We start from the raw sequence: 72089 nt of genomic DNA, 5'->3' as shown, positions 1-72089 counted from the left end.
AGTGGGGCTGAGGTTAATGTACTGTCAGCAGGAACCACTTCCGTAAGACCACATACCTCTGCCACACCACCAACTTCTTCTCTTTTGCTGCAAATGTAGCTAACTTCTTTTTGCAGGGAGAGTGCAGGATGCTCAGTTCTTACTCCAGGGAGAGGAGCTAAAAGCCACTGTACAAAGGACAGAGCAATAGAGTCAAAAGTGTCAATGGAGTCCGAATCACCCACGTCATGAACACCTACTGCCAACAGGACCCAGGCTGGGTAACTTTCTTGATCATTCTCTGCTGAGCACACCTTCCCTTTCAGTGGATTTGTGAAAGGATCACTAAACCACCAGAAATCCTCCCCTGGTGGCCAAAAATGGTGGCCATAGGCCAGCAAACGGCTTTCTTTGCTCCCTCAAGTTGGCACAAGCCCATTTTGTGTGTCCCAGGAATGCCTGCCACACCTGGCAGGTTCTGCTCTGCAGGAAAAATACCACAAACCATTTTTGTACGTATTTATACTGGGAGCACTGAAGTTCTTCTTTGTGCAATGTGCAGGTAGTGGACTTCCCTTTTTAAAATAATCTTATTCTAAGAATTGCAGTACAGATCCCCAAAAGGAGTATTTATTTATGTATTATTAAAATGGAAGGTTTGCACTTAAAATAGAAAATTCTCTCCAGCTCTCTGCTGTCCTGATAATAGTATTTTAGGTGCTAACATATTGTCTATGTCTGGCTGTGACATTTCAAAGGAGGTAATGCAGTAATGCACCTCAACAACCTCCTTTGCACCCATTTGTCTATGTGTGTGAAGGGGATATGACTCACAAAAGGATCAGTTGGTCTCTGCTGTGAAAGGTGGAAGAGGTACCAAATGACTGGAATCATAGAATGGTCCAGGCCAGAAGGGACCTCCAAAGGTCATCTAGTCCAACCTCCCCACGGGCAGCAGGGACATTCTCAACTAGACCAGGCTGCCCAGGGCCTTGTTGAGCTTCATCTTGAATATTTCCAGGGAAGGTGCCTCAACCACATCCCTGGGCAACCTGTTCCACTGTTCCATTACCCTCATAGTAAAGAACCTGTTACTAACATCCAATCTAAATCTACTCTTCTCCATCTTGAAGCCATTGCCCCTCATCCTGTCACTGCAGCCCTTCATAAACAGACTCTCCCTATCTTTCTTGTAGGCCCTCTTCAGTTACTGGAAGGCAGATATTTGGTGTTCCCAGAGCTCCAGGATGAACAACCCCAGTTCCCTCAGCCCGTCCTTGCAGCAGAGGTGCTCCAACACCCTGATCATTTTCATGGCCCCCCTCTGGACCTGCTCCATCAGGTCCATGTCCTCCCTGCATTGAGGGCTCCAGATCTGGCAGTACTCCAGGTGAGGTCTCACCAAAGCAAAGCAGCAGAATCACTTCTCTGGATCTGCTGGCACTGCATCTCAGGATGTAATTTGCCTTCTGGACTGCAAGCACACACTACTCATGTCCAGCTTCTCATCCTTCAGCACCCCCAAATTCTTTTCTACAGGGCTGTTTTTTTCACCTCATCCCTCAGCCTGTATTGATCACAGTATCACAGTATCACTAAGGTTGCAAGAGACCTCAAGGATCCTCGAGTCCAACCTGTCTCCACAGACCTCATGACTAGACCATGGCACCAAGTGCCACGTCCAATCTCCTCTTGAACACCTCCAGGGATGGCGACTCCACCACCTCCCTGGGCAGTCCACTCCAATGACGAATGACTCGCTCAGTGAAGAACTTTCTCCTCACCTTGAGTCTAAACCTCTCCTGTCACAGCTTGAGACTGTGTCCCCTTGTTCTGGTGCTGGTTGCCTGGGAGAAGAGACCAACCCCTTCCTGGCCACAACCAACTTTCAGGTAGTTGTAGAGGGCAATGAGGTCACCCCTGATCCTTCTCTTCTCCAGGCTAAACAATCCCAACTCCCTCAGCCTCTCCTCAAAGGTCTTGTGCTCAAGGCCTCTCCCCAGCCTTGTTGCCCTTCTCTGGACACGTTCAAGAGTCTCGATGTCCTTCTTAAACTGAGGGGCCCAGAACTGGACACAGGACTCAAGGTGTGGCCTAACCAATGCAGAGTACAGGGGCACAATGACTTCCCTGCTCCTGCTGGCCACACTATTCTTGATACAGGCCAGGATGCCATTGGCCCTCTTGGCCACCTGGGCACACTGCTGGCTCAGGTTTAGGCGGCTGTCAATCAGCACCCCCAGGTCCCTCTCTGTTTGGCAGCTCTCCAGCCACTCTGACCCCAGCCTGTAGCTCTGCATGGGGTTGCCGTGGCCAAAGTGCAGCACCCGGCACTTAGACTTATTAAATGCCATTCCATTGGACTCTGCCCATCTGTCCAGTCGGTCGAGGTCCCTCTGCAGAGCCTTTCTACCCTCTAACTGACCAACATCTGTTCCCAGCTTGGTGTCATCTGCAAACTTGCTGATGACTGACTCAATCCCCTCATCCAGATCATCAATGAAGATGTTAAAGAGGATGGGGCCCAGCACTGATCCCTGGGGGACACCACTGGTGCCTGGCCGCCAGCTGGATGTGGCACCATTCACCACCACTCTCTGGGCTTGGCCCTCCAGCCAGTTCCTAACCCAGCACAGAGTGTTGTGGTCCAAGCCACGATCTGACAGCTTAGCCAGCAGTTTACTGTGGGGGACAGTGTCAAAGGCCTTGCTGAAGTCCAGGTAGACCACATCCACAGGCCTCCCCACATCCACCAGACGGGTCACCTGATCATAGAAGGAGATCAGGTTCAAGAGGCAGGACCTGCCCTTCCTAAATCCATGTTGGCTGGACCTGAGCCCTTGGCCATCCTTCAGGTGCACAGTTGTAATGAGGATTGTTCTAGCCCAGGTGCAGGACTCTGACCTTGCTTTTGTTGAACCTCATGAGGTACACCTGGGCCCACCTCTCCAGCTTGTCCAGGTCCCTCTGGATGACATCCTGTCTCTCTGGTGTATTGACACCACCACACAGATTGGTGTCATCTGCAAACTTATTGATGGTTCACTCAATCCCAATATCTGTGTCATTGATAAAAATATTAAACAGCACAGGTTCCAGTACAAACCCCTGAGGGACACCACTTGTCACTGCTCTCTGTCTGGACTTCAAGCCATTGAGCACCAATGAATCAAGTAATTCCATAACCTTTTAACAGTGTCCTGAGGCATCCAGTTATAAGCAAGTTGGGATCTTCATCATCTAAGCAAGAAACAGATTTCAGTTACATGTGAGGAGCCAGCTGGACTGTGGTTTACTTATGTCTCAAGCATCGAGAAACTGGAAGGGTTTCATGAAAACACCACTCAGACCAAAGGCATTTTTGTCCTGTTCACATAAAAGGTTGTAGCACTGGTCAATCTCTCTATCTCATAGCTTGGGGAACTCAGTTTTTTGCCCAAATCAATGTCTTTTGAGCTTTCTTCTTTCCCTCACACCTTCACTGTATGTTCTTGAGCTTATACTTGAAACAAGCCAGCTTGTTTCAAACTACCCACCGCCACAGGCGAACGAGAATTATCACTGAAATAACAACACAAGAATCAGAGAAGAGATGCCAAAAAAACTACAGATGAACATGGCAGTCTTGTTTGTATCCTGAAAAGTCCCCTTCCTAAGTACTGAAAGCATATCTTGAGAAGGATGCCTGATAGTGACAAGCCCATTACGTTAGGCAATGTTCAACAACAGACAGATTTGCCAAAAGCCAGAGGAGAAGTATCGCCAGACTACATCCCAGGTGCTAAGTGCATTCCCCTAGGCACTCTGCTCATATGCTCTTGCTATGTGGAAGACCCTTATGCAGCGCCTTCTTCAAAGAGAAGAAATAAAACCTTTCAGAGAGTCTGGTGAGACAGAACCACTGCTTTAACACAAAATGCACTTTGCAATGTCTCCAACCCACCAAGCAATATTCCTCATCTTTTCCTTCTAATGGCTACTTGTTCCATGAAACTAACATCTTATCTGTATACAAGCTTTGCTCTATAACTCACTCTCCGGTCTCTGCTTATAACGCACCAGATTTCAGCTATAAACTGCTTCAAATATCCTGAGAACTTCTGCAAAGCACAATGCAAATTTGAAAAGTTCAAGGCTGGTGCTAATGCAATAAAAGAAAGCGAATCTGATTCCAGATATACAGTTGGTGTAATGCCTTTAGTAACCGCTCCATCAGTTTGATTTAGAAAATGATTGTATTATGTTAAAGCAACTAAATTGGATAAGAGGGAGAGGGATTTGTTGACGTAAGTCTTGTCTCTGGGTTCCAAACCCCTCCAAGTAAATGCAAATAAGAAAATATATACAGAGAGAACTGCCAATTTTCCCTGAGGAGATCTTTTCTCAAGGAAGTAAAAGGCCATATTGGAAATCAATCAAGTAGTTTATAAAGCAAGAAAACTCTGTTGAAAGTCAGTCGGAAGGAACACTGGAAGTAAACCATCAAATCGCAGAGAACAAAGGGGGAAAATACCCAAACCATACATCTCAGATTTATTGTTTTCAAATCATTCTGATTCTGACCTCCTCTGCAATAAATCAGGAATAACTTGCCAGGTGTCAGCCTAACATCACCATATGAAAGCAAACAATGCATGATGGAAGAGCAATTAGGAATACACCAGTAACATTAGTAAAGGTTGTGAGAATAACCAGCACAGGGAAGGTAAAAGTCAGGAGTGACCATATGCAGCAGAAATGCTTTGAATACTTTGCACAGACCTGACATGGTGTGCTGGTGCAAATCTTCAGTTTACCAACTGACAATGACAGCTATTCACTTTAACATTTCTTCTGCCAAAAGAGTTCTGCCAAATTCTACCAGCCTAGTGAAAACAGGCAGCCTAGGCAGAGGCCAATGGTCTGCCTGCCTTCTGCTTTCCTCAGTTCCTACAGCTCTTCAGAACCAGAAACAGTCAGGGAGCAGACGAGCATTCTGGAATCATCTTCCCACAGACAGTTGTGATTTTAACAATTGATTCTTCTTCCATTCCAGTCTTGTTTGCTCCCAGCCTCCTGCTTAAATAGGTAATTGAATATTGCTTGGCTGAATTAAATAGGAGATCTGGGAAATAAGCGCTGTTTATTATCGTAGAAATGATGGAGGAAATTATCAATATATATGTCAGTGTAATGCTAAATGGCTGTCAAGAACCAAAAAGAAACAAATCTGAAATGACAGTTATGCATCTTCATACAAAATTCTTTCCCATTAGTGCTCCTTCGTCTGTTACATCAGCAACTAGGTGCTAGGTGGTGAATTAACTCATTACTTGATTACTGAGCTATGACCAAAGGCTAGTTGGTTACTGTCCCACCACTTGCAGATTGGTGTGGCCACCTGTAACCCTATGTCTGGGCAAATAGTGGTGGCAATGATAGTGACAGCTGTCCATGCTCAGCACAGGTGCTGGTGCAGGTGAGAGAGACCTCAAACCATGCACTGGGTACTGGCTTCAGGGAGAGACATCCATTTCATGGGTAGCCAGGCTGCAGGTGCCTGGATTCTAGCCTCAACTCACCCTTGTTCTGAACCAAGTTATGCAAGCAAATATAAGTTAGTTGTAAATCACAGAATCAATGAGTTTGGAAAAGACCTCAGAGATCATCGAGTCCAACCTGTCACCCAACATTTCATGACTAACTAAGCCATGGCTTCAAGTGCCACATCCAATCCCCTCTTGAACACCTCCAGGGACGGTGACTCCACCACCCCCCTGGGCAGAATATTCCAATGGCAAACAATTTTATCCTCACCTCAAGCCGAAACCTCCCCTGATGCAGCTTAAGACTGTGTCCTCTTGTTCTGGTGCTGGTTGCCTGGGAGAAGAGACCAGCCCCCACCTGGCTACAACCACCCTTCAGGCAGTTGTAGACAGAAATAAGGTCTCCTCTGAGCCTCCTCTTCTCCAGGCTAAACAACCCCAGCTCCCTTAGCCTTCCCTCATAGTGCTTGTGCTCAAGGCCTCTCACCAGCTGTGCTGCCTTTCTCTGGTCTCAATATCCTTCTTAAATTGAGGGGCCCAGAACTGGACATAGGACTCAAGGTGTGGCCTAACAAGTGCTGAGTACAGGGGCACAATGACCTCCCTGCTCCTGCTGGCCACACTATTCCTAATACAGGCCAGGATGCCATTGGCCTTCTTGGCCACCTGGGCATGCTGCTGGCTCATGTTCAGTCTACTATCAACATGTACCCCCAGGTCCCTTTCTGCTTGGCTGCTCTCCAGCCACTCTGACCCCAGCCTGTAGCACTGCATGGGGCTGTTGTGTCCAAAGTGCAGCACCTGGCACTTGGACTTGTTGAATGCCATTATGTTGCACTCCACCCATCTGTCCAGCCTGTCAAGGTCCCTCTGCAGAGCCCTTCTACTCTCTAACGGACCATGATCTTCTCCCAACTTGGTGTCACCTGCAAATATACTGATGATGGACTCAATCCACTCTCCCAGATCATCAATAAAGATACTGAACAGGATGGAGCCCAGCACTGATCCCTGGGGCACACCACTAGTGACTGGCTGCCAGCTGGATGTGGCACCATTCACCACCACTCTCTGGGCTTGGCCCTCCAGCCAGTTCCTAACCCAGCACAGAGTGCTGCTGTCCAAGCCACAGGATGACAGCTTGACCAGGAGTTTGCTGTGGGGGATGGTGTCAAAGGCCTTGCTGATGTCCAGGCAGACTACATCCACAGCTTTGCCCACATCCACCAGGCGGGTCACCTGATCATAGAAGGAGATCAGGTTGGAGAGGCAGGACCTGCCCTTCCTAAATCCATGCTGGCTGGGCCTGATCCCTTGGCCATCCTTCAGGTGCTGTGTGATTGCCCCCCAAGATGACCTGTTCCATAACTTTCCCTGGCACTAAGGTCAGGCTGACAGGCCTATAGTTTCTGGGTTCCTCCATCCACCGTTCTTGTGGATGGGCATCACACTGCCCAGTTTCCAGTCATCTGGGACCTCTCCAGTGAGCCAGAACTGGTGGTAAATGATGGAAAGTGGCTTGTCCAGCTCATCTGCCAGCTCTCTCAGCACCCTGGGATGGATCCCACCCAGTCCCATGGACTTGTGAGTATCCAAGTGGCTCAGCAAGTCCCTACCTACTTCCTCATGGATTTCAGGGGTACTACACTGCTCCATGACCCCATCAACCAGTTCAGGAGGCCAGTTATCCTGAAGCCCTCCTGCCTTACTTTTGAAAATGGAGGCAAAGAAGGTATTTAGAACCTCAGCCTTTTCCTCATCTTTAGTTAGAATGTTCCCCTCCAGATCCAATAAAGGTGGAGGTTCTTCTTGCCCTCTTTTTGCCATTAATATATTTATAAAAATGCTTTTTATTGTCTTTCACAGCAGTGGCCACCTTGAGTTCTAACTGGGCCTTTGTCTCTAACTTTTCTCCCTCATGATCTAACAAAATCCTTAAACGTACCACATGTTGCCTCCCCCTTTCCAAAGGCAATACACCTTCTTTCTTTCCCTTAATTCCTTCAAGAGCTGCTTGCTCATCCAGACCAGTCGCCTTCCCCGACAGCTCATCTTTCGGCACCAGGGCACAGCCTGTTCCTGTTACTGCTCCTCCTTATTTCCCTGCATATTGAAAACTTCACTATCTCATGATCTCATGATCACCAAACCCTAAACAGTCTCTTATCATCACATCTCCCACCACCTGTTCTCTATTTGAGAACAGCAGGTCAAGCAGAGCCTGACACCTGGTAGGCTCACTTATCAGCTGCATCAAGAAGCTGTCCTCCATACATTCTAAGAACCATTCTAAGTCCAGAGGACTCCCTCCACTCTGCTAAGTTCCCAGCAGATGTCTGGCAGGTTAAAATAGAACAGAACAGAACAGAACAGAACAGAACAGAATAGACCAAGTTGAAAGAGACTTTCAAGATCATCACATCCAACCCATCAAAGTCGTCCACAAGGATGTCATTCATCATTGGAATGGGCTGCCCAGGGAGGTGGTGGAGTCACCATCCCTGGAGGTGTTCAAGAGGGGATTGGATGTGGCACTTGGTGCCATGATCTAGTCATGAGGTCTGTGGTGACAGGTTGGACTCGATGATCTTTGAGGTCTCTTCCAACCTTGGTGATACTGTGATACTGTGATCTGATGATATTGAGACAGCCTCCAGTTGCTTACAGAATATTTCATCTGCCTCTTCATCCTGGTTGGGTGGTCCATAACAGACTCCAATCAGGATGTCAGTTTTGTTAGGCTTCCCTCCGATTTTAACCCACAGGCTCTCAATCCTTTCATCCTCAACCTCAAGTTCTGAGGCATCAAGAGATTCCCTAATATATAGGGCCACCCCTCCTCCTCTTCTCCCTCGCCTGTCTCTCCTAAAGAGCTTGTAACCCCCCAGTGCAGTACTCCAGTCATGTCAATCATCCCACCATGTTTCTGTAATAGCAATTATATCATAGTCTTCCTGGTGAACCAAGACTTCCAGTTCCTCTCGTTTGTTCCCCATGCTGCGTGCATTGGTGTGCATGCACTTCAGCTGGGCTCCTGATTTCTCATTTAACTCCAGTTTATGTCCCTCTCTCTTCTCTCCAGAGAGACTGGTTTCATCACCTACCCCCTTCACACCTAGTGTAAAGCCCTCCCAATGAGCCCTGCCAACTCTAGTGCTAGAGCCCTCTTGCCCTTTCTCAATCCCAAAGGGCAGCACAGCTTCAAAGCTCAGTACAGGTAGAGGCTGATAGAAATAAAAGAAATACATGCTTTATCTCCCCCTGCACAGACTGAAACCACACGGGCATCTTGCTCTTGATACAAAGCCACAGGACCTTGGTGGTTGTTAGGGACGAGGACTTGCCCCTGGGCAAGCAGCAGGAGTAAGCCAGCTCCAGCACCTCTGCCCACCCAGGCACCACTGATCCTTGGTCAGCTCCAGCCCTCTACCCTAGAAAGTAACTGCTCTCACTTCTCCAGAAATGCTACCATCTTCTTGGCACACTAGGCATACTCATTTCTTATCCCAGTGGTATGTATTAGCACCTGCTACAGAGCTTCTTGAGCATCTTAGAGACCTGTTAAAAAGTGCTGCTTGGCACCATAATGGACTGCCTGAGAGTCTTGCCATACACTGAATTAGACGTGGTCTGACAGTTTTGGTGAGTTGAAATTTCCCCCCCAACGTTAACTTTGCCAGACCAGCTCAGGTGTAAACAAATGAAAGTTGTATTTACAAGCAAAAACTACACTCTACAATGGAATGCAGTGAATATGCACAAAATATACAGTATTTACAATATTTACAGGTATTTACAATTAATAAACAGCACAAGCTACTAGCTTCTCCTTTTCCCTCCCCTCTAACCTTCCTGTACAAAAAGAAGGGAGAAAGGAGCAGAGAAAGTTGATGTTAGACTTAACCAAAACAGTGCAGCCAAGGTCAAGCAGAAGCAGGTTAGTATCTCTCCAGAGCAAAGAAGAGAAAGATTGTTTCAGTACAACCACTCTTATGGTAGATATCTCTCCAATGGAATTGTTTAAAATTATCTTTACTTTCCTTTTCACACCCAATAGTGAGTTATTTATATTTTACTACTTTTCTGCTCAAGATCTGTGAAAAATTTTAAAGGCATAGCCTAAAACTACCACAATAGTGTAGATGAGTACCCACATAATGTTCATGCATTTAAGTTAGATCAATCATGACAACCAGCATCTCCTCTTTCATCAACACAAAACAAAAGTGGGTATGGCAGTCCATTTCCAAGAGGCTGATCCCACCCTGGTTTTTGAGGAAGGCATTGGGAATTACTCTGAGAAAGCACAAAACAGCAACAGCTCCTCACCAGCTCATCCCCTTGCCATGGACAAAACAAAGAACTGACATTCAGCTCACTCTTTGAAAGGAAAGATGTCCTATTATCAGGGCTTTGACCATATGAGGATAGGTATGAAACTAAGAGCCAGCTTTCCTGGCTAGCAAACCACCGGAAGAATGGATTTATGCATGGAACAGAAAGCAAGCTACATGTCTTTCCTTGGATTTCACCAGTTAAAAAACCAGGAGATCCCAAACTTTTGTATGACTACAGCACCTCAGCCCAGGAGAGGACCCAGGTTTCCTCACCGACAGGGCTGCAGAAAGTGAAGAAACAAGAGATCCAAAAAATCTCACCTGCCTTTTGTCCCAGATTTTATCAAATAAGAAATACTCTTTTCTCCTTGAAAAGAGACCGTTCTTGAGAGACAGTTCTTACTGATGCTCACAGATATATTTGCATTGTCAGCTCATATTTTGTGATGCTTCCCAGAGGACTGAAAGAATCTTATTTAGCATTAAATAATTGAGTCTTCTATTGCCCTGTTTAAATTGTGGCTGTAACATAAAGTGAGGGGCACAGGTACAAACTATAAATGCAAAGGAACATCTAAGCTCACTGGAGGTTTCATTTGGTGTCTTGCAGAAATCCCCATGGAGAGACACAAGCTACTGTAACCTGGTTTATGCTATTCTAGTCTAGTCTAGTCTAGTCTATTTTATTCTATTCTATTCTATTCTCACTGAAAAGGCCAGTCACTCAAGCCATGGCAATTAATTTTTTGTCATGGGAGATGTAGTTGGCTGAGATGGCATCATCACTACTCCATTTTAACCCTGAAATGAGCTTAGCCTCTACAAGTGCTTGTCTTCAAAGCTTATTTTGTTCCTGCCCAATACCACCCTGATATGATAGTCTGCTTCAACTCCTGCAATATCTACAGCCAAAAATGTGATAGACATTCCTGTGAAATGTAAAAACTGTTTGCCCTTCCCCTCAGAAATCCAGAGATCAGCTGTACATTGCCATGATACTCCTATAAGAAAGGGGGAAATACGTTCATAAAAAACTTCAGGTGCTGGAAAGAAGTGTTTACATCCCAAAATGTCCCACTGCTGCCTCCATTATGAGCTGTGCATTACCAGCTTTCAACTCTGACAATTTCCTTCCCCTTCTAGGAAACTCAAAAATAGGAATAAGTCACCTCAGCTCCAAACCTTACACTTGAATCATATGGCTGTTGCCTTCCGCCAGTTTCATATTGTCCTACTAGCGATGACATTCACACTCTATACCATCTCTCTCCTCCAAATGAAAATCAGCAGAAGTCACAGCTGGTTAAAAAAAAACAAAGGAAACAAACTTTTCAGTAACTCTAACAATTGCTCAAAAAGGATGAAAGCACTCCAGACATCTGCACTGCAATGGGTTTCTAGAGCAGTTCACTGTTGTATCCAGACTGCTACTCTTCCCCTTGCTGTTTCCACCATGAAAAATCAAACTCATGTATTGCACTTTACTTGAGAGTATATCAAGATCTACCATTTTGTATTAACATAGGGAAAACAGAGAGGGGGAGTATAATAGCTGCAACAACTAGTTCTGTACACTTACCAGCCAGAGTTAGACTGCTGGATAAATACACCATGTGAAAATCCCTGGGAGAAAAGTGATTATGGTAACAGTGGCTTATCTGCATGACATTTGATTAACTGAAAAGGAACTAAACAAACAGTGATTGCTCTTTGGCAACCTGTCCTACTTCTTCCTTTCACAGCAGAGTACTGGAAAAAGAAAGCTAACACCTATTTTTTAATGCAGTGAGTTCTTTCCATTGCCCCATTCAGCCATCCCAGGCAGCTAGCTCCCAGCAGAGGTTTGGGGAAGAAGAATGTGACTGTTGCTGGAAGGGCTGGCAGCTTCTGTTGCTACTGCACCACACCACACACAGCATGGCAGTCACCACACCAGGACCTCACCTCAGACACAGGATGTGCAAGGCAACAGTCAAGTCCCTTTGAAAATAATAGCAAAGCTTGTGCTGCATTTAGCTAGGTTAGGGTATCATCTAGACACTCTGTGGCAGACACTTTCATTTCAGACTTCATTTACTGCAACAGCCAATTAAATACATTTCAACTAACATTCACACCAGCATCACATCACACTGTCCTGCCTGACTCCCCAGGTGAACCTGGGTGCTGCAATTCAGCCCAGGGACAAGGAAGTTTCTGCTAGCAGGCTGTAGTGACAACATGCACACTGAAAGAGCATCCACATGCCTGTATGAGACAGGACTGGAACTCCACAATGGCAGAAAGATACTGAAATTCCCCTTTGGAAAAAAAAAATAAATAATAATAATAATCACAGTGTATATCCCTGTGGAAACCACTCAGGTACATACAATTCTCACAGGTTGTTTTGCTAGAAGTCTGGCCCCAGGGCATGTGTAATGATGCAAATGAGAAAAACTCTTACATGGAGAAATTAACTGCACACCCTCAAAAAAAGCCCCTTCAGATTAAAGATGTGTTTCTCCTATAAAAGTGAAAAAGAATTGCTTGGATGTTAACTATTTTGTAAGCATCTCAGACATCATATAATTTGCATCAAGATAAGGATCACCGAACTTCTCAGGGGAACCTCACACAGATATTTCACGCAAGGTGGGGGTTGTTCAGTTGGTGGTTTTTTTCCATTTTCTGTGTGCAAAACCTAATGGCTTGTTTTTTTCTTCCCTTGGAGAGAAAAAATTACCCTGATTGAAAGCAGCACTGAAATACAAGGCTCTGCCAGATGTTACATAAACGATGATGTAATGCTGAAGTATTTCATTGCACATGCAGCACTGTTCTTCAGCCCAGCAATGATTTACTACATTTTGTCAATTCCATTTTATGTACCTGCATCATTTTTACATCATTTTTCTTCATGACATTGTTACATTCTCACAGAAGCACATAGAGATAACATCACAATAGTGCAGGCAATGAAGTTAGCATTTTACAAATAATGTAACTAATAAATAAGTATACCAGTGAGGGGAAAGTGGTCTGTGTGAGAGAGAGAAAAGCAAATTTACCTTTGAATAATCTGATGGGGGGAAGAAGCCATAGGTCCAATATGAAAAATGAGTTTGTGTCCTCTCGGAGCATCTTCTGCCTTCAAGCAGAACTGCAAGGAAATGCTGTTCTTGCCTCTTTTCAGTACACCCACAGATTCTCTTTGTTTTCCTAATGTGTTCCAGGTGCTGCCAGCTAGATCTCATATACCAGCTGCTTGGTCAAACAGATTCATCAGCAAATGCAAGAAGATCAATGCTTACAAACTGAAATTACCAAGCCATCAGATATATTAGCGTTTTTTATCCTGATCTTCCATTGCTAGAAAAAGTACACTCAGCAACATCACTTCCTATCAGGAGAGAGTGAATTCCAAAACTATAAGCTGAAAAATATGAATGTCAGGTCAAAATAATGTAGTAGTATACTTCAAAGATGCATTCCTACAGCAATATGGTTAAATAACCCTTCTAATAAGTAGGATGCCAAAAATCTTACTAGACCATTGAAACAGAGTTCTCCTTTCTAGCAGACCTCCCTTAACCTGCAGCTTGCAAAACATTGCAGTGAGAAGCTATAATTGATACTAATCTAAAATTTCCTTACTCCACTATTCACAGGACCAAATTCTGCTTTTGCCAGGTCACTATAAAATCAAAGATATCTGCTATTTTGAATGCTGTCTACCTCTTGAGCACATAAAAGGCATATGCCTGCTTTATGCAGCGTCTCTGCAGGTCAGCAGAAGACTCAAGTATATGCCTAATTCTCACTGATTTTAACAATTAAGTACATGCTTAGAGATTTGACTAAACCAAGCTTCTCCTGTTCTTTGGGATATGCTTGGGCCCTATTATAAAGCCTATTAAAATTTATCTGAGGCCACCCACTGACTGCTCAGCATCTGAGAATTTATTGCAGAACACTCAGAATACCTACAATGCCAGTAGTTCATGAAGACAAGCTTCTGCACTTACGAAGAGCCGAGTCCTCCAGAAAAGAAACTGCTTTCAGCTCCAGGACATTTCTGAGTAGCTGTCTAGTCCACAGACTACTTTCACTGTCTAAAGTGACTGAAGAAATAAGCTGGGTTTATTTTTACTCCCTGGTGAGCTTTCAGACCATTCATAATTAATCTTCTAGTTGCATTGGTAGGTTGGGAATTGCCACCTACTATTGGTTTTTGTGTTTTCCAGCTGGTGAAATTTCCCTTTGCACTGAAGGTAAGCAGAGAGCAGAAGTGAAGAAACCTCAAGATAACACAACTTTTGTCCATCTCTAGATACCATTAGATCTTGCTAAACAGAATCTTACTTTAAAAATCACACCATTCTGCCTGTTGGCTACTTACCAACACAGATTCAACAAGCCATGGCACTGCAGTAAGACATCTCTACTGCCATTACTAATTCACAAAGAAGGGGCAAGGAGAAGAAAACGGACTTGCCCAAGCCCACACAGAAGATGAATAGGGCAGGGCTAGAAACAGAGGCTGAGTCCTCTCATTTGCCCTCACTATTACACTGAAATGCCAACTAAGAGGTTTCAAGAGGTTTGTCTCCTTTGGGTAAGTTCAAGGAAAACATTCATGGGTAATTTTGGAGGCTTAGCCTCTTCATTGCTCATTCACAGCTCATATCTTTGGGGTACCTCAGCAGCAGGTGAGATGCTGTGCAGCCAGTGGGACATCATTATTTCTGGCAGGACAGCACAGGCTGCCTGGTTCACAGAGCCCATCAGGCTCTGAGGACATTTCAATGGGTTGGCTTTAAAGCACACATTCCTTTTTTTTTCAGAGAGGAAAGAGGAAGAACTGCATGTTGATCCATCTCACAAAGACCACAATGACTGCCAGCACTCAGCAACACAAAGCAGTTGTCCTCTGAGCCTAGAAATGGAGACAGAGCTTTTAAGGTACCATGGCACACATGAAGATACAATGCCTCAATGGGTACAGGCTGCTGTGTTACCTCATCAGAGTGAAAAAGAAAAAAGAAGAAAAAAAAGCAGTCCACTATCTAACTAGGCATGAGATTTAAACTCAGGCAAATAGGAGTTTGACTTCTTTCCAGATAAAAGAGATATTACAAATGAGAATTTTATCTTGCATGGAGGCGTGACAAAGTATGAGATAGAATCCTTCTTGATTACAATCTTCCATCATTTTGATTTTATAATTACTGAATGGAATCAATCAGCTTTCAATTGTTACCTTGGCAAAAGATTAAAACATCATTACTTGTCATATATATTTCACACTTTAGCAAATTTTAATAAACTGAATGCATGAGAAATGGTCATATTATCTTTCACAGCACTGGGATGCTAATGACATTTCTATTGATTTTAATTCACATTTGTTGGTCAAAATAACTCAGATAGAGTCAAGGCATGGACTCGCATAATCAACACTAACAAATGAAGACTGCTGAGCAGTGAAATGGCTAAAATGGAATCATTAATCAGAAATATCATAAAATAATCGCCAATGAGCTAGGGAGGTCTTATCTCCCTAATGATCATCATTTATGGTCTATCGATCCATTTATAAAGGGTACGTGTTGGTGATATTTCCATGACAGCATCAGGGACAAGGTAAAGGAGAGCACCACAAAGTCAGTGACATTACGATGAGCAGGGGAAGCCATCTTGGACACAGCTGCCTATCAGCCATGATAGCCATTTTCACTGCTGGGGTAATTCAATGGGAAGCTGCGATGTCTCCTCAGGGATCTGGCCTTGGTTTGCTTTGGTGCAGTCTTTTTCCCTGTGGTATTCATTGCCCAGGCCTACCAGGGCAAGCCCTTTGGACTTGCCAGCAGTGTCCCTGCCAAACCACAAATGGTGTCAGGATTATCCTTTACAGTTGTGACAGTCAATCCCATTAGACTACAAGTGTGACAATGGGATGCAGGTCTGGGAGAATTTTGGTGGGTTTTGAACAACTTTAAATACAAATTACAGGACAGTCTGCTCCTTTTAGCACATATCCTGTGTTATCCAACTAACCTAAATAACCCCACCTATTAGGACAGAGATACTGCTCGATATTCTTGTAACTTTTAGAAATCTAGTGCAAGCAGTCCTTTTTTTGCTGAATACATGGTTGTGTTTGACCTCACATTGGCACTTTCTCATCTGTTTCTAAGCATGTGTGGTCGGCTGAAGTTTCCTGTCAACATTAGCTCAGCACAACTAACTCAGTTAGAAGCAAATGAAAGCTGTATTTACAAGCAAAAACTACACTCTACAATGGAATGCAAGTAATATGTACAAAATATACAGTATTTACAATATTATACAGATATTTGCAATTGGCATATAAGATGGAAACCTCCCTGGCTCCCCTCTGGTTCCCCCAGAGACCAGGGAAGCTGCTCCACTGCACCCCCGCCAAACCTCCTCCCCTTCCCCTTTGTACCAAAGAGAAAAGAGGAGTTGAGAGGAAGGATATTAGTTCTTGTCATCAAGGCCAGACAGAAGCGTTATTATCTCCCAAGCTGTGATGGGTTGGGGCAGACTTCCCCCCCACCAAGGGCATGAACAACAACTCAGACAAATGGACTGGAAAAGTGATGGAAAGTTTAAATGGAAAGCGGTGAATGTTTACAGAGAGCCAGAAGCACAGTGACAAAAGAGATCCCAAAAGCAGACCCAGAAAACATCCCATCCCCACCTGAGGGTACACCCAAGACCCCCAGGGCTCCTTCTTCCCCCCTCCTCCCACTCCACTGCTAGGCTAGTCTCAGCTGGCCAGATCTGAGACTGCCCATCCCCCCGGCCTTGGGCCTAGGCAGGCCCAAGGCTGGGAGATATCTCCCCCAGTTACTGGGTGGCAGAGAGAGAAGAAAGAGGAAGTGCCAGACCCCGCACTGGATCTTATAGTGGTGCAAAGAATTATGGTAGGAAATACCTAGTTTCCTGTGTCCACCCACTGGGCTGGACCTCTGGACACAAGAAGCACCTCACTTTGCAGAGGGCACCCAGCCCAAACTGCAGAACAAGCAAAGCAGAACAGCCAAGCCAGAGAAAAGAAAAGGAATGGGGATGGAAGTGAAATGTGAAAGATTGCTATGGTGCAGCTTTCTTATCCCAGACATTCTGTCCAATGAATTTGTTTAGAATAATCTTTTGTTTTCCTTTTTAGACCCAATAGTGATTTATTTCTATTTTTCCACTTTTCTGCTCCAAAGCTGCAGATAAATTTTAAAGACATAGCCTAAAACTGCCACAGCATGACTTAGAGTAAAATGACATAATTTTATCTTTAATTACTCAGACTTCATAACTATTATCAATACCTTACAGGAGACTTGCTAACCATCTGTGAACAAAGCATATTTCTTTTCATCATCAGAAAGGTCATTGTAAGGAGGAGCTTCCTCAGCACGAGTTACTCTCTCCCCTGGAGGTTTAGTACAGTTAGTGCCTTCAGGACAACTTGTGATCACCTCCACCAGATCAGGTCATTCAAGGTTTCCCATTCGAGCTCTCTGTGTTATCAGAGACATCCACTTGGACCATGCGGCATCTGTGGCATGATGTGGTGTAGAAACTTTACCTTTGAACATCCAATTGAAAACTGGCAATCCAGGAGCTAAAAGAAGTTGTGACTCATTTCCAGGAGCAGCTTTTACTCCATCATAGGCAGCTAGAATCCCTCTCTCTGTTGGAGTATAATTTGCCTATGAACCTCTGTAGCCTCGACTCCAAAAACCAAGAGGACATCCACATGTCTCACCTGGAGCTCTTTGCCCCAGGCACCAGGTTGGACCATTGTCACTTGCAGCTGTGTGCAGAATGTTCTTAATGCCTGGACCAGTTTGGACAGGTGCCAGGCAGGTGCCATTGCTTGAACTACTTCTTGCTCTATCTGGTCAAAGGCTGCTTGTTGTTCAGGTCCCCAGTGGAAACTCATTCTCTTTCAAGTCACATCATCCAGAGGTTTCACAATCTGACTGTATCCAGGAATGCGCAGACTCCAAAATCCCACTATAGCCAAGAAACTTAGAGTTTCCTTCTTGTTCATGGGATTTGTCGTGGCAGAGACTCTATTTACCACACCCACTGGAATGTGGCAATGTCCATCCTGCCACCGCACTCCCAGAAACTGGATCTCTCTGGCAGGTCCTTTCACTTTGTCTCACTTAATCCTGAAACCTGCTTTCAGGAAAATGTCAATGATTTTGTTACCTTTCTCGAAGACTTCTTCAGCAGTTTTACCCCAGATGACGATATCATCGATGAACTGGATGTGTTCTGGAGCACCACCTTTCTCCAGAGCATCATAGACCAATGCATGACAGATGCTTGAGCTGTGAACCCAGCCCATTGGCAACCTGTTAGAAGTATACTGAACTCCTTTCCAGGTGAAGGCAAACTGAGGCCTGCATTCCCCTGCAATGGGAATAGAGAAGAAAGCATTAGCAATGTCTACGGTAGCATACCATTTGGCCTCTTTGGATTCCAGCTCATACTGGAGTTCCATCATGTCTGGTACTGCTGCACTCATAGGTGGAGTTACTTCATTCAGAGCACAGGAATCAACTGTCAGATTCTAACACTGGACTGTTGAAAGGTGAATGAGGTTTGTTGACAACTTTCTGACTTTCCAACTGACGAATCAGATTCTGAATGGGCAACAAAGAGTCACGGTTGGTTCTGTATTGTCTGCGATGCACAGTCTCAGAAGCAACCAGCAACTTTATGTCCTCTATCTCATGTTGTCCCACAACTGCAGATTCATCAGAAAGCTCAGGTCTAACAGACAGCTTCAATTTTTGTCCATCAGTTTCTACAGATGCTACTCCAAAAGCCCATTTGTAACCCTTAGGGTCTTTGAAACACCATTCTCTCAGAAAATCAATTCCCAAAATACAAGGTGCATCAGGTCCAGTCACAACAGTATGCTTCTTCCACTGTTTACCAGTTAAACTCCCCCTTAGTTAACTCTTGAGATCCACCAGTGACTCCCAGAATAGTTATAGTCTCTGATCCCTGATAATTTGATGGCATTATGGTGCACTGAGCTCTCACATCTATCTATTCCACTATCTTTTGAGAGGTTTCCAAGCTGAGATGCTGACTTTTCTCCCACTATTAAAGCTGGTGCACCTGTATCAAAACACCTGCTAAGCTGGGCTAAAATTGGCTTATTTTCTCCTCTGATGTAATCCTTTCTCACATGCCTAATCTCCTCTCTAGGTGCATTTGCTGTTTGGATGTCATCTTGATCTTGTTCATCACCTGTCTCATCTTCTTGAAGTTGCTGTCCCCATGCTCCTGCTGCCACTCTCTTAAGGACCTCTTTAAGTTCAGAAGCACCTCCATTAGCTGCTGCCGTACCAGAACCTGTATCTTGTTCTGCATCTCCACTATCCAGTAACAGTCTCAATAATTCAGCTATGTCTTTAAGACAAGCCTTCTCTTCATCCTCAGAAGGATCTTTTTAACAGATGGTCCCTCCCCAGCAGGAGGATCTTGCTGCTCCCCTCTCTTGGCTCCTGTATCTGCCTTTCACCTACCTCTCCCATCTCACACTGCAATTTGTTTAATTGGGGCTGTGCTGGAATTTACAGCAGGCTAATCAGAAGTAATGGGAGTTTGCAAGGAAGCAGTGCTGGCAGACAAGTTTTGAGATCTAGCAGCTGTTGCAGAGGCCACTTCTGGTCCTGCTGCTGCAGAAGGAAATGATTTTACCTCTCTAATGGCTGCTAATGAAACTGCGGTCTCCATCTTAGGTGCTGCCGCTGATGCTGGCTGAATGCCAGAACTGCCACTGATCCCAGTGAGTGCTGCCTTACTGCTAACTTCTTCCTGCCTGTCTCTAACTGCTTCTCCTATCTCTTCATCACTAGGAATCTCTGGATTCGAGTTAGAATTACTTGTTCTATGTCTATGTCTGCATTTAAAAGAGAAACATGTCTTAGATGGTCATCTCTCCCGGTACAGTGCAATTAACAAGAACACAACTATTATCACCAATAGCAGATTCACACACAGCAAATAAATCACTTTGGAATCCCATTTGTATGTTAATGTGGTGGGAAATTTCTGAACCACTACACCAGGCTAAGCAACCCCAGCTCCCTCACCCACTCCTTACAGGGCTTGTGCTCCAGACCCCTCACCAGCTTTATTGCCCTTCTCTGGACAAGTTCCAGCAACTCAACGTTATTTCCTAAACTGAGGGGCCCAGAACTGGACACAGGACTCAAGGTGTGGCCTAACCAGTGCTGAGTACAGGGGCACAATGACTTCCCTGCTCCTGCTGGCCACACTATTCCTAATACAAGCCAGGATGCCATTGGCCTTCTTGGCCACCTGGGCATGCTGCTGGCTCATGTTCAGTCTACTATCAACATGTACCCCTAGGCCCCTTTCTGCCTGGCTGCTCTCCAGCCACTCTGACCCCAGTCTGTAGCACTGCATGGGGTTGTTGTGACCATTGTGTAGAACCCAAACTTAGATGTCTTAAATCTCATGACACTGGAATCTGCCCATCTGTCCAGCCTGTCAAGGTCCCTCTGCAGAGCTCTCCTACCCACTAACAGATCAACTCCTGCTCCCAGATTGGTGTCATCTGCAAACTTACTGATGATGGACTCAATCCCCTCATCCAGATCATCAATGAAGATGTTAAAGAGGAAGGGCCCCAGCACTGATCCCTGGGGGACACCACTGGTGCCTGGCCGCCAGCTGGATGTGGCACCATTCACCACCACTCTCTGGGCTCGGCCCTCCAGCCAGTTCCTAACCCAGCACAGAGTGTTGCGGTCCAAGCCACGATCTGACAGCTTAGCCAGCAGTTTACTGTGGGGGACAGTGTCAAAGGCCTTGATGAAGTCCAGGTAGACCACATCCACAGGCCTCCCCACATCCACCAGACGGGTCACCTGATCATAGAAGGAGATCAGGTTCGAGAGGCAGGACCTGCCCTTCCTAAATCCATGTTGGCTGGACCTGAGCCCTTGGCCATCCTTCAGGTGCACAGTTATAATGAGGATTGTTCTAGCCCAGGTGCAGGACTCTGACCTTGCTTTTGTTGAACCTCATGAGGTACACCTGGGCCCACCTCTCCAGCTTGTCCAGGTCCCTCTGGATGACATCCTGTCTCTCTGGTGTATTGACACCACCACACAGATTGGTGTCATCTGCAAACTTATTGATGGTTCACTCAATCCCAATGCCCTCGTCCAGATCATCAATAAAGATATTGAACAGGATGGGGCCCAGCACTGATCCCTGGGGGACACCACTAGTGACTGGCCACCAGCTGGATGTGGCACCATTCACCACCACTCTCTGGGCTCAGCCCTCCAGACAGTTCTTAACCCAGTGCAGAGAGCACCTGTCCAAGCCTTGGCCACAGACAAGGAGTACTATATGTCTGGTTTTAATGTGTGTAATTCAAAACAGTACATTTATTAGTGCTCTCAAGTAGGGTGTGTTTGTTCCAGTGGTGCTGTGTATTTTGTTTCAGAATTCTCCAGGACAGAAGTATGGCTGTAGTTTTGTATTCCTTCAGCAAATAGTAGTATTTAAGCTTTACTGGACATAGAGAATGTATACCTATTGTGGTAAACCTTGCAAACCATGCCTCATGGTTTGCACCATGTTACACAGTGTATGCATACACATAACCATTCAACAATCCCTGCTCTCAAAATTGTTAGCTCATTTGCAGTACTTCACACAGTTGCAGAAAAAGTGGATTACACATATCATTCATTGCAAATCATTTAACTACATAAAGAAAGCGAGATATAGTTACTTAGAAAACAAAATGTGGAATGTTCCTTGGTACTTTCCAGCCTGAAACAAAGGACAATTTCCCCACATTTCCTCTGCTGTAGATTACCAGATCCCCAGTGAATCTGGCCCATACAGGAATTGTGCTGTGAGTACTGGCAAGCCAGGGTTTGAGGCTCACTTATACCCTGTACAGTACTGAATGAAATCCAAACACTTCAGCAGAGATGGAGGTGACTCTTAGAGTATATGGATGAGTAAATATTTACAATGTGAGTTGGAAATATAAGAGCTGCACAAAGCAGTATCAGCTGTTAGTTTGATTCTCAAATGTTGGGCTAAATGAGCCATGCTTGTAAGCAGCAAAAACATTTCAAAAAGCCAATACTTTCTCTAAGATCCCACTCTGCTAAATGTAAAATACAAACAGATATGCCAGGAAAACCAAACTGAACTTGAAGCTATAACGAAGGGGATCACAGAACTAGTCAGTCATCAGGAGCAGCAACACCAATACTCAACAGACTGTAAATATTAATTTTCTCCCACTGCAAGATGATGAAACATGCTTCCCTTGTCCCTCTGCACCTCTGTGATAACCCTTAAATGCCTTAGCAGAAGCACATACTACATTGTTTTTTTATGTTTCCTTGTGCTTAATAATCACTGTTCTAAGCAATGCAGCTCACGTTCTTGCCTTCAGTTTGAGGCTCCAGGCAAACTCTGCCAAACAACTTGTTCACATTGAAGAAGAGGAGATCAGGGGGTTTCTGGAGGTGGGGAAGCCTGAAGAGAGAGGGGAGACCCAACACTAACCGGCATCTCCTCCATGTGTGATTGAGAGGGTCACGTGGCTAGGCATGTTGCTGGGGAAACTGTGGGAGATTTAAACACAGACCACAAACACAGCTGTCTTGATGTAACACAGCAAGCAATGTGCACAGGGTCAGGATGCAGAGGGCATCAGTCTCAGTGGTAGCCTGACAAAAACATCAGCAGTAGTCAGGCAGGATGGATGCTGAGAAAAAGTAATTAAAAAAAAAAATTAAACAAAAAAAAATCACCATCTCAGTCAAAATAAAATGGTCTCCACCCAGCAGAAGACTGTGCTCCTGACACCATCCAAAACAGAGGTGGGAACACAGACAGAGCTCCCACAGAAGGATGTGATGGTGCAGCTCACAGGCTGCAGGGAATGCTACAGACTTTCCCTGGTAGCAGGGGGCTATATGCAGTGTGAGCAGGCAGATGATCTGTTCAGACAAGCAGCACAGCTGCAAGGAGAAACTAAAACGCTACATGACAAAGTATAAAGGCTTAGGAGCATTAGGGAAGCTCAAATATAGATGGACTGGTGAAGCCAAGCTCTGCCCTGCATGTAACGGAAATGGGAGCAGTAGCCACATAGCGCCCAGGAACAAGGGGCCCCTGTGCCATCCCTGAGGCAGATACATCTGGAGACACATGAAGAAAAAGAGTCCCCTGCCCTCCTGCCACCAGCTAACAATAACAAAAGAGAAGATGAGGGAAAGTGCAAGCAGGTTCCTGCTCATAGTTGTAGGCATCCCCCTTCCCTTCCTGCACTACCCCCTCAGATACATTTACATCATAGGTATGAGGCTCTGGAGATAGAGAGGAATGAAGATGGAGACAAGGATCTATCCAGTGAGTCACCCAGGGTGAATAGAATAGGAATAGGAATAGGAATAGGAATAGGAATAGGAATAGGAATAGGAATAGGAATAGGAATAGGAATAGGAATAGGAATAGACCCGGTTGGAAGACACCTTCAAGATCATCGTGTCCCTCTGCGGAGCCCATCTATCCTCTAGCAGAGCAACACCTGCCCCCAGCTTGGTGTCATCTGCAAATTTACTGATTATGGACTCAATCCTCTCATCCAGATCATCAATAAAGATATTTGTGGTGGATTGAGAGAAGGCCCAGCTCTTCCTCCCCACCAGAGAAAGAAATTCCACAGCTAGCTCAGTCAGAGAAGCAAAGGAATGCTATATTTACAAGCACATATGGAATGCAGGTTATATATACACCATATATACAGTATTTTACAATATATATATAGAAATATACAGCAAAGGAAAATAACACAACAAAATTCCCTCCTCCGGACAGAGGAGGGTTCCCCGCCCTGTACCCCCTCTCTCCCCCTACCTCCCTTTTTTCCCAAAAAGGGGTTAGAGAGAGAAAAAAAGGCAGTTATTAAGGAAGAGAGTTCTTATTAGGCTTCAAAGTACATGCAGGGATTAGTTTTGCTTATCTCAAGGTCATTTGGGCTAGTTTGCTCAGAAGCAGACAGGCTGGAAAGGCAGAACAGGCTGGAACTGAGAAAAATTCCCACTGCACTAAAACTTAAAGTTGCATTCTACCAATCTATCAATGAAATTCATTTAGAATATCAATGTTTTCATTGTCTTCACCAAAACATTCAGCCAGAGTGCTCCAACACTGTCCCTTTCTTAAAGGCACAGCCTCAAATGGTCACAATATTAAAGAGCATGGGACCCAGCACTGATCCCTGGGGCACACCACTAGTGACTGGCTGCCAGCTGGATGTGGCACCATTCACCACCACTCTCTGGGCTCAGCCCTCCAGCCAGTTCCTAACCCAACGTACTGTGCTCCGGTCCAAGCCTCAGGCATACAGCTTGTCCAGCAGCTTCCTGTGGGGGATAGTGTCAAAGGCCTTGCTGAAGTCCAGGCAGACTACATCCGCAGCCTTCCCCACATCCACCAGGCGAGTCACCTGATCATAGAAGGAGATCAGGTTGGTCAGGCAGGACCTGCCCTTCCTAAATCCATGCTGGCTGGGCCTGATCCCTTGGCCATCCTGTATGTGCTGTGTGATTACACTCAAGATGAACTGTTCCATAATCTTGCCTGGCACTGAGGTCAGGCTGACAGGTCTGTAATTCCCTGGTTCATCCAACTGGCCCTTCTTGTGGATGGGCATCACTTTGGCCAGCTGCCAGTCTTCTGGGACCTCTCCAGTGAGCCAGGACTGTTGAAAAATGATGGAGAGTGGCTTGGCCAGCTCATCTGCCAGCTCTCTCAGCATCCTAGGGTGGATCCCATCCAGTCCCATGGACTTGTGGGGATCCAGGTGGCTGAGGAGATCTCTAACTCCTTCCTCCTGGACCACAGGGAAACTATACTGCTCCCTGACTCCATCTGCCAGCTCAGAATGCCAGTTGTCTGGAAGACATTCTGTCCTGCTATTAAAATTTGAGGCAAAGAAGGTGTTAAGTACCTCTGCCTTCTCCTCATCCTTTGTTACGTTCCCCTCCGTGTCCACCAAGGAGTGGAGGTTGTCCTTATGCCTCCTCTTGCTATTAATATATTTATAGAAGGATTTTTTTGTTGTCCTTCACAGCAGAGGCCAGTCTGAGCTCTAAATGGGTTTTTGCCCGTTTTTTTCCTACATGACCTAGCAACATCCTTACACATTCCATGGGTTGCCTCACCTTTCTTCCAAAGATGATACACCCTCTTTTTTTCCCTTAGTTCTTTTAGAAGTTCATTGCCCATCCAGGCTGGCCGTCTGCCCCAGCAGCTCATCTTCCCACACATTGGCATGGCCTGTTCCTGAGCCTTCAAGAGTGCAGCCTCGAAGCAGGTCCAGCCCTCCTGGCCCCCCTTGTTTTTAAGAGCTATTGCCCAAGGAACCTTCTGAGTTAGTTCCTTGAGTAACCTGAAGTCTGCCCTCTGGAAGTCCAGAGTGGAGGTCTTCTTGCTGCCCCTCTTAGATTGACTGAATACTGAAAATTCAATTATTTCATGGTCGCTGGACCCCAGACAGCCTCCAACCACCATATCTCCCACCAGACTTTGCCTATTTGTGAAGAGGAGGTCAAGCATAGCCTTACCCCTGGTGGGCTCACACAGCTCCTGGGATAAAAGCTGTCCTCCATACACTCTAAGAACCCTCTAGACTAACTCCTCTCTGCTGTGTTGAGTTCCCAGCAGATATCAGGCAGGTTGAAGTCGCCCATGAGAACAAGGTCTGGCAATCTTGAGGCAGCCTCTAGCTGCCTATAGAATGATTCATCAACTTCTTCATCCTGGTTGGGTGGTCTATAACAGACTCCAACCAGGATGTCAGCCTTGTTAGTCTTCCCTCTAATTTTCACCCACAAGCACTCAACCCGATCATCCTGGATCTCTAGCTCAATGGCATCTAGAGCCTCCCTGATGTACAGGGCAACCCCTCCACCCCTTCTCCCTTGCCTGTCTCTCCTGATGAGCCTGCAGCCATCGATTGCAGTGCTCCAGTCATGTGAGTCATCCCACGACGTTTCTGTGATGGCAACTACATCATAACTTTCCTGCTGTAACAAGGCTTCCAGCTCCTCGTTTGTTGCCCATACTGCGTGCATCAGTGTACATAATGCGGCATAAGGAAAACAAAACCAGACTAACTCACCATGAAACCAACAGCACTTTTCTTCTGATTATAGCAGCTGAGGAACAATTGGGCACCGTCCTTCACATCTAGAGGCACAAGAAGAGACACTAAATTTTACACTGTTGATGATTTGTTGATTACAGACTTCCTAAGAGCCAAGGTGACTTACTGCATATCTAACATGACTGATGCAACAAGCTGTGGTAATGATCTCAGATCAGAGGGACATCAAAAATGAGCCTTGAGAACAGAATTCTCCCCTTTGTATTACCACATAATGGCCATTTATAAAGCTATAACAAGCTTCAAAGTGCACCTTGAAAGAACACATTTAAATACAGGAGCCCAACTTGCAAAGTAAAATGAATGCAGAAGAGTTTACCTACTATGTATTTTGGCTTTAGAGGCCTCTTATGTTATCACTGTAAAAAAAAAAAAAAGGCAGATAAATTTGGATCAAGGACTCACTCTTACTCTGCAACAGTCCCCAAGAGAATAAAATGTGTGGTTAAACTAAACCTGATTAAGATGTCATATACTCTTTCTGATTTCCTTTCCATGGTCAGTGGTTACCAGGATTACTGCCATCTAACAAGCTCCTTTTTTGTATCATGCTCATAGTGGGTGAAATATTTGCTCTAGAACTAGTGTAAACTTTTCCATTTACTTCAGTGAGGCTAGAACCTCACACTCAAGATTTTACTGTGCCTGTGGCTTGACATAGCCCTGCAATACCTTATCTGCCCTGCACCTCTGTCCACTACTTGTTCTTCCCAAGCCTATGCCCAAGAGATAACCCCCCAGTTCCACCGCTAGCCATAAATGCCTACTTCTTACCAAGCACAAGACTCATACACATATACGCTACGTCTGGTTCTAAGGAGAGAACAAGAAAGTATATACACCTAACCTAAAGATTTCAAATACATATAGGTGCCACTAGGATTAGTGCACAGTTATCCTGCCCAGGGTTACACCTATACAGCCCAGCCCACCTCAGATACTGGATAGCAGGTCTAGTCCCCAGATACTGCCTCCCATCTGCTCTAAAATAGGTAGGACTTGGGCTGCAGTTCCCATGGGTCTGACACCCACAGTCACACACAGTCTCAGGCTGCGCCAGGGGAGGTTCAGGCTGGATGTTAGGAAGAAGTTCTATACAGAGAGAGTGATTGCCCATTGGAATGGGCTGCCTGGGGAGGTGGTGGAGTCGCCATCACTGGAGGTTTTCAGGAGATGACTTGATGGGGTGCTTGGTGCCGTGGGTTAGTTGTTTAGGTGGTGTTGGATTGGTTGATGGTTGGACGCGGTGATCTTGAAGGTCTCTTCCAACCTGGTTTATTCTATGTATTCTATGTATGTATGCTATATGTGCTCAAGATTATGGGTTTTTTCCTGTTCTCCCTTCCCTGAGACAGTCATGGCTCTCCTGGGGCTTTCCTTCCTTGTACTACTTATATGGTCATAGGCTGATACAAGTGAGTCACCACCAGGAGGAAGAGAAAGACATGGGTCTCAGGGCTGGGAGGAGCTGCAGGTCAATGGTACTCTCTCTCATAACTTGTTAATTTTCCCCTTCTCTGTATTACCAACTTTATAGATGTATAAGGAAGTGACAGTTCTGTTGTGGTTATGTATTGTTAAAGAAGCTATAAATGCCTTATGTCTGAGGGAGCTCTAGCCAGAAGAGCATAAAAATGGAACAAAATTGCCATCCATAATTTAAATGGGCAGCTCTTCCACTGAAAAATGCTTTTCAATTTAAAGTCTATTAACAGGAAATTAGGAGATCTCCCATCACACTGCTATTGTTTATTTTTAAATGAAAACTAAGAACATTAAAATTCTGTCAGTGCCAAAGCCTGATGGACCCAGAAATAAACTAAAGCATTTTATTACATTTATTTACCCTCTTATAGTAACCAGTAATTTAATAGACAAAACTATTAGGCAGGTAGTGTAAATTGAAAGTTTAGGCCAACTGTCATTGATTTCCATGATCAGGATTTAGACTAGTATTTGTACTAACAGTAGAAACACCCCAATAAGGGGTTGACCCATGACTCTCCGCACGCCCAATCTTCCTAACAATGTAAAAAAGGGACTTAGAATCATAGAATCAATAAGGTTGGAAAAGACTTCAAAGATCATCAAGTCCAACCCTTCACCAACCTGTCACCCAAGACCTCATGACTACTAGACCATGGCACCAAGTGCCACCTCCAATCCTCTCTTGAACACCTCCAGGGATGGTGACTCCACCACCTCCCTGGGCAGCCCATTCCAATGGCTAACAACTCTCTGTGAAGAACTTTCTCCTCACCTTGAGTCTAAACTTCCCCTGGCGCAGCTTGAGACTGTGTCCTCTTGTTCCGCTGATGTCAAGAGGAGACCACCACAACCATTACATGTCTAGTTTCAGATGAAATACACATCTAGATATAGATGTAATGTGCATGCATTTTAAGGATAAATGCATGCATACTTGCATGTTTAGCTGTGTGAGCAGCTGTGTACACATACGTATGTCAGCATAAGCATCTGACTGAACTGCCATGGTGGCAGAGACTAAAGTAAATGGGAAGCTGGCTCTGAGAATTTGTTCCCTGTTAAATAGTTCCCTGTACACTGTAAAGCTCAGCAAAACAGGTAACTCAGTATTTCAGCATACAGAGCCCTGTGTTTTTAATTGCAGGGCAACCAGTATCTTGAGCCATAGTTTTCAAGTATCCAAAACCATGTGATTTAGAAAAATGACAACATCACATGCTTTTCCTTCCAGGAGAGGTTCTGAAAACTCCTCATGTCAGTCTGGACAGAAATATAACACCACCAATATCTCTCACAACTCATGAGTTTTTCTGAGATAATGTCTAAACAAATGCAAGAAGATGCAAATAGTCACCTCGAATTGTGCAAACCCCAAGGAAAACAGAACTGTAACTTCCTTATCAATTAAAATATTGCTGAGCATTGCAAGACATCCAAGAAAGCTCCTGGCTCTCTTTAGTTTGAGCATTATTTTTTTATTTTCCATATGAACTATATTATTTCTTGTTCTCATCGAAGTTTGGTTGTCTTCTGTTGTGTTTTTAGCAAAGAATTACAACATGTTTACAGTAAAGAAATGTGACTTCTTACAGCATGCGACTGCTTGTTTTTATAGCTCATATCCCTTGTCATATGCCCTGAGGGCTTGGTCTCCATGAACCAATGAAACTCCAAAGAGCACCAATAAAGCCTGGTAACAGCTAACATTGTCAAAATATTTAGGCAAATGGGTCAATGTCCTTCAGTGAGCTACACTAAAGAAGGAAATTAGCCTGCAAGATGGGATTGGCTCTTCTGTGACTTCAGTAGCACAACTCCCTCAGTCTGGGCCCTAAGGCACTTGGCCCCAAGGGTTCATTCCCAGTTCTGCTCTCCCTTGGGGCCAAGTGCCTTAAAGCCCAGATCACAGCCAGCCCCCAACGTGATAGCATGCTGCATATGAGCTGAATTTCTCCATACAGGTTAATTCCTTTGGCACCAGGATGTCTGCATGTCACCAGCCAAACCTGCTCTCAGGTCTGCATGTCCATTAAAGAGAGTGAGGGTCTTAGAGGTAGCACTGGGAGCCACCGAGATACTGAAGTTTGTTTTTCCCTGCTACTTTGCCTCTTAAGATTGGGGTTCCTAATTAAGCACTGACTGCAGGTGAAGCTTTCTGGGTTTTATTTGTGTTTTGTTTTGTTTTCTTTTGAATTTGTTTGGTTATTGTTTGTTCTGTTTTGTATTGTGATGAACATCCAAAATATAGGATAGGATAGGATAGGATAGGATAGGATAGGATAGGATAGGATAGGATAGGATAGGATAGGATAGGATAAACCAAGTTGGAAAAGACCTTTGAGATCATCACATCCAACCTATCATCCAACACCATCTAATCAACTAAACCATGGCACCAGTCTCTTCCTAAACACCTCCAGTGATGGTGACTCCACCACCTCCCTGGGCAGCACATTCCAATGGCCAGTAACTCTTTCTACGAAGAACTTCTTCCTAACATCCAGTCTAAACCTCCCCTGGTGCAGCTTGAGACTGTGTCCTCTTGTTCTGGTGCTGGTTGCCTGGAAGAAGAGACTAACCCCCACCTGGCTACAACCTCCCTTCAGGTAGCTGTAGAGAGCAATAAGGTCTCCTGTGAGCCTCCTCCATTTTGGCTTCAGAGCTGACCGGGACCGGCATTCAGGACCTCTCCGCTTCAACTGTGAGCTTCCTGCCTGGCTTTTTGCTTTCTTTTCGGGGCTTTGCGCGTCAGGAGGACCCCCTGGTTGGCAGGGAGGTCCAGCAGGATCATCCTCTCGGGAGCGCGACGTCGGGAAGTTTAAATCCGTCCGGGGCTGTGTGCGGCACCATGCTGGCTTCGGAGCCTTCCTGCTGCTCACATTGAAAAAAAAAAATAAATAAAATTCCCAATGAAATTATCCTGATACTAAGCTGTGTAATAATCCTTCTACATGCATGCAGCACAGACTCGCTCTGGCTAAGCCTCTCACCACCACATGCTCAGGCTGAGCTGCTTAGGGTCTGACCAGCTCTGAGCGCAGGCACAGCTAGCATAACACCTCTAGCATGCCCCACAGCTGTGTTTTAATGGCTGCAGGATTCAAGCTCTGCGTGTCAATTGTTTCCAGCTGCTCCAGACATGAGAAAAATGAGCCTTCGTAACAGGCTGCACTAGAAGGACTAATACATGACACCTCCCTCAGCTCATAACCCCCATGATATTTTTCCAGGAGAGAGAATGGCAGCTTGATCATCTCCAGTCCGGTCTCACCACTCAGCACAGTACTTTTTCCTGAATTCTGGTAGTCGTCTTCTTCTTCCACATCCCATCTGTCTTTACGCTCACTACCAAATCCAGACCTGGCACAATAGGCCTCTCCTTTGGTTTCAGTGGACCTGCACTTGTGGATGCCAGTGTCAGATCTTGCCCTTCATCCATCCTTGATGCTACAGGGCTACCCATCTGCTGCTCCTCTCGAAAGGTACACAAAGCAACCGCTCATAGTGGAAAATCTGCTCTGAGTGAGCTCAGTGATCTCAGGCTGTTTCAATAACCTTGACTAAATCCTTTCTCTTTGTTAAATCCACCTACTGAAAGAAAGACCACTTCAAAGGGAGACTCTCACCCTGCCTGACATCATGGCATGTTAATTCAGAGCAGTTACAACAAATGTTATGACTACTGGCACCAAGAAACAAACAACAGGATCACTGCAACATAAGATTAAACATGTTTTCACAATTATCAAGGGAATTGTCATGCTGACCAAGTCCTTTCTTTTTGTTTTTTTACTGCTTGAAAGAAAACAGAGACCCTTACAGCATTGTGTGAAATAACAGCTGCAGTGCTTTAGATCCACTCAAAAGTCAAAGATACCTTGTCAGAAGAGGGTTTTCCCTTCCCAGGTAAGAAAGGACACATTTGTAGCCTCTGCACCACAGCCTCCTCTTGGTCCATTTGAGAGGAAACAGTGCTGCTTAGAAGGGAGGGCAATGCTGCATCATTGCATTGGTGGAGGAAGGCTACACTCAGTCAGGAAAGAACAAGCCTGGGTGGCAAAAGCCAAAAGCATTTGCAGTGAGAGGAACCGTGGCCTGCCAAGCCAGAATGCAATGCATGCCTTGATCCCAGCCACCAGCTGTACCAAAGACGTTGGTAGTCCATAGCCCAATTATGAAAACACTCAGTCTTGCCAGAGAGCAAGTGGGAGCAGATGGAGCAAGCTGGGGAGTGCAAAAACAGGAGCTCAGAGCTGTAGGCAGGACCAGACTATGAAAGCAAAAGAAGCAAGCAGTAGTTCATCAGCATACCTCCATTGTAATTCAACTACTACTTCCTTGCAATCCCCACCTACTGCATTTCCTCCTTTGGTTTCCATTTCCACTGCTTCTCCAACAAGGACTTTGTCACTTAGGTTCCTCTCCTTCCACAACACCAGGACATACTACCTCATTCACCACCAGCAATAACAGATACCTCTCCCCTTTAACCAGCCAGCCAACCTCCATTGCACCCTGCCTCTGAACTATGAGATTTCACAGCGGAAATGTGAGCAATCATGCTGAGTTTCACTGAGGCAAGAATCAAACCCATACCCCATGACAGCCTGAGGGATCTCAGTATCCAGAATCCACATGTGCCAGAAGCCAACCAAACTATTTCACAACTTCCCTCCCATGCCCAGGCATGCTCACCACTTAATTTCCTAGTTAGATACACTGCTGCTAGATGAGTGCTTTTCTACCAGTCTGCTAGCCTAAGCGTTGCCTACAGGTAATTTCATTGACTTTGCATTTGTCCCTTCCTAAGACATTTCAACTGTTGACCAGCCTTAGCTACTGATAAAGCAGTAGAGATCCTAGAGACATTCAGTTCCCAGAGTTCTGTGAAAACATACAGGTTGCACTCCACTAAGGAAATGCCTGCAGTGTGATTCTGACCCATCTACTAGGCACTAGAAAATCCACATAGATAACATCATCCTATATGCCTCAATAGTAGGAAAAGTTTAATTCAGGCTTAATTTATGATTCAGATATTCTAGACAGCCTACATATGATTAATTCCTATGGCTCTGGCAATAAAAATGTTCCTTCATTCACAGTGCTGATTTCACTTCTCTTCCTTCCTCTCCTCACCTTACCTGCTTTTGTAATGGTGTTTTTTAAATCCAAACAAGTATTTTATTCAACCTCATATTCCAATGTGGGCAAAAATGTATTCTCAGCATAAATCCTGGTTCTTCAGGAATTAGGCCCTATCACACAACTTGCTGAAACAAGACCTTAGGAATATCAGTATGGATGTTAGCAAGTAACACTTTGAGAAAAAAGCATTATTTATCCCAAGGCAACACAAAGGAAGACACCTGCCTTCTCAATCAGTACATATGTATACACATAAGAGCTCAACAATGGTCAGAAACCTTCTGCTCTGCATCTGATAAAGTAGACCAGCTGTCCCCTAGGGACTTGCAGAAGAAGAGATAAATGTGTAATGTGAATCCTGCCTTCAATTTATGGCTTAATTTTAAAATAACTGGAAATAAAACATGAAGAGGAATATACCCACAAGAACTCTGCTATCACTTTTCTACAGCTTCCATTTATCTCTGTCAGCACAGAGAGCTTCCTGAATATGCCTGTACTATGAATTACTCAGACCAGGCTTGTTCCCAAGGATGGGCTTGCTCCCCTTCCAAGTCATTTCAAGCTCACATGTCTGCACTCCTCCACAGCCAGGAGCCTGAGCTCCAAGCACTTAAATTTAAGGGCTGTACAGAGTTTATATCAGCACAAAGCCAGATACAGTGAGGTAGAGTCTACCAGAACACAACCCAAATGCAGGCATTTTCAAGCATATTTTATTTTTAAAAAAATATGCCTGGGGCTTGTTTTTTAAGACCCTAGACAGTATCTGTAGGGAGGCAGGAGGCCACTGAACCAGAGCAGGGGGCTAAGACCATCTATTGCCTTGAATTCACTGTCCCCATCATCTCCCCTGCCTGCATTGCCAGCTTTCTTCAATTTTCTGCTAATGTTACAAAATGTATGCCATGAAAGGGCCAGACCCTGAAGGGGGTACATGGAAGGCAGGATTGATCTCTGGGCTTTCTTCTTTTCTCAGAGAAAACCCAGGTCAGGATGCAAACTAGATCTCAACAAGGCCATGCACCTGAGCTCAGAGCCAGGCAGAGCAGACCAGAAGTGCCAGAGCTGGCCTGAAATTGGCCCCATATGTGCTGAGCACAGCAGAGCCAGGACTGTGCCAGAAAGATGGCATCAGGGCTGCAGCAAGAACCACTGCTCTGTGTTGACAGCCCACAGCGGGGAGAGGAGGGAAAACCATTGCCATAGACCTAGGTTAACAAGTCTGAGAAAGAAAAACTTCTCATATTCAAACTAAAGCTTTCTGATAATGCATAATTAAACTGATGAGAAGCAACACACGTGTTAGAATACAGAAGACAGATGCTTTAGCATTTGTCTCATGTCAATTTGAATGGGCACCATCTTCAGTGACCGTCTCGATAAGGAACATGTCTCTCATTCCACCACAGCAATCCTGTGTATGTTTTATCAACATTGATTTTCTGCTGCACTGACTTCAGATACAGATTTCCCAGGGGAAAAAAGAAAACAACCAACCACCAAAACCAAACCACACCAAAAACATCCAACAGCACAATAGATGGTTTATGTCATATTACAAAAGCCTCTAAAATTACCTTTATCTTCAGACACTTTTTGATTTTCTATCAGCCCCATTTTATCCCATCTCAAACCTGCCACATATTGGAGCTTTATAACAGGAAAACATGATTTTAAAGACATAACAAGTCTTTCTTGCTATGTCATTTATTTTCTCTGAATTACCACAACGAGGATTTTTTTTTCTGTCATTGTAATTACTCTAGTTCACATAGTGATACACACAGGTATACAACAGCAATGCAAGATGAGAGGGCAATCTAAGTCAGAAAGTTATTTCATTGACAGCTGCCTCCCTTTCCACTACCTCATCTACCAATCCTGAAATTCTCTGAAAATTGCTGTGCTTCAGTTTAGTGTCATGTCTGAACCAAAATACATGGTCCATTGATGTCTGCACAGTTCCCCATAATGCCAAACTGTGCTCAGTTGTTCTTCGCTATCTGAAAAACGAAAAGAGCATGGATTGCACTAGCATCAGAAGAAAGAAACGTAGAAGCCAAGTCCTAGCAAAGTCACTGTCCTCTCATGCTGAATCAGAACAGTAAGTAATTTTCTGACATTCCAATTATTTAATTTCAGTGAGATTTTCCTGGAACAGGTATCTGTGCCACCATTACTCAATAAATACAAAGCTATTAAGATATTTTATAAACAAAACACTTAATGAAAGCAGAACTTGGAATGAATGCCCATCAGCAGGACACTTAGAATACATAGAATACATAGAATAAACCAGGTTGGAAGAGGCCTTCAAGATCATCGCGTCCAACCCATCAACCAATCCAACACCACCTAAACATCTAACCCACGGCACCAAGCATCCCATCAAGTCTTCTCCTGAAAACCCCCAGTGATGGCGACTCCACCACCTCCCCAGGCAGCCCATTCCAACGGGCAATCACTCTCTCTGTATAGAACTTTTTCCTAACATCTAGCCTGAACCTTCCCTGGCACAGCCTGAGACTGTGTCCTCTTGTTCTGGTACTGGCCACCTGGGAGAAGAGACCAACATCCGCCTGTCTACAACCTCCCTTCAGGTAGTTGTAGACAGCAATAAGGTCACCCCTGAGTCTCCTCTTCTCCAGGCTAAGCAACCCCAGCTCCCTCAGCCTCTCCTCGTAGGGCTTATGTTCCAAACCCCTCACCAACTTTGTTGCTCTTCTCTGGACTCGTTCCAGCAACTCAACATCCTTCCTAAACTGAGGGGCCCAGAACTGGACACAGTACTCGAGGTGCAGCCTAACCAGTGCAGTGTACAGGGGCAGAATGACCTCCCTGCTCCTGCTGGCCACACTGTTCCTGATGCAGGCCAGGATGCCATTGGCCCTCTTGGCTGCCTGGGCATACTGCAGGCTCATGTTCAGTCTACCGTCAACCAGCACCCCCAGGTCCCTCTCTGCCTGACTGCTCTCCAGCCACTCTGACCCCAGCCTGTAGCTCTGCCAGAGCTCCCCCACCAAGATACTTGGTACCATCCTGAGTGGGCTTCTCTGCAGACCTGAGTCCAGTGCTGACTCTAGATAACTACTCTTGCATTCAGTGGCACCCACACACGTAATTTCCTTCCACCAAGAAGGAAAATGCTTGATCTTCCTCAACAGAACAAAATTATCCGAAATTACTCTGCAGCTCTTCATTGAGCACAAATCAAAGCACTTTTGCTTGCAGGGGGAGAGGATTTTTGTGGGATTTTTTGAATCTACCAATCTTGAAATGGCAAAATTAAGTACATCATCCAGAAAGTGGTACATGTCCCTTTTTGCTTCACTTGCCCCACGATTACATTTAATGGAAAAATTAAAAAAAAAAAAAAATCATCACCAAATTTCTCTCAGCCTTTCTCTTCTGGCTTTCCCTTGGTCTCACTAGGCTGTGGCAACCAGCTTTATTGTTTCACAAGGACATTTCTTAGGCAAGGGTTCTTTTTAGCACATCACATATCCATTGAGGAGTAACATGGATACCATAGGACCTGCCAACTGCTAAAACTCCAGTTGTTCCTGCAAACTCCAACTTTCCTCTACTTAGTAGTCATTTATTTTCACCATTCTTTTGAACAATCCTAACCAGCTTCACCATTTGTCCCAAAAAATGTTTTTAGTTACCTCTGCCCTCTGTTTCTATGGCGAGCCAGTAGCTATATCTGTGTACTCTACTTGAATATATGATCACTAACTTTTAACAGTCCTAACACTGACCCTGATACAGTCCAGCAATGTGTATTTTCACAATTAGTGGAAGCATGATATGCTTTTACATATGAGTTCATGTGCAGACACCAACACACCTCTTGGCCAAACCAAATACTACTGCACAAGGCTGACGAGCCAAGGGTGGATTTCCAGTATGCCAAGATCACAGGCAGATCCACACACACATAAACTCATGTCCTAGGTATGCTTCTGCATGCATAGGTGAGGCAAGACCACCAATAGGACAGGATACATTTCCTCCTGAAGAGATGCCTCGAGCCAGAGGTCCTGCCAGGGTGCACAGCTTAGGCAAGGGTGCCCTGCCACCACTCCAGTCCCAACGTGCAGCACCACCAGCACCCAAGAGGATGCCACCAGGCATGGGTGCTTGAGACATGTTGAGGGGAAACACCATAGCGGCCAGTTTACTGAATCAGAGGCCAGTTTACTGGCACAACACAAGAGCTGTCCATGCTGCCACCACCTAGGAGTCACTGATGGGCAGCAGCCTGCCCCAGCATGCCACATATTCCCACCCTTACAAAGTGTTGAGGATCCATACATGCATCCTCCAGTCTTTGCAATCTTGTCATTTACCTTGTACCTCTGTTTTTTGAGTGTGAACTAACTCTGGTCTCAGAAAGTTCTTCCCTGTACATTTGCAGCCTTTCTCTCTTTTGCCCTCCACCACGCTTCTGATGCAGAGTGTTGCTTCTCACCCTGTGCCCAATCCCTTCTTACCTCCATCTACTCCTGCCTTTGGTTTGCAATTCTCTCTTGTGCTGTTTGCCAACATCTCCATCTTCCGGACACAACACACATGGCATGTAACTAATCGTGGGTGTTTTTTTTATTGCCTACAAACATTATTTACATCATCTGGCTGATCCATGGCCTTCAGGGAACTTCAGGCTGTAAACTAAAGGCAAGACCTGGTATATTCTCAAGGAGGCTGAAACAGAAGAGCATCATTTTTCTTAATAGGTTTATGCTTGCCATCTAGAGGTTCCCACCTATGCTGGGAGCAATTTGTAAATCTGAGGGGAAAAAAATTCACAAAATCTTTGACTTATCATTGAAATACTAAAATTTTCATTTTCCAGCAGCCATACTCCTCTGTGCTCCCACCCCTTCACCTCTTTCCAGTCAAAGTCTACCCAAGCTTGTTAAACAAAAAAAAAATCTGACATGCAACTGGCCACTGCTGAGACTCATTCCACACACAATGCTAACAGAAGCAGACTTGAAATAGGCAAGGGCAGTATTTACAGTCCTTCTTCTCGTCTCTCCAGTCTCTTCTCTCTGAGACACTTGATCCATACCCCTTTCCCTGCACCACTCCATCTCACCTGACTTCTGATTTCTTTGCTTTGCCTCATTGCTGAACTAAGGATCAAAATCACATGTGTGTGTGCTTATGTCCTGAAACCAGACAGTCTGATACTGGGCTGGAAGAAAGCTGCTAGCTCACAATAGAGACATTCTGCCTCAATTTTCCTGCTAGTTACAACGGGACATTTCACCCCCTGTGCTGTCCTGTAGCATCTCATAAACTGTTAAACACTTTGTGGCATAATACACTGCAGCCAATTCCTGCTACACATTCCATCTGATTCCCACTAGCCCGGTAGTCCTGAGAGAATCAGTTACTGGTATACGTAATTTAATTAGTGAGTATGGATGCAATATACTTCTGATATCAGACAGTATGCTATAGCCCCATTTTCAAGGCACTGGTAAATCTTAAACCTGCAGAGCCCTGATGGAGCCTTACTCTATGGCATCATATATGAATATATTATACGGTAGGCTGCATATATCATAGATGAGTTGAAGGACAAATATGCTACCTTAAAAGCACAGTAACAGTTGAGTGTTAGGAAAAGCAAGTAATAAAAAACATGTGGAAAATCCCTCTGTAGTATACATGAAGTGTACGTCATCATTTTTTATGTTCAGTTTCACTTGTGGTCAGATAACCCTTGGCTTCCCTCCTTAGTGCAAGTCAGGTACACACCAACCCATACAAACTGCAGTTCACTAAAGAAGCGTAAAACAGGACAGAATCATAGAATTGTTCAGGTTGGGGAAAAAAAAAAATCTTTAAGATCATTTGTTCCAACCATTAACCTAGCTCTGCCAATTCCATCACTAAACCACGTACCTAAGCACCACATCTAAATATCACCTCCAGGGATGGTTACTCATCCTATTCCAAAATCAGCCTGTTCCAGTGCCAGCCAACCCCCTCAGCAAAGAAATGTTTCCTGATGTCCAATACATACTTCCACTGGCACAACTTGAGGTAATTTCCTCTTGTCCTATAACTTTGTTAATTGGAAGAGACCGACATCTCACTACAACCTCCTTTCATGTAGTTGCAGACAGCAGTAAGGTCTCACCTTAGTCTCCTTTTCTGCAGACTGAACAACCCCAGCTACCTCAATTGCTCCTTGTATGAGCTGTTCCCTACACCCTTCAACACTTTGTTGCCCTTCTTCGGAAGGGCAGCAACTCAATGTCTTGTGAGAGGCCCCAAATCTGAACACAGTATTCGAGGCACAACCCCACCAGTGCCAAGTACAGAGGGACAGTCCCGTTCCTGGTCCTGCTGGCCACACTATTCCTCATACAGATCAGGATGCTGTTGGCCTTCTCGACCACCTGGGCACACCGCTGGCTCACGGTCAGCCGGCTGTCTGCCAACTCCCCACCATAAGCGTTCAAATAAAAGACAGCTCAGTAGCGGCAGCGTAAACCTCCCGTCAGCTAACGTTAAGGCCGGTCAGAGCGCACGGAAGGCAACGCCCCGGCCCCTGCCGCCACTTCCCTTCCGCGTCTTGCCCGCGCTTCCGGGGGCTGCGGACGTGCCCGGCCCCGCCCCGCCCCGCCCCGCTCGGCTGCAGCGCCTGCGCACTGTGTGTGCGCGCGGGCCGGCGGCCGGCGTACAGCGTACGCGGCGTCGCCCTGGCGCGGTAGCGGCCGGCCGGTCGCGGGGGAGGCGGGACGCGCCGCTCCTGAGCGCTCGCGCTGCTTCCCTCGCGGGGGGGCCGGGCCGGGCCGCGCCCGCCCCCGGCATGGAGGAGAAGTACAGCGAGCAGGCCTTGGCCGCCGGCGGCGTACTGGGCCCTGTGGATGTGCCCAGCGCCCGGTAATTGTGGTGGGGGTCGAAGCGGCCGCATTGCTGGCTGGGAGGGGCCTCGTGGCGTGGTCGCAGGTGCCAACTCTCCTCTCTCCTTTTGCAGGCTGACTCGGTACATCGTGCTGCTGTGCTTCACCAAGTTCTTGAAAGCTGTGGGGCTGTTTGAATCCTATGATCTTCTGAAAACGGTCCACCTCGTGCAGTTTATCTTTATAGTGCAGCTGGGGTGAGTGTGCAGGGAGTGAAGTCTCGTCCAGCACTGTTATGGCAGGCTTTGTTTACAGTATTACCTATTAGCATCTAGCTTATACCCTGCATTATGTTACTGTAGGTTAATCGAAGAGAAGCTATAGCAGAGAAGCTATATCTCTGTTCACTGTAATTTCAGAAGTGTGGAGTGTGCCAGGTTTGAAGGGATCCATAAGGATCGCAGAGTCTAAATCTGTGCTCAGTATAGGGCTCTCTAAAACTAAACCATGTGATATAGTCCACACATTTCTTGAACTCTTGACAGTCTTGCTGCCATGACCACTTTTCTAAGGAGCCTGTCACTCAATGAAGAACCCTTCCATAATGCCCAACCTGAACTTCCCTTGACACAGCTTCATTCCACTTCCTCATGGTCTGTTGCTAAAGAAATCATCTCCTCTCGTTCCACTGGTGCCTATCAGAAAGTTGTAGCTGTGATGAGGTCACCCCTCTCTGTTATTTTCACCAAACTGAGAAAACCAAGGGACCTCAGCCACTCCTTCTAAATGGAGGCCTTTCACTATCTTGGTCACTCTTGTCTGGATGCAGTTTCATAATTTGATGTTCTATTGAGATGCCCAAAACTGCACACAGTACTTGAACTGAGGCTGTGCTAGTGCAGTGTATAGTGGGACAGTTGCCTCCTGTGGCCAGCTGGCTGTGCTTGGATGCACCCCAGGACATGGTTAGCCCTCTAGGCTGCTAGGGCACACTTTTGACTCATATTCAACTTGCCATCAACCCAGACCACCAGATCTCTTTCTGCAGTGCTACTCTGCAGCCTCTTGTCCCTTAATTTGTACGTACAACCAGGATTACACTGTCTCAGTTGGAGAATTTGGTGCTCTTGTTAAATTTCATATGGTTGGTGACTGCACAGGTCTCTCGTAAGGCCTGTCTACCCTCAAGAAACTTCAGTGGCTTAGCTACTTTAAAATTGATAATACTATGGCTGTACTAATCATAAGAAACTGAAATGTGTCCAAGTTTTCTTAAGGGTGTAGAAGACAAGTTTTCCTCCTTATAATTTGTATTCTGTAGTTCTCATGTACTTCAACTGCTATTTTTCCTTGACTGAGAACTACAAATGTGGAAAGTGACAGCAAATACACAGAAACAGTGTTTGCAGTTACAATCCTACTTCATGTTCACTTGATAGAAATATGGAAGAGCATTTTTGTAATAAATTTGGGAGATTTGGAACATTTAGAACCTCCTTTTTTCCTTTTATTTCATATTTATTTACATTTCTGGCCTTCTCACTTCTATGTTCCTAAGCACCTTAGTGTTTTTCCCCATCATTTAGTTTTGACCCTCACTGAGAAAGATGCATGCTGTTGCTTACCATTTCTAACCACTGTGTATTTAGCATATGTATGTGAATAAACATTTCTAGGTACATGCCAGGCTAAAAAAAAACAACCATAGTATTACTGATTCTCAAAACTTCTGAGATCATTTTTTTTAACATTTTTGTAAATCACAGGTAGACTTTTCATTGGCCATTCTCTGAAGGACATGCATTTCAAATCATCATAGCCTTTGTACTGCTATCTGAGACATGTAATGCAGCAGAGAAAATAAAACCAGTGAGTGTGGTCAGTGTGGTCTTCTAATGAAAAATGTAGAGAAAGTCAACCTGTCAACAGAGATGGATGCAAGAGACATAGTTTAGAGCTGGTTTGAATAAAAAGCTGGCTGCGTAAATCCTAACAGAGAAAACTTTCTTCTTTTAACAGGTCTGCATTTTTTATGGTTTTGTTTCAAAAACCATTTTCTTCTGGGAAGGTGGTAACCAAGCGTCAGGTGAGTTGACATGTATTAATGCTTCAGTTTGTAGATACTCTTGACTATGTGGCTCTTGTGAAAAGTGAAAGCAGAACAAGGGTTACTCCACTTGGAAGATGCAATTGCAGTTTCCAGAAGTGTGTAAGTAACTTTGTCTACTGTGGTGTAAAAACAACCAGGTTTTTTAGCTTTTGTAAAATCCTTTTGAAAGTATTGTGAAGACTGTTTCTGGGCTTTATACAAGCATCCGTTGAAGACTGGATTTTCAAAAAGAGCTTAGTCTACTTAGCCAACTTTGACAGCTCTGAAGGGCAGTTTCTGGACTGCCAGAACGTCAGAGTGCTCTGGTCATGACCCCCATGCCAAAACTGCATTTTTTCCACAATGCATTGTGATAACGTTAGTCTGTGCTCTTCAGACTTCTGTTGAGTTCTCAGTATCCTGAGATGTCAGAGTAGTGCCAGGTTGGAACTTCTGGTTGTGTAAGAAAAGATTTCTTATCACATGCTCTGTATTCATCTTAGGTTATGCAATTGTGAGCACAAAAACTCAATTCACATACAGTGTCAATCAGTGTATGTGCTGAACGGAGAGAATATGAAGGATAGCCTCCTAAGTGTTACAAATGCTTTCCTCTCTGTTTCTACAGCTACTGCACTGAAGAGTGATAGCAATAGGGTGCTTATTTTGAAACTGTGGAGAAAGTAACAATGAAACACCTCTCTTTTGTAGTGGATCAAAATCTTCAAGCATGCTGTTGTGGGATGTATCATTTCACTCCTGTGGTTTTTTGGCCTTACGCTTTGTGGACCACTGAGGTAAATATGCATTTACTTCTGAGAGTGTTTTATCCTTTAAAGCTATTTTATGTGATCTTTCCCTGACTTGCTCCTTTGCTTTTAGTTTTGTGTCCATTAGTTCATAATGCCAACCTCTTATTTAGTTTTTGAAATTGTAGATGATCTTCATGCTTTTTCCTGTGAACTCTCTTGTCCTTGGCAAAAGCTTCATATAGTTTTCTACAGAACTTGTAATTTGACAAGAAACTAGTGAAATTCTTGACAGTGCTTACATTACTACTGATGTGAGTGATACAAGATCACTGACTGTTGTACTGACTGTGGTTTTCATAATTTCCTTACTCTCCTTATGTAACCTCAACTGTTTATTTAACTGTGTGAAGACTATGGCTTGACAGGTAGTGATAACTGCTTGTAAATACTGTGACAGTGCTGATGGACTGTTAGAAATCAAGGTTAACAGATTTGAAAGCATCTCTTATTAGATAGAGAAAGGTAAAACCTTACATGGTATATTTTATGATGTTGAAGTTATGTCCCATACACAGGAGAAGGACTGCCTGAGTATAATGGCATTTCTTAATATGTTGGTGCCTTCCTGGCTGCTGGTGGTCTTCTTAAACAAAACCTATAACATGGGCTCTAGCAGCTTGTATTTCTATGCAGAGAACAGCAGAAGCATTTGGCAAACTTGACAGTGATTTTTACTTTCATGTTAAGCTCTTGTGCTCTGGAAAGCTGTCAATAGAGCTCATTTGTCATCCTTTGCTATGTGAATGTGATGGGTTGCAAGTTATAATTTCTAATTTCCAGCAGTTAAGAGGTTCTGAGATTGCACTAACTACTAGGCCATCAATACCTCTGGTACCAGTCTTGTTCAACATCTTTGTGGGTGCCATGGACAGTGGCATTGAGTGCTGATGACAAGCTGTGTGGTGCAGCAGACACGCTGGAGGGAAGGGATGCCATCCAGAGGGACCTTGACTGGAGAGGTGGGCACAAGCCAACCTCAGGAGGTTCAACAAGACCAAGGGCAGGGTCCTGCATCTGGGTCGAGGCAATCCCAGGCACAAATCCAGGCTGGGCAGTGACTGGCTGGAAAGCAGCCCTGAGGAGAGAGACTTGGCTGTGCTGGTGGACGAGAAGCTCAACATGAGCTCTCAGTGTGCACTTGCAGCCCAGAAAGCCAATCAGATCCTGGGCTGCATCAAGAGAAGTGTGGCCAGCAGGTCAAGGGAGGTGATTCTCCCCCTCTACTCAGCTCTGGTGAGACCCCACCTGGAGTACTGCCTCCAGTTCTGGAGCCTCTATTACAAGAGGGATATGGACGTGCTGGAGTGTGTCCAGAGAAGGGCCATGAGGATGATCAGAGGGCTGGAGCACCTCTCCTATGAGGACAGATTGAAGGAGTTGGGGCTGTTCAGTCTGGAGAAGAGAAGGCTCCATGGTGACCTAGTTGTGGCCTTCCAGTATCTGAAGGGGGATTACAAGAAGGCTGGGGAGGGACTTCTTAGGATATCAGATAGTGATAGGACTAGGGGGAATGGAATGAAGGTGGAGGTGGGGAGATTCAGGCTGGATGTGAGGAGGAAGTTCTTCACCATGAGAGTGGTGAAGCCCTGGAATGGGTTGTCCAGGGAGGTGGTTGGGGCCCCATCCCTGGAGGTGTTTAAGCCCAGGCTGGATGAGGCTCTGGCCAGCCTGATCTAGTGTGGGGTGTCCCTGGCCATGGCAGGGAGTTTGGAACTAGATGTTCCTTGTGGCCCCTTCCAACTCTGACTAACACTATGATACCTCAATAAACAGGAAAAAATAGAACAGAATGGGATCTCTTTTTTCTGGGAGCCAGAAACTTCATTTTAGAGGAGGTATTGCATAGGAAATAACAATTATTCCATCTTGAGCAAGTTAGTATCATGTTATTTGAAATAGGCTCAATTTAAACTAAGTATCTTGTTATGTTATTTGAAGTAGATTCAATTTAAAGTAATCTATAAATTAATAGTTTTAATCTGTTCCTTGAGTTATGAAGTTCTTTATTTTGTGATATGTGTATCAGTCCACAGCTAGATTTGTTGCTGCTGAAGCCCAAGAGATTTGCATTTTTCCTTCTGAATTGTTTAAACTTGCTCTTGATATCACATGATCCCCTGTACACTGCACTGGTTAGGCCACACCTTGAGTCCTGTGTACAGTTCTGGGCCCCTCAGTTTAGGAAGGAGGTTGACTTGCTGGAACGAGTCCAGAGAAGGGCAACAAAGCTTGTGAGGGGTTTGGAACACAAGCCCTGTGAGGAGAGGCTGAGGCAGCTGGGGTTGCTTAGCCTGGAGAAGAGGAGACTCAGGGGTGACCTTATTGCTCTCTACAACTACCTGAAGGGAGGTTGTAGACAGATGGATGTTGGTCTCTTCTCCCAGGCGGCCAGTACCAGAACAAGAGGACACAGTCTCAGGCTGCACCAGGGGAGGTTCAGGCTGGATGTTAGGAAGAAGTTCTATACAGAGAGAGTGATTGCCCATTGGAATGGGCTGCCTGGGGAGGTGGTGGAGTCACCATCTTTGGAGGTGTTCAGGAGGAGACTTGATGGGGTGCTTGGTGCCATGGGTTAGCTGATTAGGTGGTGTTGGATTGGTTGATGGGTTGGATGCGATGATCTTGAAGGTCTATCATTTATTCTATTCTGTTCTAAGTATTTGCTGAAATATTTTGATATATTTTAGCTGGAACTGTATGTATCAAGCTTGTAAGGTAAACTCCTTGTACATAGACATAAGTGCTTATTTCACTTTTATTATAGGACATTGTTGCTGTTTGAACACAGTGATGTGGTTGTGCTATCACTGCTTAGTGTCTTGTTCACAAGCTCAGGTGGAGGACCAGCAAAGGTATTTAAAAATTTATTATACCCAAGGTAAAAATACCAAATGCTATAATTCAAGTACTTCTGTACCTGGAACAAACAGTGTTTTGGAAACTCTGCTTTTTCTGAATGTAATTAGTGGTGAAATGATAAGATGTGCTGCTTGAAATAATAAATGGGACACTAAGCAAGGAGCAATGGGTGATGCTAGTGGATGTCCATGGCAGATACCTGAGAAGTTTTTCTGTTTGAGAATTATTTTTGACCTTCAGCTTGCTTTCTAACAGGATTTTAGGTTCAAGCTGTGAAAAGCACATGTGTGTGTAGTGGTCTTGGCCTCCAGGCGCTGGAGTCCAGCATTAGTCTCTTGATTCTTGCCTAGCTTCTTCAGTGTCTGTAGCCTTGTACTTTTTCTGCCAAAATATTAAGTACTCTACATAAGCCTCTATGTGTGCTGAATACTTGGGCCCAGTCTTCCACTTAATCAGAGTTTGAGATACCATTTATCTGACATGCAAGATGTTCTCTAACTGTGCCTGATCATCCCTAAATGCAATGTGCTTATCCCAGCACTCAGCAGTCTTTGCCACTTTCACTCAAAAACAATGCTAAATGGTGAAAGATACTTTGTGATGTCATATACCTGAGACTAGAGCATTTGTTGTGTAAGAGAGAGTGGCTTTGGTGCCACCTCAGGCTGTGAATTTTGAAATCTCTGCCTAATTAGTTTTAGGCTGGCCTTGGAGTAAAGAGCAGAGTCATGTGTTCTGTTACTTCTATGCCTGCCCCCCTCAAACTGAGATGCTTGGGCATCCAGCATGAAGCTCTTCATCTACAAAATGTTTCTTTTTCTCCAGCCAACCGCCCAAAGCATAGATACAGAGTTTTGCAGAGGGTTCTTTGTTAATCCCTATTTCAGTGGTCTATGCTTAGCAGGTAAACTGCGTATCTAAGCAAAAACAAAGGGGCAGTAGTAACCCTGTCCTCTTAAGTGTTTCAGCTTTATGAAATGAACTGTAGTAGACTTCCTAAAGCTTGAATGTGATAGCTGTATTTGTCTTCTGAATATGAATTTTAGTAGTATCTTATAGCTCTACAATTCAGTGTCTTCCCAAGTTGAAGGATACCAAGTTGCAGTGTCTTAAGTCAGGGTGGTGAAAGCTCTTGGACCTGGGATTTCATTGCTGACTCCACCCCTTCCCCACAGAAGCACTGCAGAGCTCTGCTATATCAGAGCCATGGCATAGCAGTCTAGCCTTTACCTCCCCTGAGATGACATTCTGCAGCTTGTCCCCTAGATCTTGTTTATAGCTCCTTGATGGTAAAAAAATACTAAATTATCAGGCTGAAGAAGCTGTGCATTCTGGCAGGAAGAAACGCACCATGAAGAAGTTGAAGTTTGTAAGATTCAGGTTTCTGGCTTGTTACAGTGGTGATTTGCCCCGAGTTATCTGGTAAATCTGAAACCCAGAACCCGATGCAAGATTACATTGTCAAGGTCACTTTTTAAATTACTATTTTTTTTTTTCTTACTGAACTAAACCATGCAGGAATAGGAGAGGTAGGGGACTTGATTTCCTGTATTTTTTTGCATTGATCTGTTACAGCACATTAAAATATATGTGATGGTTTTTGGCTTGTTTTTTTACAGACAAGAGGTGCTGCGTTTTTCATAATAGCTGTCATCTGCTTACTGCTTTTTGATAATGATGACCTCATGGCTAAAATAGCAGAACATCGTATCCTTTTCCTGGGTGTAAGAGCAAGGACCTGTTAGTACGGGAGGAGAAAGAATGTGAAGTTTTATGCACTGAGTTAAATATGCTTGCATTTCTCGTCACAGGCATCTTACCTTCTGAGACCATTATAGTCAAAGACTTTAATTTTAGGTCTAAATATTCAATGCCACATCAATGGCGTTGCTTAGAATAGCTTAGATAACTCTTAACTCTGATAACTTAAAATGCAGCTTGAGGTTTTAAGTTCTGGTTAAAAGCTCCTGTCCATCTGCACATATCAGACTGCTTCGGTCTAGAAAGGCTAGAAGCCTTTCTGGTCAGTTCTCCTGGTTTTTTATAAGCTCTAAACATAATGGCTGTAGCCTAAGTGTGTACAGGAATTAGTTGATTCTGGCTGGCAGTCTTTTGTATATATCCAGAAAGATTCATGGAGTCACACAGTGGTTTGGGTTGGAAGATCTTTGTAGTTAAACTTCCCTGCAGCGAGAATGGACATCTTCAACTAGATCAGGTTGCTCAGAGACCCATACAACTGACCTTGAATGTGTCCAGGGATGGGGCATCTACCACCTCTCTGGGCAACCCATTCCAGTGTTTTGTCACCCTCACTGTAAAAAAATTTCTTCCTTTTATCTAGTCTGAATCTATCCTGGTTTAGTTCAAAACCATCATCCCTTCAACAGAACAAGAGGACACAGTCTCAAGCTGTGCCAGGGGAGGTTTAGGCTGGATGTTAGGAAGAAGTTCTTCACAGAAGAAGTGATTGACCATTGGAATGTGCTGCCCCAGGAGGTGGTGGAGTCACCATCACTGGAGGTGTTTAAGAGGAGCCTGGCTGAGGCACTTGGTGCCATGGTTTAGTTGATAATACGGTGTTGTGTGATAGGTTGGACTTGATGATCTTGAAGGACTTTTCCAACCTGGTTAATTTATTCTACTCTAGTCTAGTCTATTGATAATGTGCTCTTCAGTGTTTTTCCCCAAACCTACCATTATTTTAATATTTGCTGCATTGTGTTTGCCAATTACTTTGTTTTCTGTATGTGTAGAACCTGCAAAGATTAAGGTCAGATTCTGCGCACCTCACTGCTAGAGTGCTTGTAGTGAAAAGCAATTTGTAATGCTGTTGCAAGTATTTTTTTTTAAGTCCAGTTTAGAATTTTAACATAAATCCTGTATTGTGACTCCTGTGCAGTATTGAACAGTGACTGTGCAACAGTGCTCTTACACTTAAAAAGCACTTTTTTGTTCTCAATAACTTTACTTTCTGTGGGAATTTTTTCACCTTTCCTATATTTCAGGATCTGACAAACCTTAGTGCTTCCTCTTTCTGTGGTCTTCTGCTGTGTCTACCTGTTCTTTGTGGTTTGGGTTTGGGGTTTTTTTAATTAAAAAAAAAATCAGAAGAAACTCTTCCTTAATTTATTTTTTATTTAGCTGAGGGACATCATGACAGTGCTCTTACCCACGTTCTGTATACAATCATTGCTTTCCTGGGTGTTGCAGATCACAAGGTAAGTAGCTTGTATTTTAGTAGATTAATACGTACATAAATTTTGTAGCTTAAGAATTTCACCATCTCAGAGCTAATCCAAGCCTAAACCAAAACCAAAGAACTGAGTAGCACTGTATTTTTCACATCCTCCTCAATTATGGGCAGCTAACCATACAATTCAGCTTGTGTAGGTGACAAAGACTTTTCTGTAATGCCTGCCTGTAAAGTCTTGTTCGAGTTTTTGTCATCAGTGTTGAGGATTTTTGTAGTTCTTTGCATATAGGCTCTTTGTTGCTTACTTTGAGGATGTGTTTTTTGTTGCTGTTTATCTTTCCCCAGTCTTACCTTTACTTTAGGCACTTGTATTTAAAGACAGATTCTGATACTTCTCAGTATTATAGTCCCATTATAATTGGTGGCATGAAAAGCTCATCAAAAACTTAGGGTAGGTGATTGACCTGCCTGATTGAGTTGACAGCATTGAAGACTAAACCAAGGTTAAAAGCAGAGAGCAGCTGAGAAAGAGATACAAAAATAAATGTTCAAGGGACTGTCTGACTGTGCACAAAGCGAGTGTAATCTAAGGGGAGATGAGATGCTCTGTTTGTATCTTGTGATTAATTTATGGACAATTCTTACAGAAAATATTGTGAACAAATGCAGTATGGTGCTGTCTGCATTTAGCCTGTATCTAGGCTAAGCTACAGCAGTTGCTCTATCACCTAGTGACCCTTCCCCAGCAGAGAAGGAGGCTTGGGAAGAGGAGAGGAGAGCCAGGGGTTGAAATGAAAACGGATTCTATGAAACAGCACAACCAATACCAATTCCAGTACAACAGAAGTTGTACTCAGCCCAGTGAAGCTGGTCACAGATGGTTTGTGACTGCAGTGTAGACCAGTCACAAATGGCAAAGCAGTCCTTGTGAGCAGAATGATAAGAAAGGCCTTCCAGGCATGCAGAGAAGCAGGAGGGGCTCAAGTCCAAATAGAAGCCCCCGTCCTCAGCAAACTGCCCCATTATGATATGGGATACATCTATAAGCCAGCTTGTATCAGCTGCCCTGGCTGACTTGAAATTGCTAATGACCTGCAGACCATGGCTGAGCTATGATTCTGTCCCAGTGAAGCCAGGACAGGTGTGATTAAAGGTAAGTGGATGAAAAGGTTGTGAAAGGCTTAGTGGCCAGAACACAGTAGCACTTCTGTGCTTTACATATGCTTTCATCCCTTTTTTAACAATGCAAGATGGTAAACCAAGTTCTGTGTAGTTTTTCTTTTCCTTGTATGCCATTCAGTGCCAGTTTGTTGCTGGTTTTGCCAATTAACACTGTTGAGAGTTTTAAACTTTCAAGTTGTATTAGGCTGTTGTGAATGGTGATGAGGTATAACTGTGTATGGTAGGACACCTTTTAACTAGAGTAACATTTGCAGGAAATATCTTATCTTTGTCTTTCGTTGATCAGGAAAGTGTCACTTTGTTTGGAGTGTGGTATTTGGCTCTTAAGAAATGCTAACAGAATCCCTCTATGTTTCCAGGGAGGAGTACTGCTTCTGGTACTGGCATTGTGCTGTAAGGTTGGGTTTCACATGGCTTCCCGAAAACTGTCCGTAGATGTAGGTGGCGCCAAACGCCTTCAAGCTCTGTCTCATCTTGTTTCCGTTCTCCTGCTGTGCCCATGGGTCATTGTCCTCTCTCTAACAACAGAGGTAATATAGCAAGTAGAAAAAGAAATATTTTTTGTTAATGCTTCTGCTTGTGAAGGGAAATTCTGATCTTTCCTTAAAAATATCTTTAGGATTACCAAAGTTACCATCTTTTATCTTACATTTTGATGTGTAACTGAATGGTGCCTTAATGTCCTCTTTGGTGTGATAACTCCATTTCATTTTTCTAGGTCAGATATTATATGCTGGATTCATATGCTAACATTGAAGAAGAATTAATGACAGTACAAATACAAGGCCTTTTTATTCCTGAGGAGTAGGTTATTTTAATTTAAAGACGTATTTGTTTTGCCTGCATGCTTAGGGAGAGACTTGCAAGTATGGCCTTGTGTGTAGCATTGCTTTTAAGCACATGCAAGGATTTAAAGTAAGGTACTGTAGTGCATATTAGCTGTGTGAGGCTTTCTGTGGCCAGACTGTTGATTTACATGCTAAACTGAAAATGTGAAATACCTCAGAATGGTAGGGGTTGGATGGGACCTCTGAAGCTCATCTAGTCCAAGTGCCCTGCTGAAGCTGCTTCTCCTAGATCAGGTTGCACAGGACTGCATCTAGGCAGATTTTGAAAGACTTCAGGGAAGGAGATGCCTGTAACCTCTGTGCAGCCTGTTCCAGTGCTCCACCACCCTCAAAATAAAGAAGTTTAGGTGGCACTTCCTGTTTCTGGTTTGTGCCCATTGTCCCTTGTCCTATTACTGGGCACCACAGAAAGGACTGGCCCCATCCTCTTGGCACCTGCCCTTCAGATATTTATAAACATTAATAAAATCTACTCTCAGTCTTCTCTGTGCCCAGGTGGCCAATAAGATTAACAGCATCCTGGACTGTATCAAAACCAGTGTGCCCAGCAGGAGTAGGGAAGTGCTTGTGCCCCCACACTCAGCCCTGGTCAGGCCGCAGCTTGAGTACTGTGTTCAATTCTGCGCAGTATAAGAAAGACATCAGGGTCCTGGAGTGTATCCAGAGAAGAGCAACAAGGCTGGTGAGGAGTTTGAAGGGCATGTAGTACAACTAATGACTGAGGGAACTGAGTTGTTTAGTCTGGAGAAGAGAAGGCTAAGGGGAGATCTTGCTGCGCTCTTCAACTACCTGAAAGGAGATTTGAGTGAGGGCAGTGTTGCTCTCTTCTCCCTAGGAGAGGAGATAGGAAGAGAGGAAATGGGCGTAAGTTGTGCCAAGGGAAATTTAGATTGGGTATTAGGAAAAACTTCTTTATTGAGATAGTGGTGAGGCATTGAAACAGGCTGCCAAGGGAGGTGATGGAGTCACCATCCCTAGAGGTGTTCAAGAAACATGCAGATGTGGAGGTGATTCAGGATATAGTTCAGCAGTCATGGTAGTTGGGTTATGGTTTGACTCAATGATCTTAAAAGGCCTTTTCCAATCTTAATCATTCTGATTCTCCAGGTTGAGCAGCCCCAGGTCTCTCAGCTTCTCCTTGTGAGAGAGATGCTCCAGTCCTCTCATCTTTGTAACCCTACGCTACAAGTAGTTTCCTGTCTCTCTTGAGTGAGGAGATTAGAACAGGGCACAGTTTTCCAAATGTGGCCCCACCAGGGCAGAGTGGAGGGAGGAGAACCTCCCTCACCCTGCTGATCACATTCATCTTAATGCACCACAGGATGCCATTGGCCTTCTTGGCCACAAAAGCACACTGCTGGCACATAGTGAACTTGTCCACCAGAATTCCCAAATCCTTCTCTACAGCGCTGCTTTCCAGCAGGTCAGCCCCTAACCTGTACTGGTGCATGGAGTTATTCCTCCCTTGATGCAAGACTCTGCACTTGCTCTTGGTGAACTTCATGAAAGTCCCTTCTGTCCAACTCTCCAGCCTCTCCAGGTCTTGCTGAATGGCAGCTCAGCCTTCTGGTGTGTCAGCCACTCCTCCCATGAGCAGACTTGCTGAGTACACTCAGTCCCTTCATCCAGGTTATTGATGAGTGTATTGAATAGGACTGGACCCAGAACTGACACCACTTGTTACAGGCCTCTAACTAGACTAACTGTGCTGCTAAGCACAGTTAATGTTTTAATGGTTTGCTGAAGACATTTGTAATGAAAATGAACTGAATTTAATGCCATATATGCAATCACATTTAACATTGAACAGTCCTGTCTGAAATGTATCTTTTGTTACAGAGCAAAGTAGAATCTTGGTCTGCTCTCATCATGCCTTTTGTAACAGTCATCTTTTTTGTCATGATCCTGGATTTCTACGTGGAGTCCATATGCTCTGTCAAGATGGAAGCTTCCACGTGTGCTCGATACGGATCCTTTCTTACTTTCATCAGTGCACTGCTTTTTGGCAACTTTTGGACGCATCCAATAACAGACCAGCTTCGAGCTATGAACAAACCACCACACCATGAAAGCACAGAGCATGTTCTTTCTGGAGGGGTGGTTGTGAGTGCTGTCTTCTTCATTTTATGTATGTATTGTTATTTGTCTCTTAATAAATCTATTGTCTGTGTGACTGGGAAGCCAATAAGGAAATAGATGTGTGCAGAATTCTTTTGGATAGGCTTTTATGGATTCTTGAACAAAAGGGGCCCTTAACTTTATGCTCTTTTACTTCTGTCCACAAAACTAAAAATGTAGTATATCTGTTGTGGAAGTTATGATATAATCTTAGGTAGCAATGAAATGCAATGATAACCTCAAATTGAAGTTGACAATTATTTTGCTGCCTGCAAGCTTCATGTAATTTCATTTAATTGCTGATAAACCACATTATAAAAGCTGTGAAGCTTAGAAACATCATCAAAAACTTCAATACTTCCCTTGCAGCTGCGAATATCCTGTCCTCCCCCTCCAGGAAAGGGCAGAAGGGTACCCTTATTGGCTATTCCCCCGAAGGCACTCCTCTCTATAACTTCATGGGTGATGCATTACAGCAGAGCTCTCAGTCATTACCTCGGTTTATTAAGGAGTCACTGAAACAGATCCTCGAGGAGTATGATTCTAGGCAGATCTTCTATTTCTTGTGCCTAAATCTGGTAAGTGCATGGTATTTTTTTTCCAGACATACTCCTAGTAGTATAGAGATAGTACCATTAGAAGAGTAATACTTTAAGAGAGTCCCATGATTGATTGTTTTTAAAGTGACTCTTTCTAGTTTCATTAGATGAAATGTTAATGGTTCTCAGGTAATCTTGCAGTAAGCAGCAGGTGATTTTGATTTGTTGTTGCAGTGCTGCACTGGTCTGTAACTATTAGACCAGTAAGTATGTATTTATGTGATGGTACATTTACAATTGAGGTATCTCAATGTTACCAGAACATAAGCTGAAACTAATTCAGGCCTTCAAGGATGGGGACAACAATACAGTTAGTGTGGGATTTATTAATGTAATTTTGGAATAGGCTAGTTAATAGTAAATCATACAGGGAAAGCTTGTGCATTAAAATGTTTCCTTGTGTATCCTTCCCAAAACTAACTCCTAAGATTTACAGAATAAGCTAATTAATGAAAAATATGTTTACAAAACAGATTCATGGACAGTGTTGCTTTTACACTAATAGTAGGTCAGATCAGAATTGTTGCATTGCTTAACAATAAAATGCTTTAAGTTTTGTCTGCCCAGCTTTAGTCTAAAATTCAAAATGAAAACTTCAATCACCTTTGAAGAGGGTTGTTTTCTTAGGTCTGAGTCTTTTGGCAGGGTAGATTCAAAAATGTCTCTCCATAGATTTGGCATGTGTCTCCTTCATATTATTGGAGGAGTGAGGTAATGGTCTAGAAATACTTTGAACAATACGTTTGAAAATGAGATATCAATTCCCATGAAAAGCTGCCTACACATTAAATTACAGAATAATCTTCAAGGAAAAATTCAAACTCTCTTTTGTTTTAGGCTTTCACTTTTGTGGAGCTTTTCTATGGAGTATGGACCAACAGCCTTGGTCTTATCTCTGATGGATTTCACATGCTTTTTGATTGTTCTGCATTAGTGATGGGGCTTTTTGCAGCCCTAATGACAAGATGGAAAGCAACTCGTATTTTTTCCTATGGGTATGTATATTAGGTTCTTAAAAGGACTATTGGGAAATTATTCTACTTACTCATTTTTAAAATACCCTGCTATAACGATACGTTTGGGGTGTTCTGATGGTCTGTGCTTCTGCAAAAATGTGATTAATATGTAGTTTTCATTTATCTCTAAATATAAAACTGAATATTGTTCAGACAGTACTTCACTCTATAGATGCATGTATGTCAAACAAAAACACATGTTTAAAGTCAGTGATTGTATGAAGATTTCAATTCTATTGACACAATCAAAATTTGGTTAAAATATGGTTACACTGTGTAGAAGTTTAGCAGTTTGAAGACATAAATGTGCGGTATTTATAAACAAATTGCATTATTATATCTTTATACTACATTTGGACAGTTGCAAACTAGCTACTGCTTGGTCAGAAATAAACAACCCAGGAATTAAGGCATGATGTTATGGCACTGGGTGGGGGGGTGGGGAGGGAAGCGATCTTAAGTCTGCATTAAATGTATTATAAATTTATTTATTTATTGTAACATTGAAATTTACTCAGAGTACCCATTATTCACGCTCAAAAGCACATACATTTGCTTTCAGGTATGGACGTGTGGAAATTCTTTCTGGATTTATTAATGGCCTCTTCCTGATGGTAATTGCTTTCTTTGTGTTCATGGAATCAGTGGCCAGACTGGTGGATCCTCCAGACATAGACACAAATATGCTAACTGTAAGTTCTGTCTTTTAATGGTGTTTGGCAGTTATTGATTTCTACTCCAGGCCAGTCAGCCTGACCTCAGAGCTAGGGAAACTGATGGAGCAGATTATCCTGGCAGCAATAACTGTGCACCTGAAGGACGGCCAAGGGCTCAGGTCCAGCCAACATGGATTTAGGAAGGGCAGGTCCTGCCTCTCCAACCTGATCTCCTTCTATGATCAGGTGACCCGCCTGGTGGATGTGGGGAGGCCTATGGATGTGGTCTACCTGGACTTCAGCAAGGCCTTTGACACCATCCCCCACAACAAACTGCTGGCCAAGCTGTCAGCCTGTGGCTTGGACAGCAGCACTCTGTGCTGGGTTAGGAACTGGCTGGAGAGCCGAGCCCAGAGAGTGGTAGTGAATGGTGCCACATCCAGCTGGCAGCCAGTCACCAGTGGCGTCCCCCAGGGATCAGTGCTGGGCCCCATCCTCTTTAACATCTTCATTGATGATCTAGATGAGGGGGTTGAGTCAGTCATCAGCAAGTTTGCAGATGACACCAAGTTAGGAGCAGATGTTGGTCAGTTAGAGAGTAGAAGGGCTCTGCAGAGGGACCTCGACCAACTGAACAGATGGGCAGAGACCAATGGAATGGCATTTAACAAGTCCAAGTGCCAGGTGCTGCACTTTGGCCACGGCAACCCCATGCAGAGCTACAGGCTGGGGTCAGAGTGGCTGGAGAGCTCCCAAACGGAGGGGGACCTGGGGGTACTGATTGACAGCCGCCTAAACATGAGCCAGCAGTGTGCCCAGGTGGCCAAGAAGGCCAATGGCATCCTGGCCTGCATTAGGAATAGTGTGGCCAGCAGGAGCAGGGAGGTCATTGTGCCGCTGTACTCTGCATTGGTTGGGCCGCACCTTCAGTCCTGTGTCCAGTTCTGGGCCCCTCAGTTTAAGAAGGACATCGAGACACTTGAATGTTTCCAGAGAAGGGCAGCAAGGCTGGGGAGAGGCCTTGAGCACAAGCCCTGTGAGGAGAGGCTGAGGGAGCTGGGATTGTTTAGCCTGAAGAAGAGAAGGTCCAAGGGTGACCTCATTGCCCTCTACAACTACCTGAAAGGTGGTTGTAGCCAGGAAGGGGTTGGTCTCTTCTCCCAGGCAACCAGCATCAGAACAAGGGGACACAGTCTCAAGCTGCGCCAGGGGAGGTTTAGACTCGAAGTGAGGAGAAAGTTCTTCACTGAGCGAGTCATTCGTCATTGGAATGTGCTGCCCAGGGAGGTGGTGGAGTCACCATCCCTGGAGGTGTTCAAGAGGGGACTGGACGTGGCACTTGGTGCCATGGTCTAGTCGTGAGGTCTGTGGAGACAGGTTGGACTCGATGATCCTCGAGGTCTCTTCCAACCTTAGTTATGCTGTGGTACTGGCAGTTACTGATTTCATTTATGTTTGTCTTAACTTAAAAAAACCAAAAGGTAACTAAACATGCATACTCAACAGATCTTGTGCCTAGTTTAATACACTCTGTTTTTAAAATCCAAACTGCATCTACTTTTAAAATACAGAAATACATAGGGATGTGTATAATTTAATTACAATAATGAAACTGATTCTTTTCCAAGATGTTACAACCTTAATCTTTTTGGATGGTGGTTTTCTACAGTAAGAGATGCTAAGGGAATAATCTTTACAGGACTAGATTTGGTTCTGCTTTTAGGTATAACAGTGTCCGTTACTACAGAAAATGTTTTGTATTAGTCTCTGAAAAACCTCAAATTTCATCCAGAATTCATAACATTTTGCTGAGTATGTTACTATGGCATAAACAATCCTCTGTGTGGCTAATCTTAACCATACCTATGTGTCTCTACCTTCCACAGACTCTTCAGGGGCTCCCCACTTAAATTTTCAAACTTTCATTCCTGTCTTTCAAATTAAATACTTGATTTAATTCTTTAAGTTTTTTTGATCATGGAATCCTGCTAATCCACATCTTCATTTATCACATTTCCAGCTTCACTTGTTTCATCTTTTTCTCTCACAGACACACAGATTTGTTTGCATCTCCTGCTCTCTTCTGTAATGGAGAAGGATTTTTATGTAGGCACAGTTAGAAATACACATTGCTGAAATCAAAGACTGATTTGGAGTTATTTGCCTCATTTATTCTTTAATATTTGGTCAATTTTCACTACTGATTTTGTTTCTTGGGGGTGGGAGGGGTTACCCCCTCTAGATGAGCACAGTCTGCATAGACAAGAAAAGATATAATAAAACCCAAGCAGGAATTTCTTAACTCCTTTATTAGCTGGAATTGCTCTTAAGCTTTACTAGTTTCTTAAGAGAAAAGTAGAAAAATAGCCAACGGTTAAAAAGCACAACTCAGGCAATAAAGCTGCAGTTGCAGTCTTCCTCTCATTCAATTCTAGATGAATGTGTTTGTCCTAGGTACCACATACAATTTATGGGTTTAGGTTTTCGTCAAGGGAAGCAAAGCAAAGCTCATATTTGGACCACTTAACTCTTTTTGAAAGTAAATAAAATCAGTCATCCTTTCTTAAAACTAATGTTGCTGTCTTGTTCTGATTTGTGGATACTAGGATTTGCATTTTGGTGCATTTGGGGTGGGTTCTTCAGGATGTTTGGGGAGAAAATTTCTTTTGAAACCAGGTTATATCCTGAAAGGAGTATGATGAGGAATCCATACTGCAATAATCCTTCTGTTTATGTTAATGCTTTCATAGTTTTCCTTAATCAGATGTGCAGTGTTTCTGATTACCATGTTCTAGAAAATAAACTCAGACATCTGGGAAGGTTTAGTGAAGTTAAAGACTTTTTTCTCTCTCACAGCCAGTCTCTGTTGGAGGGCTGATCGTAAACCTTGTTGGTATCTGTGCCTTTAGCCACGCACACTCCCATGGGGCTTCTCGGGGAGGTTGTCACTCACACGATCACAGCCATTCTCACCACGGGCACAGCCACAGCCATGGACACAGCCATTCCCACAGTGACCATGGGCACAACCATGGACATTCCCACGGGTCTTCAGGAGGAAGCATGAACACCAACATGAGGGGCAAGTACAGATCGTTGAATCATGAATATTGTATGTGACTTCCAGCAGAATTTGAAGATATTCACAATCAGTTTCAGCATCATTCTTAAAAGTCTCTTTCCAGAAGGGATCTGACACATGTTTATTGTGGTATACATTCATTTCTTGGAACTTTTTCTTCATTTATGAGTTTAACCTGAAGAAACATAACCTGAAAAGTTTTTCTGCATGGCTTTCATAGGTATGGGTAATACCGAGAACCAATAGAAAGCATTAACCTGCAGTCTTCACTAATGTTAATGAATAGCCATTGTAAACCTTACTAAATTTGAAGTCTGTCTTTCTAACTTCCATCTGGAAATAAAAGGTCACTCTCCATAAAGATACTGTCATGCTACCAGATAGGATGTGGCAGCTGGGTGTAAAGACACTGGGGGAGGAGATAAGCAGAAGAACGAATGCAGCAATAATCTAGAATATGCTTCTTTTTGTTATTCAGAAGATAAGGTGGAAAAGATGAAGCTTTCTTTTCCAAATCTAAAATCAGAAAGTAATTGAGAAGACCAATATATATATAAAAGTTCAGGATACCTCTTTCTTATAAGATGTTTTTCCTGGTAGTTAGAAAGTGATTATTTTTTTTTTAATAAGCCAAGCAGTTGGTAAAAACAACTCTATAAAAGAATGAGGCTTGTCAGTCTATAAGTGTTTTAGTAAATAGTCTCATATTTCATTGGTTGTTTCATGTCCTAATTCAGTTGGCTGCTCTGTTGTCTGGCCTTTTTGTGACATCTATCCATACTCTCTCAAATTCTGATGCAGTGAGCACTGATCTTATAAATGAGTTATTCTTCTGTGCCCGTTGAGTGTGCATTGAGAATGCTACTACCATTAAAGCAGTATAAAGCATGACATTGCTAGCAGTAGTATGTAGACAGTCTTCTCAAGAAATTGGAGCAGAGTTGATATACAAAAAAACCCAAAGGCTACATTAATGTCTGCCCACATTAGGAGGCCAATGATTTTATGCTGTTGTTTTTATCCTCTGTTAAGGATCAGTGAGCCCTTCTATAGAGAGTTAAATGATTATGCAATATAATACAAATTCCACTATTCACATTTGGTTTAATCTGTGAATGCTTGCCTAGAGGATTGCACTGGTTTGGTTTTTTTTACATTGATTTGTAATCAGACATTACTAAAGTTAAGTTTTGATTAATTTTGCATCAGATTAGGCGCCTCTGTAGCTTGAAGGGTGTTTACTGTACTTAGTAAACCTTACTGTGTTTCCAGTGTTGAACCTACACTTACTTTTTAAACTGGACTGTTCAACTTTTAATCATTCCATTTATTTTGTTTTCAGGTGTGTTTCTGCATGTGTTGGCAGACACTCTTGGCAGTGTTGGTGTTATAGTATCTACAATATTTATTCAGCAATTTGGATGGCTTATAGCTGATCCACTCTGCTCTCTTTTTATTGCTACATTGATTTTTCTTAGTGTTATCCCACTATTGAAAGATGCCTGTCAAGTGCTTTTGTTGAGGACACCTCCAGAACAGGAGAAGGATCTCCATGCAGCTTTAGAAAAGGTCAGAACTACAATCCTAAATGTTTTCATATATAAACATACAAAGCTATAATAGATTTTGGTAATTAATAAGTAGTTCAGTATGACAGCTTCTATTGTCTTTGACAACTTCACATATCAAGCCTGTTATAAACCTGTTTGCAGAGCTATGACAGAATTAGGAGTTCTATTGATAAAAGCTGTTTTGCAGCTGAAAACAAATCACATCATTTTTCCTTTATGATTTGCTCATGATCTTAGGCAAGTGTGTTAAACCTGTGGGAAAGGTACTGGGTGCTTGTAATAAAAATGTATCTTTGTATATATTTTAGAATTTAGTATCTTGGGTGGTGATACCTTCAAACACCACCATAACTTATTTACAAGCTGTATTCACAGGTTCAGTTACTTGGTTGTGGGTTTTACACTGCACATAGAAAGACACGATACAAGCACAGATCTAACATTTCCAATACAGCAATTCAAACTGGAAATACAGGTGCTGTGATCTGTGGTTTTCCCACTAAAGGGATTCTGTGGCACTTCAGCTGGGGACTCACAATTCACTCCTCTGGTATCTTCCCAGGTGCTGTGGCTGTGATTCAAGCAATCCTTGCCTCAGAGAGGGCTAAGGGGACCTCTCTGTTGTCGTGCCTAGTTCACAGTCTGGAGCTTGCCCTTGGCTTGGGGTGGGCTAAGGGGCCTCTCTCTTGTGTGTTCCATCACTGGGCTGCAGCCTCTTCTGGGATTCAATTCCCTTGGAGCTTCTCCCCTTTCTGCCTTGGTCCAGGTGCAAGGCCTGGGTGAAGCTGTTGGTCTGCTAGAGCAGAGCTACTTGGGCAGCACTTGGTTCTTGTATCTTTGTGGTAAGCAGGCCCTCAGCTGCTACCCAGGTAGCATTTGGCTCTTGTTGCTGTCTGTGTGAGAACAAGGCAAGTTGCCTGACTTCTTGGCTGGTTTAAATACTGTCCCAAGACAATTAATGCCCTTTGGTAATAGTAATTACATAACTTTGTCCTTGAATTACTATCCTGGAGAGTGAGGAAACAGCTACTATAGGAATAGTTGAAGGCCCAGCCAGTTTTCTAGTTGATCTGTTGACGTTGCTGTGATCTGTACACCGTGTATTTTTTTCTCATTCTGTTTATCATTGCACTTTTAATTTACTTTTGACTTTAGCTTTCAGTCTTCAACAGTAGTAGCAAGGTGACCTTTCAGTACTGCATATTTCTGAATACAGCATAGCTAGAAAGCTAAAAGAGCTGTACAGCTCTTTTTTTCCTGTGAAATACTTGCCACCAATGTCCGTGTGCATACACAAGTTTAAAAGGTGTTCTTAAATTAATTGTTGCTAATGTAATTTCTTTACAGATTCAAAAAATAGAGGGAGTCATATCCTACAGAGATCCACATTTTTGGTGTCACTCTGCAAGTGTTGTGGCAGGTACAATACATGTGCAAGTGGTATCAGACATGATGGAACAAAGAATTGTACAGCAGGTAAGGTGCAAGGTTTTTGGACCCTTGTGTCTTAATTTCTTGCTCTATCGATCCTTTTTCAGACACAGACTAAAATTTGGGATTATTTTTGTAGCTGTTAGTTAATGTCACAGAGCTGGTCTCAAATACTGTACTTCCTCTTGCCTACTGGCCTGTTATTTGTTGCATAGAGTTGTTGGTTAAAACATCAACCCCCAGAAAATAAGGTAGGAGTGGTTCTCACTGTTTAAAGTAGCACTGCATCTGCTCTGAGAAGAGGAGGAGGTGAATTTCATGCTGCAAAATAGGCAGTAAATAGGAATATCTGGGTGCTAATTGTGGATTTTTATCACTGGCTTACTAATATCTGTCTTGGCTTTTTCATTTCCTTAAATAGATACTTGTTTCCATATGCAAGGCACCAAGAATTACACCTTATGCAAAGCTGCACAACCATACCCTCTGAAGCTAGTCTTGGTTTTCCAGAAAACTGAGGGTTTTTTGTTTTTTGTTTTTTTTTAATCTACAGTATTTCAGAGCCAGAATACTGCAAATTACTGTGAGGTGCATATAAAAGTGCAATTCTAATGTAAATCATACTGTCCTGTTCAGGTTACAGCAATTCTGAAAGATGCAGGTGTGAACAACCTAACTGTCCAAGTGGAGAAGGAAGCTTATTTTCAACACATGTCTGGACTCAGTACTGGATTTCAGGATGTCCTTGCAATGACTCAGCAACTAGAATCCATGAAATACTACAAAGATGGTACTTACATCATGTAATACAAAGTTATGTTTGCCAAAGGGCATGTGAATGGTGAAGCTCTTGGATTCCAGATTTGTATTTTTGTCAGGACATCTTGCATGGATGTGGCACCTGTCACTGCCCTGACAGGCAAAACCATGACAGAAACATAAAACCCTTACAGGCACCTGACAAAAGCCAGGGCTTGCCAGAGACCGAATAATGATCAGCTTGGCTCCTTATCACCACTACAACAATATGGCAAGGTGTAGGCCTGTAGCTGCCTTTGTCATCGGCTTGCCTCCAGAAGATTAGTCACCACAGTTCAGACTCAACTAGGGTATAAATAGAATAGAATAGAACAAACCAGATTGGAAGAGACCTTCAAGATCATCATCCAACCTATCATCCAATGATCAACTAAACCATGCAACCGAGCACCCTATTAAGTCTCCTCTGAACACCTCCAATGACGGTGACTCCACCACCGCCCCGGGAGCCCTGCCAGAGTTGGTTCCCTTGGAATAACCTTACAGTCCTGAACTCTGTTCAGACAGGGATACCATGTAAGAATAGTTAGCAAATTGAATTGAGTCCTCACCCTTGCTTTGGCAAGGGTCTATTTCTTCTGGATATATTCTTGAGTAAATTATCTTGTTGGGTTCTCTCAAGTGGAAGGGTTTCCCTTTATGAGGAAGACTTTTTTTTTTTTTTTTTGGTTCATCTTTCTAGAAAGAATATTCCTGAAATCTTAAGGATCTTATTCTCAAGTGACATTTGAACTTCTAATTTGATTTGGTTGGAAGGAGTGCTGAGGAATTTTGGTTCCGATAAATTCACATTTTGGCTAGCTACCGCTGGGGATACTTCCATGACAAGACATATGTACAGAAAAAAATGTACTATATATTTGAATTTTTAAAAGCATACTACCTTTATTTAAATTGCATCAAGATGTTTTTATAAAGAAAATAAGATGGACTTTAATATTTGCTGTATATGCAAAAATAATGGAAATTTTAAATATTGTACTTGGTGTTTATTAAACAAGTCTTGCAACTTGCAGATGAACATGGATATCTTCCAAGCTTACTCTTCTTATTATTATATCAATGGAAAACATAACTAGTATATGCAAACAATCAACTGAAAGATACTTTTCTTTCTTTCAAACATAGATTGAAGACTCTTTGAAAAAATATGGTTTTATTATGGGGAATAAAAACAATATGAAGTCATGGTTTTTGCATGCTTTGTTATTAGATAATGGAAATAAACAGTTTTTCTACCCTGTCTCAGCACACAAATCAGATTTCTATACATAACATGTCGGAGCAAATAGTTATTAACACTTTACATTTTTAAGGAGAGAAATCCACATGTTAACAGTGACATGGGGAGGGGAAAAATTGCAGACACTTTTCTGTTTCCTGGGATGACTCAGAATCAAAAAAATACTCTGCAAAATTAATATTTTGTACTTTTTGTATGAAAAATTACAAATGCAACAGTTTCAAGCTGAAATTAATTAGCTAGTGAACATCCTGGCACTCAGCTAAGTTTCACCTCTTCAAGGTATGTTATTCTGTATGTTACTCTGCCACAACACAGCAGCAGGTGTGCTGTAGCCAGCTGTACCTCTGTGTATTACTCAAGGAAGCAGTCCTGGTTCAGAGTGCTAAACTGTGACAGTAGTCTGGGTCTTGGCAAGTTGCTGAAATTGCAATGTGAGACTTCTTGACTGGAAAGAGTGTGTTTAAAAAAGAAGTATCCATATTTGAGTACTAGTACTGTGAAGAGAAATCTCCATCTAGTGAAAACCTGTCAACAGAGTAATAATGTGTTCATAAGTAGCTCCTCCACAGATCTGTTTGCAGTCTTCCTGGGCCCCCATTTCTTGTCTGAAGGCCTTAAATATTTTCCCTTGGAAATTCAGTAAATCAGTTCAGTAGTTAGCAATAATGCTACCACCATTCATAATTCCATGTACCATACCAGTCATTTTGTCATATTGTTTTCTTGTTCAGTACCTGAGTTTCATTTTAAAGAGCAGGCTGGTGTTAGTGGAATTTGAGGGTGGAATTAAGTAGGAAATACATGACGTAGATCAGATTCACCAGCAATGCAGTTTGTAATGTCCTTGAGGAATTCTCCTTGCCATGAGACTGTTTATGCAAAACGCATAGTTTCTTTCTGTTAAACAAGCGTGCATTCCATTCTCTTTCTCCTGCACTGTGTTAAAACACTTTCTGCAGCGCAGGACTGACTTGAAACTGGTCAGAAAGTCTGTAAAAGTTACAGAAAGGAAAGTTACAGAAAGTTACAGCTACAGAGTGAAGAAGACTGCACAAATCACAGTCCGTTTCTGGGACAATGTTCTGGGACCAGCAGCATTCTCAAAGCCTGGTCCTGTTTTCTTCCAATTTATGCATTTGGTAGTGGTTTTCTCACCTGGCCTCCTCCAGAAAGCTCAGGCTACATGAGTAACAGTACCGCTGTTAGACTTGGCCTATAAGCAAAGTGATCTTTCTGTTTTGAAGACCATTCTCAAACAAGAAGCTTCAGTTAAGACACATGTCACTACTGTTTGAGGTGATTCTACTGGAGCTGACAGCATTTTACCAAAGTGAGCTTTAGCCCCGTCATGGTAGGCAGATGAAGAGGAGGATGATTCTTTTCAGGTCAAGTTAGCTTAGTGTAATTGAAAAGGCTTCATGCTAACCACAGCCTTCGCTGAGTAAATGATAATGCCTTCAGCTGCTAGCAACAGGACCTGAAACAAATAAAGGTGGTTGGGATCATGCTAGAAGATCGTGGCAGTGAAAAGCAGCTCATACCTGAATACTAACACACCAAGTGCAAACCTGCACCTGAACATGCATTCAGCAGCTTTTTGTGTTGCCCAGCACGTTTTTCCTGGCTTCCCCTGACAGGAAAACAGTGGCAATAAATGTCCATCTTAAAATTCATTTGACAAGAGCTTGTATCCAGCAATCCTCCTGAGAAGGGTTCAGGCTTCTCCCTCCCCACAACAAGAACCGTGCTGTAAAGACAGACTTTAAAATCACTGGTATAGGCAGATTGATTTATATTTTCACAAATACCGTGGTGGGGAGGTTTTAGTCTATGTGGTGGTTTGAGCCTTAAGTGGGATTTAAGAGCTCAGATGGGGGGGCAAGACTGAGAATCCCTCCCCTGCTACGCCTTTCTCTTTCCCAGGTTAGAGAAAAGGAAAAGAAAAAAAAAAGAAAATAAAGGGGGGGAAAAAAAAAAAAAAAGAAGGAAGGGATGACACCAAGCTGTGTGGTGCAGCAGACACACTGGAGGGAAGGGATGCCATCCAGAGCAACCTTGACAGGCTGGAGAGGTGGGCACAAGCCAACCTCAGGAAGTTCAACAAGACCAAGGGCAGGGTCCTGCATCTGGGTCAAGGCAATTCCAGGCACAAATCCAGGCTGGGCAGTGACTGGCTGGAAAGCAGCCCTGAGGAGAGAGGCTTGGGGGTGCTAGTGGACAAGAAGCTCAACATGAGCTCTCAGTGTGCACTTGCAGCCCAGAAAGCCAATCAGATCCTGGGCTGCATCAAGAGAAGTGTGGCCAGCAGGTCAAGGGAGGTGATTCTCCCCCTCTACTCAGCTCTGGTGAGACCCCACCTGGAGTACTGCCTCCAGTTCTGGAGTCCCTATTACAAGAGGGATATGGATGTGCTGGAACGTGTCCAGAGAAGGGCCACATGGATGATCAGAGGGCTGGAGAACCTCTCCTATGAGGACAGACTGAAGGAGTTGGGGCTGTTCAGTCTGGAGAAGAGAAGGCTCCGAGGTGACCTAATTGTGGCCTTCCAGTATCTGAAGGAGGCCTACAAGAAGGCTGGGGAGGGACTTCTCAGGATCTCAGGTAGTGATAGGACTAGGGGGAATGGAATGAAGCTGGAGGTGGGGAGATTCAGGCTGGACATGAGGAGGAAGTTCTTCCCCATGAGAGTGGTGAAGCCCTGGAACGGGTTGTCCAGGGAAGTGGTTGGGGCCCCGTCCCTGGAGGTGTTTAAGCCCAGGCTGGATGAGGCTCTGGCCAGCCTGATCTAGTGTGGGGTGTCCCTGCCCATGGCAGGTGGGTTTGAACTAGATGACCCTTGTGGTCCCTTCTGACCCTGACTGATACTATGATACTATGAAAAAAAAAAAAAAAAAAAAAACAGGAAAGAAAGGAGGGGTAAGGAAAAAGGGAGGAGGCAAATCTACCAAGAAATAATTTGGAGTTGGTTTGAAAGTAGAGAGGTAATATTTTCTTTAAACAACATATATATATGTGTATATATATATAACAAACAGTAACAGGGAAGGTTCACAAGGGTAAGGAACAAGGATGGGGAAAATAAATATACAAAATCAACAGTCCTTTGAAGAAGCATGGATCTGGCAGGGAGGAGTACCAGGCCCAAACACATGGCAGAAAACCAGGAAGCCAGCAGCAACTTTCTTACTCCTTTCGTCCCCATGAGGCAGATGTAAAAGAGAACAAATGGCTGCAGTGTCTTCCTTTTTATAGGCCTTTTGGACAGGGAGGGGTAGTGGAACAGACTAACTCAGTTTCCCAGGGGGAAAACCCCCTCTGGGGAGAGCAAGGCTCTCACAAGCCATCCCCCCTGCTTTCAGGATGGGCATAACCCATCACAGTTTAGTAACTTGATTTGTAGGCAGATAGTTGCAACAAAACACTTGAAACAATGGTTTAAGCTCCAGCTATGAACTATACACCTGGCAGGAAGCAATATATGTGTATATAATAAGGAAAAAATAAATGTGTTTTGAAATACTATTTTTCATAGAGCATTTTGACTTTTTTGGTTCTAACAAAAAAGGATGGGGATGTGAGCAGGAGCTCTGCTTTCATCTCCAGAGGGCTGGGCAGAAGCTGGTTTAAGGTAGACAGCCTTAGAACATGCTTTTAAAACATTAATTTCCTGGGCATTTCCCAGGCATTCCTGTTTGAGTCCAAAGACCTCAACCCAGGTCCGAAGACCTCCTTTCCTCAGGTCTAAAGATCTGTACCTGAGTGTGGTAGGTTGAGAGACACTGCTTGTCCTTAAAGGCACAGTGTCAAACGGTCACACTGAGCCATGCTTACCGACAGCAGCGCAGCATGGTGCAGTGTCCCTCTCCACCGACCCAGCTCTCCCTCTCACACCCAGAAGAGATTTCACAGGTGTGGTGGTTTAACCCACAGACATCAACAAAAGCTCAGCTGAGCACAGTCTGGGAAGCAAATGAAGCTGTATTTTACAAGCAATAATGGAATGCAATTAATATGTACAGAGTATACAGTATTTAGGATATTATACAGATATTTACAAAAAGAAAACAGCACAGAAATCCTCCTTGGGCAGGAGGATTCCACCTTGCCTCCTCTCCCAACCTCTCCCATCCCTTTTTCCTCTGGTTAATTAGAAGAAAAGAGTAAAGGTGAGATGTTAGAGGGATTTTAGTTAGCTCAAAAGCATTGTAAAGAAGTTAGTATTGCTTATCTCAAGGCCATAGATAAGAGGTCTTTCTCTCTATCCAGAACAGCATGAATGCCAGCAGAAAGAGATGGAGTGAGACTGAGAGAAAAGAATGTGAGAGATATTGCTATGGTACATCTCACATCTGACCAATGAAATTCATTTAGAATGATCTTCCTTGTTTTCCTTTTTACACCCAACTATTCAGCTAGAGAATTTGCAGCTAACTTTCTTAAAGGTACAGCCTAAACTGTCACAGCGGGAAGAGCCTGAAATGGGCTCCTGGGTGCACACAAGTGGTGTCCACTCAGCACCGCTGCCATATCCTCCCCACCATCCTTCAGAACACCTGAGCTGTCAGTCACCAGTCACCATGGTTACACATTGGTGGGGATGCAGCAGGTGGCCAATGCCTGGCAGTGGTGGGGCACGCTGATTGCGCTGCACAATTCCATTCCCCTACAGCACACAGGGAGACCAGGGCAAATGCGGGACGCACAGGGAGAGGAGGAGAGTACAGTTTCATGCTGCAGGTCAGGGAGGAACACTGTACTAACTTTGTTGGGAGAGACTGCCATGTGGACCTGCTTTATCTACTCCCTCCTTCTCTTTCCCCAGGAACCCTCCTGCTTCATGGGTAGGGAGGGGTGCTGCAGGGCAGTCCTCCTGAGTTCTTCCACTCACCCTGGTTTCATTTTGGGAGGGAGGGAGGTGGGGGGTGTGCACACTTCCTGTTTTCCTGGGGCACCCCCTCAGTTACCCCTGTCCCAACCTGATGACTGAAGAGGAGAGACGGCTAGGGGACTGTAGAGATGACAGCCATGCAGCCCCCCAGGGTCTCTATAATGCTCCAGCTGCAGGAGTGTGTAGCAGTGCAACCTTTCCCTGGCCTCCTGCCTGTAGACCACCAGTTGTGGGTGGTGGTGTTGCATGCAACCCTTCCTTGGTTCCCTCACACCTACTCTCCATTTCCGTGGGTGAAGCTGTGCCATTCCTGCCCCTGCAACCTCCTTGCTCATGGGGTGTTGCTTGTGGGTTCCGGTGCCCTGCCACCTGATCTGTCACGGAAGCACTGCTGCATTTCAACCAATGCTGCAGCAAAGACCAACTTGCCACCTGTCCCCCAAGCACAATGGGACAGCGCCCAAGATGGGGCCGCACTCTCTCACCATTCGCGGGGTGCATCGGCAACTGTGGCTCTGAGCCAAAAACACGGGCTGCCCCTAAGAGGATGATAGCAGAGGATGGCTGCAGGCAGCATCTTGGCACCCATGCTCAATTCCTGTAAGAATATGGCTCCTAGGAGCCTGATGGCCGCTGCTGAGGAGCAGGTGCAGCCACCAGCCCTGAAGCACGAGCTGACAGAGCCTGAGATGGAGATTTCCCAGGTATTGCTCATGCCCTCTTTGGGGCCATATGCCTTCTCCACAGCCTCAGTCAGTGCTGCTTCTGCAGCAAGGCTGGACTGAGTAGGAAGTAGTGGGGCACAGCTTCATTCGGTGCCTGAGTACTATGGTGCTGCTCTCCCCATAGGATTCTACATTGAGCTGTGGAAGGAGGTGCTGCCCATGCTGATACCCGATTTTCTTATTGCAACCTTAGTTTTCAGTGGAGGCATCTGAATGTGCCCATGACATGCTGTGTCAGCTCTTTCTGGTATCTTGCTTGATGAAGAAAAAGTAGATGCAAAGGGTGTTCACATAATACTCTGCACTAGTTATGATAAAGACATCTACAAGTATCTGAAAGCCCTTAAACTTAGAAGGCGTAGGTGAGAACCATAAGGGGGACCTACTAACAGAGGGAAGGGAAGGGAAGGGAAGGGAAGGGAAGGGAAGGGAAGGGAAGGGAAGGGAAGGGAAGGGAAGGGAAGGGAAGGGAAGGGAAGGGAAGGGAAGGGAAGGGAAGGGAAGGGAAGGGAAGGGAAGGGAAGGGAAGGGAAGGGAAGGGAAGGGAAGGGAAGGGAAGGGAAGGGAAGGGAAGGGAAGGGAAGGGAAGGGAAGGGAAGGGAAGGGAAGGGAAGGGAAGGGAAGGGAAGGGAAGGGAAGGGAAGGGAAGGGAAGGGAAGGGAAGGGAAGGGAAGGGAAGGGAAGGGAAGGGAAGGGAAGGGAAGGGAAGGGAAGGGAAGGGAAGGGAAGGGAAGGGAAGGGAAGGGAAGGGAAGGGAAGGGAAGGGAAGGGAAGGGAAGGGAAGGGAAGGGAAGGGAAGGGAACCCCCACCTGGCTACAACCTCCCTTCAGGTAATTGTAGACAGCAATAAGGTGTCTCCTGAGCCTCCTCTTCTCCAGGCTAAGCAACCCCAGCTCCCTCAGCCTCTCCTCATAGGGCTTGTGTTCCAAACCCCTCACCAGCTTTGTTGCCCTTCTCTGGACACGTTCCAGTAAGTCAACATCTTTCCTAAACTGAAGGGCCCAGAACTGGACACAGGACTCAAGGTGTGGTCTATCCAGTGCTGAGTACAGGGGCAGAATGACCTCCCTGCTCCTGCTGGCCACACTGTTCCTGATGCAGGCCAGGATGCCATTGGCCTTCTTGGCCACCTGGGCACACTGCTGGCTCGTGTTCAGCCTGCTCCCTAACTCCATCAGCCAGCTCAGGAAGCCAGTTGTCTGGAAGGCAACCTACGCTGCTATTAAAAATTGAGGCAAAGAAGGCATTAAGTACCTCTGCCTTTTCCTCATCTTTAGTTACAATATTCCCCTCCATGTCCACCAAGGAGCTGAGGTTTCCTTGCCCCTCCTCTTGCCATTAATATATTTATAAAGCATTTTTTGTTGTCCTTTACAGCAGTGGCCACTCTAAGCTCTACATGGGCTTTTGCGTCTCTAGTTTTTTTCCTGCATGACCTAGCAACATCCTTAAACATTCCATGTGTTACCTTTCCTTCCTTCCCAAGATGATACACACTCTTTTTTTCCCTTAATTCATTCAGAAGTTCATTGCCCATCCAGGCTCGCCATCTACCCCAGTGGCTCATCTTCTGGCACACTGGCACAGCCTGTTCCTGAGCCTTCAAGATTACTTTCTTGAAGCAGGTCCAGCCCTCCTGGCCCCCTTTGTTTTTAAGGACTGTTTCCCAAGGTACCTTCTGAGTTAGTTCTTTGAGAACTTGAAGTCTGCCCTCCAGAAGTCCAGAGTGGAGGTTTTGTGGCTGCCCCTCTTAGCTTCACTGCAAATTGAAAACTCAATTATCTCATGGTCACTGGACCCCAGACAGCCTCCAACCACCACATCTCCCACCAGCCCTTCTCTGTTTGTATAAAGAAGGTCAAGCAAAGCCCTACCCCTGGTAGGCTCACTCAGCAACTGGGATAAGAAGCTGTCCTCCATATACTCTAAGAACCTTCTAGACTAACTCCTCTCTGCTGTGTTCAGTTCCCAGCAGATATCAGGCAGGTTAAAGTCCCTCATAAGAATCTTGAGATAGCCTCTAGCTGCCTATAAAATGATTGATCAACTTCTTCATCCTGGTTGGGTGGTCTATAACAGACTCCAACCAGGATGTCAGCCTTGTTAGTCTTCCCTCTAATTTTCACCCACAGGCACTCAACCTGACCATCGTTGATCTCTAGTTCGACAGCATCTAGAGCCTCCCTGATGTACAGGGCCACCCCTCCACCCCTTCTTCCTTGCCTATCTCTCCTGAAGAGGCTGTAGCCATCAATTACAGTGCTCCAGTCTTGTGAGTCATCCCACCATGTTTCTGTGCTGGCAACTACATCATAACTTTCCTGCTGTTCCAAGACTTCCAGCTCCTCTTGTTTGTTACCCATGCTGCTTGCATTAGTGTACATGCACTTCAGCTGAGCTGCTGATTTCACCTCTGACTCCAGCTTACCACCCCTGACTCCTGTCTGGGGGGACTGGTTTCAGCCCCTTCCCCTTCCAAATCTAGTGTAAAGCCCTGTCAATGAGACCTGCCAACTCCCTTCCTAGAACCCTTTTTTTCTTTAGGGGATAGGCTGTTCTCATGTGCTAGGATCTTTCTCCCACTCTGGGACAGATGTACTCCATCTGTTGCTAGCTGACCTGGTGCCATAGAAAATTCCCCAAGACTGAGAAACCCAAAATTCTGTTGGTGGCACCAACCTCTGAGCCACTTGTGAATTACAGCTGCTTTCCTGTTCCTTTCAGTATTCCTTCCTGCCACTAAGGGTATTGATGAAAAAATCACCTGTGCCCCTGACACCTCAACTAGGTCCTCCCAGAACCTTGAAATCCTTTTTGATTGCCTTTGGACCTCTGGTTTCAACATCATTGTTCCCTACGTGCATAACTATCAAGGGATAGTAATCAGAGGACTGTACCAGACTAGGCAGCCTTTTGGTAACATCCCTGACCCAGGCCCCAGGGAGGCAGCAGACTTCCCTGTGGGAAGGATCCAGTTGACATATGGGGCCCTGTAATGGGTTGGGGCAAACCCCCTCCCCACCACACGCAGAAATAACGACTCAGACAAACTGATTGCAAAAGTAGTGGAGAGTTTAAATAGAGAACAGCGAGTGTGCACAAAAGGAAACATGGTGACAAGAAAGGAACCAAAGCAAACCCAGAAAGACTCCAAACCCCACCTGAGGGTGCATCCAAAACCCCCAGGGCTCCTCCTTCTCCCCGCCCTACTATTAGGCTGGTCTCAGCTGGCCAGATCTGAGCCTGCCCATCCCCCAGTGGCCTTGGGCCCAATCAGGCCCATGGCCGGGAGATCTCTCCCCCAGTTACCAAGTCTCGGAGAGGGAAGGAAAGAGGAA

At 44.4% G+C, this 72089-nt stretch overlaps 1 protein-coding gene across 1 annotated transcript; it reads left to right on the top strand.

The window, feature by feature from the left end:
- The first annotated feature begins 39560 nt into the window (after positions 1–39560).
- Positions 39561–62292, top strand: SLC30A5 (solute carrier family 30 member 5). The gene is made up of 16 exons (XM_009907680.2): positions 39561–39653; positions 39748–39870; positions 41633–41699; positions 42414–42499; positions 45279–45366; positions 46993–47080; positions 48518–48594; positions 50111–50281; positions 52439–52727; positions 53087–53295; positions 54154–54311; positions 54895–55024; positions 57845–58070; positions 59413–59639; positions 60989–61117; positions 61709–62292. The coding sequence occupies exons 1-16, from the start codon at positions 39580–39582 to the stop codon at positions 61877–61879; spliced, it is 2313 nt and encodes a 770-aa protein (XP_009905982.1). The 5' UTR covers positions 39561–39579; the 3' UTR covers positions 61880–62292.
- The last annotated feature ends 9797 nt before the right edge of the window (positions 62293–72089 follow it).

Source organism: Dryobates pubescens, chromosome Z, assembly GCF_014839835.1.
Source record: "Dryobates pubescens isolate bDryPub1 chromosome Z, bDryPub1.pri, whole genome shotgun sequence".
Classification (NCBI taxonomy): Eukaryota; Metazoa; Chordata; class Aves; order Piciformes; family Picidae; genus Dryobates; species Dryobates pubescens.
The sequence above is the reverse complement of the archived record's forward strand: the minus strand, read 5'-3'. Positions and strand labels throughout refer to the sequence as shown.

What these genes read in the sequence shown, in the direction of transcription:
- SLC30A5 (XM_009907680.2), top strand. Translation starts at nt 39,580, where the DNA reads ATGGAGGAGAAGTACAGCGAGCAGGCCTTGGCCGCCGGCGGCGTACTG. An exon ending in TGGGTGTTGCAGATCACAAG is followed by an intron (nt 48,595 to 50,110) that starts GTAAGTAGCTTG and finishes CTATGTTTCCAG; the next exon opens with GGAGGAGTACTGCTTCTGGT. An exon ending in TGCTGTCTTCTTCATTTTAT is followed by an intron (nt 52,728 to 53,086) that starts GTATGTATTGTT and finishes CTTCCCTTGCAG; the next exon opens with CTGCGAATATCCTGTCCTCC.